The sequence below is a fragment of the Magnolia sinica genome, chromosome 8 (assembly GCF_029962835.1).
Source record: "Magnolia sinica isolate HGM2019 chromosome 8, MsV1, whole genome shotgun sequence".
NCBI lineage: Eukaryota > Viridiplantae > Streptophyta > Magnoliopsida > Magnoliales > Magnoliaceae > Magnolia > Magnolia sinica.
The window spans coordinates 88130915-88203003 of record NC_080580.1 but is presented as its reverse complement, the minus strand read 5'-3'; the positions used below and the strand labels follow the sequence as shown (position 1 = coordinate 88203003).

Below are 72089 nucleotides of genomic sequence, written 5' to 3'. Positions count from 1 at the left end.
CTAATCAAAATGCAGGGGGTTTTACTTCAACTATAAAATTAGTGAGCTAACTTTTATAGCCAACTTAATGCTCAGAATTATTTTATTTTATCCAATGTATATATGTTAATAGGTTTATTACAATCATTATCTAAAATGTCATATGTGTATGCCATTTCAGGGCTTAAATGAAATTTACTTAACCAAATTTTGGCTCCTATAAATATATTACAAGATTCGCTTTTTATACAAAATTTGGCATGCTAAATATAATTTTTGAACAGGCTTCCAATTACAAGTTGTTAAACATGATTAAATATTTCAAATCACTTTAATTCCAATGTAATTGTGATTTTGATTCCAAAAATTTGAAAAGATTATATTTTCAGAATTTTCCCTATATATTTTTCTTTGTATTAGTTTAATTAGGATATAATTAAATTATAATTGATTGTAATTTTTCTTTTTATTAGATTTTATTACAGTGTGATTAGATTGTTATTGATTGTACTTTCCCTTTCATGGAAATTTCTTCTTGTATCTATTCATAAGTTATCTCAATTAAAACTTAAGGAAAAATCAAATATAAATCAAATATTTCTCTTTCAATTCTTTTTTTTTTTTTTACATTGTATCAGAGTACTTGATTTTTTTGTCTGTCTTAATGGAAGATGCAACTTTTACATTTTTCAGCGCACCACCGCCATTGTTTTTAGAGATTCCTTTTACGATTCTAGCACACCATCTCCCATTTACTCATAATACTAGAGTTCCAATTCAAGCCTTGATCGTCACTATTCATACACTATTCATACGGTGTCCATATCATCCCATCCCCAAAATCTAAGGAGCAAGTTTTATACGTGCGCTTAGATGGGATTAGGTGGGACGGAATTGTATTTGGTCTCATGTAAATTTCATCCGGCGTTTGGGGAGGATAGGAAGGCTTGGGATTAGGTGAGATGGAATTGCATTTGATCCCATGTGAAATTTTCAGTGAATTTTGAAATCCACTACACATGTGGGGGCCACATTGATGCATGTATTTTCTCCATGCCGTTCATCATATACACCTTTACACGTGACATTCTAGTTATACACAAAGTATAAGGGACCGAAATCCATTGTAAATTTGGTTCATTAATTACAATTCCATGGTCAACCAAAAGGGGTTTTGCTTAATCCAATGGTTTTCCCATATCAAGAATTTTATCCCAAACATGGGATTGGATGACCAAAATATCATGTATTTCCAGACATGCAGTCATCGTGCTATCTAATAGGATCCCATACCATTTAATACCACAGACCAAATAAGCCTTAAATGGGGGTGCACACGGGTCGGTTTGGTCTGGTTCTGGGGTGAAACCGAAACCGAACCGTTCCTAACAGTTCTAGGATATTCAGAGCCAGAATCAGACCGTTGGCACCCTAGAACCGAACCGTTAAAACCGGTTCGGTTCCAGATCAGTTCCACGGTTCTGGGCTTTTTATAATCCAGCCCAATTGCATGTTGAATTTTATTATGTAGCCCATGTCCATCCATGTTGTGGTCCATTTGATGAATGGTTTAGATATTGTATAAGGTGTGCAAAAATACATTTATGAAAATATTTAAATGGTGCATTATAAACCATAAATCATGAGTCAAAATATGGAAACAATCAAAGGGATCTTGGTTCAGTTCCAAGTTCGGTTCCAGGTTCGGTTCCACGGTTTGGTTCTACAGATCAGATCCACGGTTTGGTTCTACGGATCGGTTCACGGTTCGGTTCGGTTCTACATACCCCCAAACCGATAACCGAACCGATGTAACCGGTTCTTTGATTTTTGGAACCGGAACCGCTACACTCTAGAACCGGACCAAACCGGACCGTTTGGTCAGTTCCGGTCCGGTTTCACGGTTCTACCGGTTCAATGTGCACCCCTAGCCTTAAATATGATATGGATTTGGAACCCACCTTATGACAATACCAACATCATAAACACCATCTTCTTAGTCACAACCTACTACAACCACCTTGCGCCTCTACACCCTAGCTCGTCTCCGCCTACACCCATCGGTTAAAAACCTCACTCTTGAATTTGTCTCCATCGCACTAAATTCGCCTCCCATCTCTGTTATTCATCATACACAACAATACAAATGATTGAATTCACATTCAATTTTGTGGGACCTCTACACCACGGTCTGTATCAGCTACCCACCCGCTGCTATTGGAATATGGCAACCATGCTACTTGTCCACCCACATTTGCTACATCTAGAATCTTCTCACCACTGCCCCGAACCTAACCCATCACTGCGGCCATTTTAAGCATGCACCACCAAATCTGACAAGATCAACATCTACTGTCGCTATCAGCTCACCGACGACCTCCATTCCTAGTGATAGATCTCATTTATCAAATATATGTAAGAACTCTATTTAGTGGGCCTCACTGATCAACGGTCTGGATTGTTATACATTTGGACTGGATGATTGAGTAGACCAGTGGGCCCCACTTCAGGTGATGCGCTGCACAGTCTATCTGCGCAGCTCTGCGTACTAGGGCTGGAATGCTATAGCTGTCTTACGCAGACAGCAGTTTGAGTTGAACTAGGATACTACAATGTGGAGCGTGGGAGAGAGAGAGTTGTGATGGGTTTCAAACTCTCTCTCCACAAACTCTATATTAGAGAGCTGGGTCCCCGATCCTACATCACAGCAGAATTCGAGTCCCATCTATTGTATTGCAGAAAGGGTGTGAACGAGAGGAAGATCCTAAGCTCTTAAGGAATTATCGATATTCTAGTATTCTTATCCGGCTTCCATGGCGGCGTCACAGCTAGGTAAGCTATCCGACCCCTGATCGCCATGTCCTATGCACAGACAGATCCGTGGGCCTATTCCACATATAGATTAAGTCCCACAGTTGGTATCAGAGACATCTGTGCATAGGTATGGACGATCACATCCAGCTATATCTGATCATATCAGGGATTTTCGAATTCCTGAAACAGTTGTGATCAGTGATTTCCGAATCCTTGAATCCAGAAATATTCAGATCATGGATTTGAATTTCGAAAACCCTAAAGACAACTATTCGAATTAGGAATTTCAATTCCCACATCCAGAATTAGGGCATTCAGATTTGAATCCCCATATTGAGAAAATTAGGGTTTTTTTAATCCTAAATACAGCAATTAGGGATTTCAAATCCCAAATCCAAAATTGGGAATTTCAGATCCCCATCCCCAATTCCAGATTCCGATTAGGGATTTCAGAACCCAGATCCCTAATCCAGTTACAATTAGAATTTCAGATCCTTAATCCCCTATATTCATTCATGGATTAGGGATTTAAATCATACAATTAGGGATTTTTCTGAAATCGAACCCTGAAATACAAACATCCAGTAAAATTGAGATTTCCGATTCAAATCCCGTATCAGAAATTGGGGATTTCAGTTCCATAATCCCAGATCCAGTAAAATTAGGGATTTTATGTACCCTGACCTGTATCTCTGGGAGATAGCCATGGATGCAAGGTCTCCATCATCTTCTCGGTTAGTCGACAGCGTGCTTTCATCTCAGTAGGGCCGGATTCCTTCCACCTCCTTCGTCTCATGCATTAATCGCCTCCTCCATTAGCATCGAGGTGTTGGAACACTTCTTACAACCACGATCGATGATGGTCGTCTCCATGAGATGTCCATCGTCGAAGCCGTGATCACCAGCACCGTGATCTCTCTCTGCAGTGGTCGTCATCGCCGCATAGAGAGCTCCTTCTAGAAGATGCGGGTGGCGGAGCTCTCGCTTGAGGATTTTGTGGCAGCTGCTATTAGACAGTCGAGAATGGCTGATTTTTCGGCTGGTTTTTTGGTCGTAAACGACCTTATATGAGGTCGGGCCTTTCGGACCCAATTTCATCTGTTCGGGTTCTGTTTTGGACCCGTGAACGGGATCCACCTTAATCCTTCCTGCTGGGCTGACGCTCGTCAGGGCCCATTTCGAGTTATGGATCCACCTACTTTTTGTATTGGGCCTGACACCTATTTGAAGCCCATCACATATACTCTGGGACATTAGATCAAGTTTCCTTTTGTCACCAGTGGGCCTCATCAATAGATTTTAGCATGGATGTTAGTTGGGCCCATTTCTTTGGAACATATGGTTCACATTAAATTCAGATCATATCCATGAACCGTGAAGTTTAATGGGCCCTATATTCATGGCCTAGTGTGGATCTATGCCCGCTTAAAATTTATTTTGGGTCCATTTTGGCCTCTTGTGTTGATCCTTAATTTAGGCTTGGGGTTAAATTGGGTCTGTCTAACAATTCATGATAAGGAACCATCTCATGGGCCAACTCCAGTTAATTTTGGGCCCAATTAAGGCCTAATGGTTGACCATATGAAGCCCCTATTCTGGGCCCATACCAATTTTATTCAGCCCAACTCAGGAAATGTTAAATGGACATTTGAGCCTTCCATTTGGACCAATTTTGGAATCCGTTTTCTAGATCTGAACCGTCTGTTTAGTTTAAAATAGGCATATAATCTGGCTCATTCACTAGATAGGACAATAAAGAATATGAAACTTTCACATGTGGATCTGATCTGTCCATCTTATGGACACTAATGTAAGGATCGAACCATCCATCTATATCGTCTCATACCAACCGTCTATCGTGTGAGTGTCAAAGGCTAGGCTTGTAATACTCATTGATGATGACTAGATCATACAGAGTCCTGATTCGGCCCTATTATTAGCCCATCACCCATCCTTAGGAGTTGATATGGACCGTTGGAATATATGGTGTGAAACCTATCCGTACGGTTCACTTCAAGATTCCTTTATTTTTCAAAAGGTCAGTACCAATTAACTTATGGGTTGCATCGGACTAATTAAGATATAATCCATTGAGAGGTAGGATTATAATCGTGATCCTAAGTCTATATTTGTAATGTTAGATTCGGTTGTGTTAGCCACCATAGTGACCTCAATCGATGAAAAATATTACAAGTACAGACTTGTAACATTGGGATAAGCGGATTGCATATAGTTGCATTCATGTTTTCATGCATACGGTAACGAAAACATAGACGATTATCGTTTGGCAAACACGTGAACAGGTGAAGTAAATGGTGCTGGTAATGTAAAGCTAAAAGACTCATCTCACCCATAGGTGTTGAGTGTCTCAGATTTACATGACTGACATCACTTAGCTTCATGTTCAGGAGAATCACTAACATGTTATTATTACCACCCACAGGAGGAATGATAATGATGTAACAGATTCTCACCAGGATGTGATGGTTGGGCCCATCTTCATCTTGGATGATTCAGTTGTCGCCTCCCTTAACAATTGAATTGGTTTACTTTGCTTGATATTTAGTTTTATTCATGAATTGTTCTATGTAAAACAATCTGCCAATGTGAGTATATTTTGCATTTAGTTCTCATTCTAACCGGATCCGATTATGTTCAATAAAAGGAGTCCATAGAGATAATTCTGGGATGGTTACATTTGGAGATCACTTCAGAAAATTCTGAACCGTCAAAACTTTTTGAAAACAGTCAGAACATTGATCTTATAACATCAGGATATGTACCTAGACATAATGGAAACAGAAGAGGAAACAAGGTTCTAATAATGGATTCTCTGGTCCTTCATCTGGAAACCATGAGAATCAATCTGGAATTGGATCTAAACACAAATGGGTTAATGGCAAACCATGCTTCTTTTGTAAAAAGATGGGTCATCTAAAGAAAGACTGCGAAGGTTTTAAGGATTGGCTCATAAAGAAAGGTAATCATTCTTTTCTTGTCTGTTTTGAATCTAATCTGACCAATGTGTCAGCAGATTCCTGGTGGATAGATTCAGGAACTACTATTCACATAAGCACTTCTATGCAGGAATTACTACAGGTCAGGCCACCAACTGATGCGGAGCGCTCAGTATACGTAGGCAATGGTGTCAAAGTTGACGTGGAGGCAATAGGAGTCTATAGGCTTAAGTTGAAGTCTGGTCATTTTTTGAATTTAGTAAATACATTCTGTGTGCCGTCTATAAGGCGCAATTTAGTTTCAATTTTCTGTTTGGATAATTTGGGATATTCGTTCCACTTTGGAAATAAAATTTTTGGTATTTACTTTAATTCGATTAAAGTTAGAACTGGCTCTTTAGTAAACAACTTAGACCAGTTAGACTTGATTGCCTCTCACGTCTATAATATTAATACCTTGCATGGAAATGTAGTGGGATCTAAGCGAAGACTAGACTATGAGAATTCTTCTATGTTGTGGCACAGGCGGCTATGTCATATATCTCGTGAGAGATTAGACAGGCTTGTGCGAGAAGGAATTTTGCATTCTCTAGACTTCTCTGACTATAAAGTATGCATTGATTGCATAAAAGGGAAACCGACTAGAACGAGAAAGAAAGGTGCAACCAGGAGTGTAAATCCATTAGAGGTTATACATACAGATATCTGTGGACCATTCCCTACAGCCTCATGGAGTGGCCACAAATATTTCATTACCTTTATAGATGACTACTCTCGCTTTGAGTACCTATACCTTATCAGTGAGAAATCAGATGCCCTAGATGTTTTTAAAATCTATAAGGCCGAGGTTAAAAATCAACTCGATAAGAGAATTAAAGTTGTCAGATCTGATCGTGGTGGTGAATACTATGGCAGATATGACGAATCACGACGCAATCCAGGGCCATTCGCTAAATACCTGCAGGATTGTGGCATTGCTGCTCAGTACACTATGCCTGGTACTCCAGAGCATAATGGAGTTGCTAAGAGACGTAATCGCACCCTTATGGATATGGTACGGAGTATGGTCAGCAATTCAACATTGCCAGAATCTCTATAGGGTGATGCGATTAAAACTGCAGTTCATATATTAAACAGGGTTCTCAGTAAAGCAGTAAGCAAAACTCCTTTTGAGTTGTGGAATAGGAGAAAACCAAGTCTCCAATATCTACATGTTTGGAGTTGTTCTGCTGAGGTCAAAATTTATAACCCACATGAAAAGAAGCTTGATCTTAGAACCATAAGTTGTTTCTTCATTGGATACTCAGAAAGATCTAAAGGTCATCGATTCTACTGTCCTTCCCACTCCATCAGGATTGTTGAGACTGGAAATGTCAGATTCATTAAGGACACTGAAAACAGTGGGAGCATGAACATAAGAAATTTTATATTTGAGGAACAAAGGACTGCGACTCCTGTCATAGTCAATCCAGATCACGTGGACATTAATGATGCAGTCGATTCTGCAGTCACTGCAGAGCACCACGTAGAACCTCATATACAAACCACTGATGAGGAAAATCAAGATCAGACCCAACAAGCTGAACCATTAAGAAGATCTAAAAGAGAGAGAAGGCCTGTAAATCGAGACGATTACATCGTATACTTTCAGGAACACGACTTTGACATAGGGGTGGAAAAGGATCCTGAATCCTTTACATAAGTCAAACAAAGTGCTGATCTTTCTCGTTGGTTTAATGCCATGAAAGATGAGTTGAAATCCATGCAGGACAATAAAATATGGGATCTTATAGAGTTACCCACTGGAATAAGGCCGATTGGTTGTAAATGGATATTTAAAACCAAACGGGACTCCAAAGGTAATGTCGAACGATATAAAGCCAGACTTGTTGCCAAGGGTTTTAACCAACGTGAGGGTATTGACTTTAAGGAGACTTTCTCACCAGTATTCAAGAAAAACTCATTCAGGATCATGATGGCTCTTGTAGCTCATATGGATTTAGAGTTACATCAGATAGATGTAAAGACTGCATTTCTCAATGGGGATCTGAATGAGAATGTGTACATGTTGCAGCCGAAGGTTTTGTAGCTACTGGCTCAGAACATTTGATTTGCAAACTTAAGAAGTCCATCTATGGGTTAAAACATGCATCACGACAGTGGTACCTTAAGTTTCATGAAGCAATTTCTTCATATGGCTTTGTAGAAAACACTGTAGATGAATGCATCTACATTAAAACCAGTGGGAGTAAGTTCGTTATGATGATTTTATATGATGATGACATTCTGTTAGCTAGTAGTGATACCAAGATGTTGAGCGACACTAAAAAAATTTTATCTCAAAAGTTTAAAATGAAAGACCTTGGTGAAGCTTCTTACGTCATCGGCATTGAGATTTGCCGTGACAAAACACTTAGACTACTCAGCTTGTCACAGAGGGCCTATATTACTAGGGTACTCAAAAGGTATAGCATGCAAAATTGTGCTTCAGGAAAGTCACCCATTGTGAAGGGCAACAAATTTGGTTTATTTCAGTGTCCAAAGAATGATTTAGAAAAGAATCGAATAAAAGAATTTCCGTACGCATCAGTAGCAGGGAGCATCATGTATGCTCAAGTCTGTACGCGACCGGACATTGCCTTTGTCACTGGAATATTGGGAAGATATCTATCTAATCAATGAATGCAACATTGGATGGCTGCAAAGAAAGTATTACGGTATCTTCAGAGAATGAAAGACTTCGGACGCACATATAAAAGATCTGATCAGTTGAAGTTGATCGGATATTCAGACGCAGACTTCGCAAGCTGCGTTGACACTAAGAAGTCTACTTCAGGATACATCTTCATGATGGTGGGAGGAGCTGTGTCATGAAAAAGCGTGAAACAGTCTACCACAGCTTCATCCACTATGGAAGCTGAATTTATTGCCTGCCATGAGGCATCTAATCAGGCACTATGGTTACAGAGTTTCTTCTCAGGTTTGCGGGTACTGGAGCATATCCCAATACCATTGAGAATATTTTACGATAATTCAGCTGCTATTTCCTTCTCTAGTAACAATAAGCATTCGTCAAAGTCAAGGCATATCAACATCAAATACCTTGTTGTAAAGGAAAGAGTTCAGAATCATCAAGTGTCTGTGAAATTCATCGGCACTAAGCAGATGATTGCAGATCCGCTTACTAAAGGGCTCCCTATCACGCTATTTCAGGAGCACGTAACATCCATGAGAGTCATTGATCCCACAGATGTGAGTGTACTTCGATTTTCACAGACACTTAGAGATCTCATTTTATACAGTTTGTTTGGATGATTTTGATATAAAGATTTATTTCTGCTTCTCTATATATATGCGCAAATTTTGAATAAGTAGAACTACAGTCGTGTCTCGTTGGAGACATGTAAAAGCTTCAAGTTCTCTTAAGGATAGGCACATAACATCACACTAAAGTGTGTAATCCTTATACCACATTTCCTAGTTCGTGATCTATGTCGTTAAAATTGACAGTATTTGTGATCGCGCTTAGACTCACTTCGCCTAAATTAAATGTTGTGATAACTACCGTGTTTCGATACTGACTGTCTTGATGGATCAGATTAAATAGCATTACTCATACTGTCCAACTGTTTTCATTAGTTAACCATTTGGATATTGTCTTAAAAGATCAAAACTTGTTTTCAAAATAATTCTATATGACTATCATTGACGTTACTCAATGAGGCCCAAGTGGGAGAATGTAAGAACTCTATTTAGTAGGCCTCACTGATCAACGGTCTGAATTGTCATACAGTTGGACTGGATGATGAGTAAACCAGTGGGCCCCACTTCAGGTGATGCGCTGCGAAGTCTATTTGCGTAGCTCTGCGTACTGGGGCTGGAATGCTATAGCTGTCTTACGCAGACAGCAGTTTGAGCTGAACTAGGATACTACAATGTGGAGCGTGGGAGAGAGAGAGTTATGATGGGTTTCAAACTCTCTCTCCACAAACTCTATATTAGAGAGCTGGGTCCCCGATCCTACACGACAGCAGAATTCAAGTCTCATCTATTGTATTGCAGAAAGGGTGTGAAGGAGAGGAAGATCCTAAGCTCTTCAGGAATTATCGGTATTCTAGTATTCTTATCCAGCTTCCATGGCGGCGTCACAGCTAGGTAAGCTATCCGACCCCTGATCGCCATGTCCCATGCACAGACAGATCCATGGGCCTATTCCGCATATAGATTAAGTCCCACAATATAATGATATTTTTCCCTAAACATCCATCCAATAAGTCTCTCTTTTATTGGTTCTAATATGCAACTGCTCATCATTTGTCGACTGTCACTACCCTCACTTTCGTACACATAGTCGTTGCCCTCCCACTATTGCAAGAGGGGTGAGATTGCTTGTCATGGCTAAAAACCATCACTAAAAGTGTTATAAGATTTTATCTTCTCCAACAAGTGATTTTTTTAATACTCAATGATTCCTTTTATATGATTTTTCATTGTTTGTATCATTTAGGATATCAGGCTTAATAACGACATGTCATCCGCATATTTTTAACAATCTTCCATCCACTCAGGTCCCATCCTAGTATCCTCTCTTCTCATCATAAAAAAATATTCTACATCGAAAAAAGCCATAAAATGAAAATTGTCTTAAATATATTATAATAATAATAATAATAATAACCACAATAATAATAATAACAATAATTTGAAATTTGTCAATGGTAGCCCAAGTAAACCATCTTCCAACCCATCAAAACTGGTAGTTCGGAAAAGATATAACGACATGATTTCTTCTTAGATATAGAATTTAATAGATGAATCATTCACAACCAATAGTATTATATATGAAGGAACTGGTGGAATTGCAAACCAAAGCCCCAACAATTAACTGTGACTATTCATCTTCCAAAGCACAGCAACATTTCCCATGGAGATGTTTTTGGAAGATGAAAAGTTTGTGCAGTTTCTTAGAATATTTAATGTTGGAAACTCCTAGTAGGGTCAGTTTTGTCTTTTCACCTTACATTCAAATTCCTATAATTTGGCATCTCGTGTATCCGGTTGTAGCAAGCAAAGTAAGCAAGTCAATAACAAGTGTGAGAAGTTTGCAGCAGCAAAAAAGTTTAAAAGAATAAAAATTCTGTTTTTCTTCTCTCTTTCTCCCTTCTGCATGAGATTTCTGAGTTGTGCTAATGCTTTATAAAGCTAAGAAAAGCTTTGGCTTATATAGCCAACAATCTGGTATCAGAGCCAAGTTCTTCTTCTACAGGAAGTTTCCAGCAGTTTTTTTTTTTTTTTTTTGAGTTCCCTGGTTGAAGTTGCCAGCAATTTTTTTTTCCAGCCAAGAAAAGAAAAAATCTATTAAAAGAAAATTTTAGATTTCATATACTTGTTTTAGCCATATATATATATATATATATATATATATATATATATATATATATATATATATATATATATATATATATATATATATATATAAAATCAGATTTTCTATCCCTCTCTCCCTTCATTTTCAAAAAAAAATCAGCCCTTCTTCAAAAGAATCAGATTGTTTGGGTCCTCTTGAGGCTTAGTAAAACCAAGTCATCCAACCCATAAAGCTTGTTCAAATGGCCAGCACAATCCAACCACAGGTTCCTAAGTTGTCAAAGGACAACTATGAAAAGTGGTGCATCCAAATGAAGGCATCGTTCGAGTCGCAAGAACTATAGGAGATCGTCACCGATGGGTATGTAGAACCCACTATGGAGGAAGAAGCCGCTTTCACCAACGAAGAAAAGACCGCTCTAAAAAATCAAAGGAAGAAAGACAACAAGGCTTTGTTCCTCCTCTATCAAGGGTTGGATGAATCAACCTTTGAAAAGATTGTCGAAGCAACATCAAGCAAGCAAGCTTGGGATACCCTTGACACCATCTTCAAGGGTATTGATCGAGTGAAGCGGGTTCGCCTTCAAACACTAAGAGCAGAGTTCGAAGCGGCACATATGAAGGAAGGTGAAAGTATCTCTGACTACTTCTCACGTCTAATTGTTATTATTAACAATTTAAAAAGAAATTGTGAAAAATTTGAAGACATAAGTGTCATGGAAAAGGCACTGTTATCTCTCACAACCAAGAGCATGTGGTTGTGGTGATCGAAAAATCAAAGGACTTGGAAAAACTATCTATTAAAGAGTTGATGGGATCGTTGCAAGTGCATGAGCAATGAATGCAAAAGAATGCTGCTTTAACGCTTGAACATGCCTTAGAGTCTAAGTTGACTCTAAATGAACAAAAGAATGACCATATACAATGAGGGGGTCATGGCACTAGCAATCGTGCAAGAGGCAGAGGACGTGGATATCATCCAAGCCACCAACAAAATCAACAAAAGTTTACCAGTTTCCTTGGAAGAGGAAATGGCAGAGGCCGATTTATACGTGATCGTAGAAACACAAAGAACATTTAATGCCACAATTGTAAAAAATTCAGCCATTATGCCTCTGAGTGTTGGAGCAAAGTGGATTAAGATGAAAGATCCAACTATGCTGAAACATCACACCATGAACAAGAAGACTCCACACTCCTCGCACAAGAAAAGGCATATGAACGGCGATGTGTGGTATCTCGACACTGGTGCAAACAACCACATGAGTGGTAACAAGGAATTGTTCGTGGAACTCACAAAAAGAGTTCGTGGCAATGTAAGTTTTGGCGACTCATCAAAGGTACTTGTGATAGGTAATGGAAAAGTTAAAATCTATCAGAAGAATGGTGAGCCAAATTACATCTCTAATGTATATTACGTAGCGAACATGAAAAATAACATCCTCAGTGTCGGCCAACTCCGTAAGAAGGGGTATGTCATACACATGGAGAACTATTCTCTCTCTATATAAGAGATGCTCAAAGGAGACTTATGGCTCAAGTCCAAATGACGAAGAATCGCATGTTTTCGCTCCATATTAACACAAAGGCTGAGAAGTGCCTCTATGGACTCATAAAGAATGATTCATGGAGATGGCATCTTCGCTTTGGGCATCTCTATTTCAGTGGCCTTAAACTCTTATCATCATCAAGCATGGTGCATGGCTTGCCAGCTATTAAAACTCCAGAACATGTGTGTGAGGCGTGCACACTCGGCAAGCAACAAAGGAACTTCTTCCCAAGTGAAGTGTCTAGAAGAGCAAAGGAACCACTTCTTCACACTGATATTTGCGGACCACTTGAAACACCCTCTCTTAGAGGTAATAAATACTTTATTACCTCCATTGATGATTTCAACAGAAGACTTTGAGTGTATTGTATCAAAGAAAAATCTTTCGCTTTCACTATTTTTAAAATTTTCAAAACTCATGTTGAAGTTGAAAGTGGTCACAAAATTAAAGTACTCAGATCTGATAGAGGTGGAGAGTATACCTCAAATGCATTTTGAGATTTTTACAGGGAATAAGGAATCAAGCAGCAACACACTACAACCTACACGTCATAGCAGTATGGCATTGCGGAACGAAAGAACCGCACCATCCTCGACATGATAAGAACCATGCTCAAAGAAAAAGGCCTGTCAAAGAGCTTCTGGGTAGAGGCAGTTGCATATACTGCTTACTTGCTCAATCGGTGTCCAACTAAGAGCGTAAGAAACATGACACCACAGGAGGTATGGAGTGGTTACAAATCGAGTGTGGCGCACCTAAGGATCTTTGGGTGTGTCGCATATGCTTAAGTTCCAGAAGTAAGAAGAAGGAAGCTTGATGATCGTGGTGAGAAATGCATCTTCATTGGCTATAGTGAAGAATCTAAAGCCTACAAGCTTTACAATCCACTAACCAATAAAGTAGTGGTGAGTAGAGATGTGGTCTTTAGTGAGGAAGAAGCTTAGAAATGGAACGATGAAGAATCAACCAAAGATATTCAACTCGAAATAGAAGAACATGAAGAAAGGCGTGACCGTCAAGAGCAAATGCCTACAACACCTTCTTTGGCCGCATCATCAGTACACAGAAGTCCAAGTGTACATTTCATCACTCCTAGAAATACTCCATCAAGTCAAAATTCAGTCAGCTCGTCCTCACCCATGATACCTATAAAAATGAAAAGCTTAAGCGACATCTATGAGCAAACTAAAGAGGTCAATCTTTTCTGTCCGTATGCAGATCATAAGCCTCTGACATTTCAGAAAGCCATAAAAGAAGAATGTTGGAGAATCGCTATAAAAGAAGAAATTCATGCCATTGAGAAAAATGACACATGGGAGCTGACTACGCTTCCTAATGGCCAAAAAACTATTGGCATCAAATGGGTGTACAAGATCAAGCGAAATGCTGATGGTGAGATCGATCGCTACAAGCCAAGGCTCATAGCAAAGGGCTACAAACAGAAGTACGTGAAGAAGTCTTCGCTCCTGTTGCTTGCCTTGACACTGTGAGGATGATTATCTCCCTTGTAGGCCATCACAGTTGGATGATCTACCAACTGGATGTGAAATCTACATTCCTGAATGGAATTCTGGAAGAAGACGTCTATGTTAATTAGCCTGAAGACTTTGTTATGCAAGGGGAGGAACACAAGGTGTATCGACTGAAGAAAGCCCTCTATGGGTTGAAACAAGCTCCACGTGCTTGGAATGCACGCATCGACAACCATCTTCAAGAGAATGGCTTCGCCCAATGTCCATATGAGCATGCAGTTTTGTAATACCCCGTACTTTGAACACTCGGGTGTTACCGTTTAAATCTTAGAAAGCATTTAGGCACGTGTGAAACGCAGAATAAAACTATAAAACTATCATCAAATAACTCACAGAGAGACCATCCTTGTAACCCATGAACTAAAAGATCTTATTGGTCTACAACCCCCATTGAGTTGAGTCCAAGGTCATCTTATGGGTCTAATGACATATAGGAAGGGTCCTACTCACCAATCACCTTATAAAATCAAATATATAAGACAACCCAGTAACCCCTTGTGTACATCGTAAGGTACACGTCTATTTAGCAAGATCACAATCAAATCTTATATTTTGGACCTCTAACCCTTACCTTAGAATCAAAACAAGTCTAAACCACCCGAAATAGATTGGTAGTTAAAGGCATCTTGTAAGGATTTAAACTATCCACCTAGTGGAACATTAGACCTTAAAACATCTTGAAGTTGGGACCAAATCATTATATCCACCTTTAATTAGACATAAACCCCTTAACTCAACAATCCATAGCTAGATTTCTCATCCAAAATGGAACCTAAGACATTCAGGCAACTAATGTCCAAATTCGAAATGGTCCAACCACTAAATTGTCAATAGATGTTAACTAGATGCATTCCAAGAGTCATAAGACTATGAACTAGAGGCTTGAGCAGATCCCACCATCAGATGTATCAATATCAATGATCGATTATTTTTATTTTAAAAAAAAAGAAGCTACACTAGGTAGCCGTTTCAAACATCCGATCCACGAAATAAAGTCATTGCACTTAGTTTAACAATCCACCACTCTAATATGGTGATTGGATGCTAAGATCATCAAACCTACTAAATATTTCCATATAGGCAGAGCTAGAAATACTAGGAACCATGAACATATTAGGACATGATCTAATCATTAGATCGTCAAGTATCACTAAAGGTAATGCAAAACCATCAGGTAAGGCCCACTTGGGCTATGGATCTACCTCACGTTTAGACTAGTGGCCCATCTTAAGCTATTTGGGCTGATGGACAGTTTGGATTTTGTGTAAGCCACTTGGTGGACCACTATATATCTGTGTTGAGGCGATCCGCCCATTTAAAACTCATGATCGTACGTAGGACCAATGGATAATAGAAACAAATGAATTTTTTTCACTGAAGTGAACTATGAACCCTTGTAACCATTGATGAACGCATTCAGATGCAATCTAACCGTTAGATCAATGAAAACCTACCGTTGAGGACCCAAATCACAAAGTACGGCCCATCTGAGTCTAGGATCTGCATCATTCCTTGGACCGAGACCTATTTTGAGCTGAAAAAACAGATGAACGGGGCGGATCGAATCAAAAAATGTGTGGACCTCACTTTTATGTGAAGTGTGTACGTTATGTGCGTGTACCCGTGGAGCATCGGGCCACTGGCACGGTCAGACGGGCGCTGACCCGTGCCCGCCCGAAAGAGGAAAGGAATTCCCCCTCCCTTTTGAATTTCCGTCAGAACGGACGAACAGAGCACATTCTCGACGTGCTGTGGGCCACCATGATCGCTCATGTGAGCGATCTGGACCGTTCATATTGTAGTGGACGTGGGGACGACTAATCTCTGTATAGTTTCACCCGCTGTCTCGGACACGTGTGCACACGACATCAGCCACAAATCAGGCCGAAAACACACCCATTTCCGAAAAAATGGAAAATCAGGGCGATCCGCGCGGCTGTACTCCCTTCCATGTCAGCCGTTCACCACCATACAATCCAAGCCCTCCAAGATAGTTTTTTTTAGAGGAGAGAAAAGGAAAGAAAAGAAAGAAAGAAAGAAAAAAAAAAAAAAAAACGAGAGAAGGTGAGAGCAGAGTTTCTCCCTTGCCGCACCAGCTCGAGTCGGGTTGCAGGTGGGATCGTGAGGGAAAGCGAAGGAAAGGGAGGAAGCAGAAGAAGACAGCAGGAGAGAAATGAGGGAGGAAGGAGAAGAAAGGAAAGAAAAAAATAATAATATAAAAGTATTGCCGCTGCTGTCAAACCACACCGTCCAGTAGCAGGCCATCTGTGTAGATCCCACCTTGATGATGTACATATCCACACCGTCCAGTAGCAGGCCAAACGCTGCTGGACAGTGGGGAACTAACGTCCACCGTTGAAACCTTCTCAGGCCTCTGGGCCGTTTATGAGAGGCCCACGGCCTGGCCCACTACCTGGGTGGCCCACAACCAGTGGGGCCCACCATGCATGTGTTGTATCTAGGCCGTCCGCTGGCTGGACGCCCAGCTGGGCCTGGACTCTTGTGGGTTGTCCATCCAGCAGGCAGCCCACCTTGAGGTAGGGGTTGTATTCATACCGTCCAGCCATTTACAGAGATCATTTTATGGCACTGCAACGAGAATGAGACAGATCTAAATTTCATGTGGATCCCACCCTGATGTAGCGTGGTATCCACTCCACGCATCCATGGGTCCCACGTGAGGCCACCATGATTTATGTACTCTATATCTCCACCGTCCACTTGATTGGGACGGTGGGATGCCACCGCGATGCATGTGTTTTACAGCCTCACCGTCCATATGGATGGTGCTGTGTGAGGCCAATCATGATGTATTTGCCTTGCGGCCACTTGGCAATAAACGGGTGGGCCCATACCCCACAGGCCAGCCCTTTGAAAACAACGTAGTAGGCTAGCCCCTTTGAAAGCGATGTAGTGGGCCAAGAAGGGCCCAATCTGGTACTCCTATGCATAGCCACTGGGCTAGAAAATGGCCCAGTATGTGAGTTGATGGGGGGAATGCATGGGTGAGCCAACTTCATTTAAATTTCATGTTAAATCATGTCTAACTATATTGTTATTTACTAAATCTCTATTTAATTGGTACCAGTTCAAATCTCATGTGCATAGATCCTCTTTGCTTGGACCAACTCAAGTCCAAGACGGTTTAGTGTGGGTGCTGAGTAGAGTTTGTACATATTGAAGTGATTCAAGTTAATGTCATCTTGAATTGACCAGGGTGAGGATTCACCCTTTGAGCTTCCCACTTGATTTCATCAATCTAGATATAGATGATGACATGATTCTCTTACCTGAGTTATTTACTTTACTAGCGAATATGCTAACTTGTTGTATAGTTAATTCATGTGTTGAACGATAAACGTTTCTTTTAAATTATAACATGTATGAATGGTTCGATGATAACATGTTATCCTTTATTGTATATGTATTAATTTATTTATATGCTACCACTTGTGCTTGAATGATGAACTGAATGGAACTTACCTTGGACTTATGATCCTATGGTCCACATTTGCCTTACATGGCTCAAATTGCACATTTGCCTTTGTGGCTTGGATGGGTCATTGGTGCCCTTTGTGGCTTATTGGTTATATTTACACATCTGTTGTTTCCTAGCCATCTTGCGGAGTTCAGTCGTACCATGATTTTCAGGTGGAGTTGAAGTTCATTTATCGATTTTCTAGCTATCTTGCGGTGTTCACGTACGATATGATTTCTGGGTGGTCTAAAGTTGTATGTTTGTTTTCCTAGTCATCTTGCGTTGTTCAGTCATATCATGATTTTCAGGTGGAGCTGAAGTTCACTTATCAATTTTCTAGTCATCTTGCGGAGTTCACGTACGACATGATCTCCAGATGAAGAAGAGGTTTGAAGGTTTATTTTTTATTCACCTCATGGATTTCACTTGTACCATGATTTCTGGGTGGAGCTGAAGTTTGCTCATTGATTTTCTAGCCATCTTGTAGAGTTCACGTACAAATGCGATTCTCGAGTGTAATAGAAAGTCATATGGTTGATTGGTTGGGTATCTGGATATATTTCCTTGCATTGCGACTGCCATTATGTTTTGCTTATGATGAACTTCTGTTGATTGGTTTGATTTTCTTAATATGAGTATGACTATGAAATGTCTTGTTTAGTATATCTAATCTCATGAGTTGTAATCTATATTGGATTATGAATGATAAGTACGTAATCTTAGAGGGTGTTCCTCACTACGATAGTCATTGACGCTATCAAACTGTAACAATTGATGCAGGTGTAGGGCGAGTCGATGATGTTCACTGGGTTTCTAGAGCAGATCGGTTATCTGGGGAGCTATGTGGGTTCCCTGCGGCCCATATTAAGTTTCACCATTACATGATAGGTTTCTGGTTTTTGTTATTAATGAACTTTGTATTTGGGATTGTATAAGTCCTGTATGGGCATCACATTTGGAATTTTGTAATGATCAGAATATTTTTATACAATGTATGGTTTAATCTAGCTTCATTGCTGTTAACTCTGATTAATGACAAACGGTTCAAATTTACATTGGATTTATAAGCTAACACTCGAATTTTTGGGAAACGAGTTATATACTCGGGTCCTGAAAACATGCGGCGTTACAAGTTTATATCAAGAAGAATGCTCATGGCGATATGCTTATAGCATGCCTGTATGTTGATGATTTGCTATTTAAAGGAAACAGCCGACCAGTTCAAGATGACCAACGGAAGTCTAATGTCCTTTTTTCTGGGCATTGAAGTGAAGCAACAATATGGTGGCATTTATATATCTCAGAAGAAGTATGCCAATGAATTGCTTGAAAAGTTCAAGATGGCCGATTGAAATGTCGTAAACACACTTATGGCAACGGGCTTAAAACTGACAAAGGATGGAGAAGGAAGAAGCGTTGACTCGACTATGTTCAAGAGTCTAATTGAAAGCCTAAGGTATCTCACAATCACAAGGCCAGATATTGTCTACAGTATTGGGCTTCTAAGTAGATACATGGAAGCACCAAAAGAATCACACTGGCTAGCCGTAAAAAGAATCCTTAGGTACGTTAAAAGAACAGTGGAATTCAGTATTTTCTATCCATACGATGATGAATCAATGCTGTATGGATACTCAGACAGTGATTGGGGAGGTGACCAAGATGAAAGAAAGAGCACCACTGGCTATGTATTCTATCTCTGAACGACTGCTTTCATATGGAATTCGAAGAAGCAGAGTGTGGTCGCCCTGTCCACATGTGAAGCAGAGTACGTAGCAGCATCGTTCACTGTCTGTGAGGGAATTTGGTTGAGAAACCTGCTAAAGGAGCTGAAGCATCTGTAGGAAGAATCTATAGTCATATATGTGGATAACAAGTTGACAATCGAGCTAGCCAAAAATCCGGTACAGCAAGGAAGAAGCAAACACATTGATACCCGATACCATTTTCTGAGAGATCATGTGAAGCAGAAAACAATGAAATTAGAGTATTGTCATACTACGGAACAAGTGGCGGATATTGTCACAAAGGTATTGCCGACAGATGCATTCAAACGACTAAGAACGGTGCTTGGAATGAAGCCGGTTTTGATTTGAATGGGAGTGTTGGAATTGCAAACCAAAGCCCAATAATTAACTGTGACTGTTCATCTTCCAAAGCACAACAACATTTCCCATGGAGGTGCTTTTGGAAGATGAAAAGGTTGTGTAGTTTCTAAGAATATTTAATGTTGGAAACTCCTATTAGGGGCAGTTTTGTCTTTTCACCTTACATTCAAATTCCTGTAAATTGACATCTTGTGTATCTGGTTGTAGCAAGCAAAGTAAGTCAATAGCAAGTGTGAGAAGTTTGCAGCAGTAAAACAGTTTAAAAGAATAAAAATTATGTTTTTCTTCTCTCTTTCTTCCTTCTGCATTAGATTTCTGAGTTACGCTAAGGCTTTGTAAAGCCAAGAAAAGCTCTGGCTTATACAGCCAACAAGAACTCCTCATGAAATCAGATGAAGCTCGATGAACATTTATCATAAAGCAAGAATCCTTTCATCTATAAAGAGTAATTTGTATCCTTTAATAAAAATCAGCAACATACGGTAACTTATTATAACACCCTCAAGTTATATTGGGATGAATTAGATACTCATGTCATTATTGCATAATGTACTTGAGGAGTTTTCAAAGAACTCAAGAATTTTTGAAAGACAATATTTATCAATTCTTGATATACCTTAATGACACTTATTCACACTTTAGTAGTCAAATTCCTTTTATGAATCCTCTTACAAGTGTCAGCAAGGTTTATGTGACATCAATCAAGAGGAAAAATAATGACTCATCCATCTAACCTCTATCATTTTCAATGACTTATTTGTGATGGCAGTTACTGCCACTCATCAATCTCCACTTACCCAAGGCTTTGGGGTGCAGGCGTGATTATCCTTCTTGTGAACATTTTCAACAGTTTGGTGACACAAAGGACAAATGCTACATATTAGTGGGTTATCCACCTACTTGTAGCAAATGAGAAAACTAGCAAAAGCTTCCTCTCAGTTCATCATCCAATGTCGTGACTTGTATACAATCACTACCAGGTATTGTTCAAGTTAACATAAATATTGCAAATCAATCTCACATGAAAGGTACGTCAGCTCCACTACTTGCCCTCTCAACTAATCGGTATTATCAACTATTATTGTCGCCAAATGCCAATAGATGTTCGCCCGTTATCAATCTTGCTAGTAATTTCTCTTTATTCTTTTGCAACCAATCTATTTTTATCTCTATTGCTACATTGATCATAGATAGTGAAGTATTTGATTATATATAATACGTACCTTATCCTCACTTACGGGCACCTCACTAATTCCTTATGCTCACCTTGTTAAACTACCTATCGATGATGATACTCCTACTCATGTTGGCTCTATTTTATTTTTATTTTTTCAAAATCAAACTTTATATGATGTCGTTTTCTGTTCATAACTTTTATTTAAACATTTTATCCATTAGAAAACTAACTCAAAGCTTAAATTATGATGTTACCTTTTTACTGACTTTTATGTTTTTTAGGACCTATCATCAAGGAAGTTGATTGGAGTAGCTAGAGTAAAAGATGGTCTTTGACACCACATTCCACCCCCAGTAAAATATCTCTTATCGCGCCCACCACTAAGTCTCCTGGTTCCCATCTTTGGCATATGCCCCTTAGTAACCAATCCATGGCTCAATTATTTTCTTCTTAAAGTTGTATTTTCTCTTTTTACTCTTCTTGTGATGTTTATCAACTTGATAAACATACATGTCTTATTTTTATTTGAATTGTAATAAAGGCAAAATTCATTTTGATTTAATACATTATAACATTTGGAGTGGCAATCCCACATTACTTTTTCACTATTGTAAATGACTATTCTCGTTGCGCTTGGGTTTGCCTCATGCATTTTAAATATAAAACATATCACTTTTTAAATTATTATTATTTTTACATTGGTTTAAAATTCAACTCGATTGTGAGGTCCACTAGTGTAATTGTATTAAGACACCCAAACAGCATGGGGATCGTTGAGCACACATCGATATCTCCTTAAGGCTGACTGAACATTGTGTTTTTTAGCCAATTTACCTTTATCTTTTTAGGGAAAATGTATCCTGACTATCACTTACCTCATCTATTGAATATTAACACCTATTTTGAATAGTAAAACACTGCATGAAATACTTTTTAATTATAAACTGTCATATATTTATCTCTGAAATTTTGAATGTTTGAGTTATGCCCGTATCCTTCACGCTCATAAACATAAATTTATCCCTTACACCTCTAAATGCATTTTTGTTTAATATTCTTTTAGTTGAAGTGGATATTTAGTTTAACCTTGAAAGAAAATGCATCTCCCCCATCTGTTAGGATGTCACTTTCATTAAAATCATATTTTGTTCTAAGAACCTAGATGTCACATATGATGCCACATCTATTGTTATTCCCATATCCATGATTAACTATGCTCATGATGACCATTGCTTATTCCCGATCCTGGGACTCTTGATCCTTCTGGTTCTAATCCTCGTCATCCACATATATCATCACTTGTCCCATCCACCTCAATGTTTGTCTACCCCACCTTTCCACTACCCCACCCCATTTTCTACTTCACCACCTTCATAACCTTCTGTCGGTACCCTTAATCTATTATTTAATTTCTTTTAATACAAATATGACGCAGGGATGAACGTGATGAGGATAACTACTCCGAATCCACGGAGCTTCTCTGGACTCCTCACAGAGACTTCTCGAATCCACGAGGAAAGAAAGCAGAAAATAGAAATAAATTCTAATAAATTCGAAATTGATTAATTGATGAATAAAAACAAGTTCACAACCCTTTAAATAGGTACCAAGCAATGGGAAAGAAATTAGAATCAAAATATAACTCAAACTCTTAGAATCCGCGACTTACTATAAATAGTAAACTTACTATTTATAGACGGTCGTGATGTCTACTAGTGCGCAAGGTTTTCGGCCAAAAATAGTAAGTGTCCTATTTGGCTTCACCAAACCGTTCTCCTAATTATTCTAAGCTCTTTTCACGTTGGGCGTAACTCCTAAAGCCCGACGGATGAAGAGTTATAATCAAACTAAAACTTACTATTTATAGTAAAAACGAAATTAAAACGGGAAAACGACCATCGATCCAGGGGTTTTTCACAATTCCGGGCTGCGCATTCCGGCATAGCCGGGTTGGTTGGCTTCAGTAGCTCGTTCTACCCCAAAATCATATATTTTACGTCAGATAACTCATTCCAGATTGCAAGATACGCCCGATTTAAGGTTCGATGGTCTGGATCACTTCTGTCGTCGACCGGGCCTTTTCTGATCCATCTTGGCCATGTAACTGTCCGCGACCCGCTCTACATCAGTCTCCTCCACTTCAAAAGAACTCGTCCTCGAGTTCTCGTCATGCTCTGGTTCATGATACTTGGTTAGGTCCGTGACATTGAAAGTCCGTGAGATTGCCATGTCATCTGAGAGATCAACAACATAAGCGTTGTCATTGATCTTTCGGATGATTGGTACCGGTCCAATCTTCTTATTTTTCAACTTGTTGTACGTCCCGGTTGGAAATCTCTCCTTGCGCAAATGGACCATAACGCGGTCGCCTACCTCGAACACTTTTTGTCGCCGATGCTTATCTGCTTGTTCCTTGTACTTCTCGTTCGAGGCATGTAGCTTGGTCTGCACTTCTGCATGGATGCCCATGATCTTGTCTGCCATATGTTCTGCTGCAATGCTCGTGCCAGGGTGCTTGGGCAGAGGGACCAAGTCAAGTGTGTGGCGAGGCACTCGTCCGTAAATAATCTGGAATGGTGATCTCCCTGTCGAGTGGTTCACCATATTGTTGAATGCAAACTCTGCTTGAGACAAGGCCAAATCCCACTACTTCGGTTTTTCTCCTGAAATACAGCGAAGGAGGTTTCCCAACGTGCGATTCACAACTTCGGTCTGCCCATCAGTCCGTAGGTGGTAAACACTACTGAATTGAAGTCATGTATCGAATTGATTCCATAAAGTCCGCCAAAAGTGGCTAATGAACTTCGTGTCACGATCGGAAGTAATGGTCTTGGGGACCCCGTGTAGCCGAACGACCTCCTTGAAAAATAAATTCGCCACGTGTGTTGCATCGAGGATCTTCTTACATGGGATAAAGTGCGCCATCTTTGAGAAACGATCTACCACCACGAACACCGAATCCATGCCGCGTTGTGTTCGTGGGAGACCAATTACGAAGTCCATTGATAAATCCTCCCAAGGACCGTTAGGCACAGGTAACGGGGTGTAGAGGCCCGTATTCTGAGATTGCCCCTTGGAGGTCTGACAAACATGACAACGTTGTACGACTTTTCCCACATCGCGTACTAACTGCGGCCAGTAATACCGCTCTTCCACAAGAGTTCGCGTCTTGTCTCGCCCCAGGTGTCCACCAAGGCCACCTCCATGTAGCTCCTGAATAATCTGCTCCCTCAGAGAACTTTGGGGGATGCACAATCAATTCCCTTTGAAGAGAAAATCGTCCTGTATATGAAGGTCACTGGGATGACCTTCTTGACACTTCATCCAAGAATCTCTGAAGTCCTCATCCTCCCTCATTGCTCATTGTTACTAGTAGTGATGCACGACGGCTAAGTGCATCGACCACCTTATTTTACTACCCTAACTTGCAGAACGAACACGAATTTCTGTAAAAACGCAACCCATCTAGCATGCACACGATTCACGTTAGTCGACTATTAATAAACTTTATTGCTTGATGGTCGGTGTACAAAACAAACTCTCTTTGAATCGGATAATGCCGCCAATGTCGCGGTGCCTGAACAGCTGCGTACAACTCAAGCTCATAAGTCGACCACTTCTTTCAAGCTTCGCGCTCGTTGTAGAAGGCTATCGGCCTGCCTTCCTGTGATAATACTCCTCCAATTCCGACGTATGAAGCGTCACACTCAACCTCAAACAATTTATCGAAATTAGGAAGCACCAAGACCGGTGTTGTAGACAAACGATGCTTGATCTCATGAAAGCTCTTATCAGCTTTATCGGTCCACTGGAACGGTCTTTTTTTCATGCAATCTGTTATAGGCGCGACCATGGTGCTAAAATCTTGTACAAATCGACAATAGAAAGTCGTCAACCCGTGAAAACTCCTCACCTCATGAATGTTTGTCGGGATCGGCCATTCCCTAATAGCTCGCACCTTTTCATCGTCCACACGAATGCCTGTGGACGTTACAACAAATCCTAGAAACAATAGGCTGTCAGTTAAAAAACTACACTTCTTCAAGTTGAGGTACAACTTGTTAAGTTGTAGGACCTGTAGCACCTGCTTGAGATGTTTCTTGTGCTCCGCCTCATCCTGGCTATATATCAATATATCATCAAAATACACTACCACAAATCGGCCAGTGAACAGTTTTAGAACTTGATTCATCAAACGCATAAAAGTACTTGGTGCGTTCGATAGGCCAAAGGGCATGACTAGCCACTCATATAACCCTTCTTTGGTCTTGAATGCCGTTTTCCACTCATCACCGGGTCGAATACGAATCTGATGGTACCCGCTCCTTAGATCTAGTTTAGAGAACACCTTGGCCCCTTTTAACATATCGAGCATATCGTCCAACCGTGGTATTGGGAACCGATATTTGATGGTAATTTTATTGATTGCTCGGCTGTCGACACACATGCGCCAGCTTCCATCTTTTTTTGGCGTTAATAATGCTGGTACGGCACATGGGCTCACGCTCTCTCTCAAGAGACTCTTACGGATCAATTCCTCCATTTGCCCCTGAAGTATCTCACACTCCTTCGGACTCATTCAATAATGAGGGCGATTGGGCAGGCTAGCCCCAGGGACGAGGTCTATGTGATGTTGGATGTCCCTCATGGGGGGCAATCCATCAGGTAAATCCTCAAGCCAGACTTCTTTGAATTCGTTTAGCAACAGTCTTAAACTTGGAGGGATGTTTGAGGGTTCCTCTTCCTCGCCCTTCACCACTACAGCGTATACCTCGCGGGTTTCCTTAGATTCTTCTATAAAATTCCGAATGGTCAAGAGGGAACTCCCCTCCACTTTAGAGGCTTCAGGGTGGTTCTCTGGTGCCATAGGGGTAAGGATTATTTTTCGACTATCCTTGACGAATACGTAAACATTATCTCGTCCCCGATGGGTCGCATCACGGTCCGACTACCAGGGTCGACTGAGTAACATATGACAAGCTTCCATATCGACCACGTCACAAAGTATTTGATGTTTATAGTTTTTGCCAATTGAAAACAAGATAGTGCATTGTTCAATTACCTTGGTCTCATTCATCTTTTTTATCCAGCCAATTGAGTACGGGGAAGGATGTTTCATCGTTGGTAGCTGCAACTTGTCCACCATTACTCTTGAGACGATGTTCTCGCTACTACAACTGTTTATGATCACATCACAGACCTTTCCATTAACGGTGCACCGAGTACGAAATATATTGTGTCATTGTAGATGTAATTCCTTTCGTGGGGCATATAGCAATCGCCTCACAACTAGAAATTCGTCACGATCCTCGCCCGTCATTTCATCACCACCTACTATTTCTTCAGTGATTTGTTCATGTTCATCAAAGCGATGGTCTTCTTCTGTGGCCTCATCTTCAGTGCCTCCTTCGTTTATAGTCAAGTGTGCTACGGGACGTTGAGGACAAGTGTTTAATAAGTGGCCTGGTTGGCCACAACAGTAACAATTGTTCAACCTTGGCCGAGCATAAGGATTTGAAATCCTACTCGGACCCACTGTTGTGGGTACTGTACATTGAGGTCTGGATGAGCCGCTCCCCGTATCACGGTTTGCAGTTGTAGGAAGTTGAGATACTGGGTCTTTTCCTCGTGGCAGCACTGGATCCTATGTGGGACCCGTCATGGAGGGTTGAGTTGAAGGATATGAACGAGTAGGAGCTCTTGCAAGTTATGTTTCTGTCCTACCCACCAATTGAACTGCTTTATCCACAGTCCCGACTGGGTACATCTGAACTCGGTCCTGAATTGTAGGTCGCAACCCACCTATAAATTGTGCCACCTTCTGTGACTTAGATTCCGACAGATCGTTTTGTGTAGCCAGCCGTTGGAATTCTTCAGTGTAATCTGTGACTGTTCGATTTTCTTGTCTGTAATTTTGATATTGCTGGAATAATATCTGCTCATAATCATTGGGGAGAAATCGAGATCGAAGAAGACGTCTCATCCGTGGCCATGATGAGATGGGCGCCTTGTTCTGGCGGGCTCGTGAGAGTTGTAATTGTTCCCACCATGCAGAAGCACCAGATTTTAATTTAAACGCTACCAATTTTACCCTTTTATGATCTGACACGTCCATGTAATCAAAATATCTCTCTACTTCGGTTAGCCAATCGAGAAAATCTTCTATACGTAATAAACCGTTAAAACTAGAAAGTTCAGCCTTACCTCGATAGTCTCTTTCAGCACGATCTAGATGATCACCTCCATGGATTGGTCGTCGGACAAAACCCTCATTAAGGTCCTCGTCGCTAGAACTTGAATCATCTGGTGTAGCCTTACGGTTTGCCACTGGTAGTGCTCTACGAAAATCGGAGTTGTGTCGTACAGCAACCATGGGTGGTGGAGCCACCACGGGTGGTGGAGCACCGCCTAGGGCTCGGGGCAGAAGTAGCGCACCCGCAAGACGGTCGAGAGTTGCCTGCAGCCCTTGCATGGTCAACTGACTCTCCCGGTGGAAAGCTTCCATTCTTTCCGAAAGATAACGAATCCCTGAATCACCGTCCACAGGATTTTGATTCATACCTTCGTTGTTTGCCATCGGCCCGAGGGAAATCCTCGCTCTGATACTAATTGACGTAGGGATGAACGTGATGAGGATAACTACTCCGAATCCACGGAGCTTCTCTGGACTCCTCACAGAGACTTCTCGAATCCACGAGGAAAGAAAGCAGAAAATAGAAATAAATTCTAATAAATTCGAAATTGATTAATTGATGAATAAAAACGAGTTCACAACCCTTTAAATAGGGGTACCAAGCAATGAGAAAGAAATTAGAATCAAACTACAACTAAAACTCCTAGAATTCATGACTTACTATAAATAGTAAACTTACTATTTATAGACGGTCGTGATGTCTACTAGTGCGCAAGGTTTTCGGCCAAAAATAGTAAGTGTCCTATTTGGCTTCACCAAACCGTTCTCCTAATTATTCTAAGCTCTTTTCACGTTGGGCGCAACTCCTAAAGCCCGACGGATGAAGAGTTATAATCAAACTAAAACTTACTATTTATAGTAAAAACGAAATTAAAATGGGGAAACGACCATCGATCCAGGGGTTTTTCGCAATTCCAGGCTGCGCCGGGTTGGTTGGCTTCAGTAGCTCGTTCTACCCCAAAATCATATATTTTACGTCAGATAACTCATTCCGGATTGCAAGATACGCCCGATTTAAGGTTCGATGGTCTGGATCACTTCTGTCGTCGACCGGGCCTTTTCTGATCCATCTTGGCCATGTAACTGTCTGCGACCCGCTCTACATCAAAATAGTTTTCAACTAACCAAGTTGCACTTCTTTCTACTTTTTATCTTCCTATGATGAGCTGATATCATTTTATTAAGTTATTAAACTTCTTGATTAGCGTGAAACAATTGTGGTAAAAATTTAGATGTTGGAATAAAATCATACCTGGACCTTAAAACACTTACCATAAGGTAAACAACCCATTGGATGCAAAGTGGGTGTACCAAAAAAAAAAAAAAAACTGTGCTAATAAAACTGTTTAATGCTTTAAAATACTTTTAATGGTAAAAGAATGCAATCAGGTTGAGAGCCTAGATTTTCATGAAACCTTTGCACTTATTACCAAAGTGGTTACTGTAAAATGTCTCTTGGATGTAGCCATTATTCATCCTTGCCCGATCCATTGACGTAATGTCAACAATGCTTTGCTATATAGAGATTTTCATGAAGAAGTTTACATAGTGATTCCCTCCGGTTTTACGAAATAGGGGTAGTAAAGAGTTTGCTTCCTAAACAAATTTCTCTACTATTTCAAGAAAACATCAAGAAATTGATTAGAGAATTTCTCCTTCTTGTTGTCCTCAATTCATCTAGTCAAGCCCACTCGTGCGACCGAGGGCTTGGATCGGAAGTATGTGTGTGTGTATGATTGCGCGATCATGTCAAAGTATATTAGCTAGACTCAAAGGTATTAATTGAATTGATTGGTACCCCTGCGTAGAGACAAAAAAAATCGGAGACTGGATCGAAACCCAGAGTCCTCTCGATCACCGACTGATTTATAAGTGCATGTCGTACTCAAATGATTCGGGCAAAGGAATGGATTAACCATTGCGAATGAGTTATTTTTGCCTTGTATGAATGATTGCAGAACCGGCCGGTTTAAAGACTTTTTCTTTCTTTTTTTTTTTTTAAAAAAAAAAAATCTCACCAGTGATTTAACGTTGTATTTTTTAGTCAAAGAAAAATATTCACATATAACATAGTAAATAGTAGCATACATACGATCAATCTTTATTAATGTATTGGCCCTGTTACAATCACCGTGCCTTGTACTCTTAATACTAAAGCAAAAAAGAAAAGAAAAATAAATACCTAATGTGCCTAGCAGAACAGGAGATCGAGGAGAATGGTCAACATGATATGACCAGGGTATGAATAACTGAATCAGAACTCAGATGGACATGGGGATCTGACTACTTAAGGCTGTAGATGTTTATTATACTTTTAAATATACTACAACGGGAGCCACTGGGCAGTAGTGAACTAAGTTAGAAAAAGTAAAATGGGCATGAAAGTAAAGTAGACATGGAGATAGATGTGTTTGACATGGGTCACTGAGCTTTCCTTTGGATGTTTCTTTTATAGACTTCTTGAGGCGGTGGAAGCCCCTCACTGGGCTTTGGGATCCTTCAGGATTCTTCGTGTGGGTTTTTTTTTTTTTTTTTTTTTTTTTGATACGCTTAGGAAAGGAGGAACCTTAAACTTGTTGGCTTCTCGGATCTTCTTTCCATGGATGATTATTTGCGAGGCTTTTCGTAGCTCGCTGAAGATTTGGCTTGGTGCTCTCAGGTTTCTCTAGCGGAAACAATCATGGCAAAAACCAAGAACCTTAAGGGCTTATCTTTATCAAACATATTCACTCAACACCTTTTAGTGGCCCACCTTGTACACTTCCAGTGTTGGACGATCCAAATCAATTGACCTTTTTTATCTGATTACCCAGAAGGTGATGGTTTAGATTGTTGGAGAGATTTGACCCCAACACTAGTATATCTCCCATTCTCTTAATTCCAATCATCATGTAAAATGGAACCCAATGTGAGTTTAGTCGTCCATCTACGAACATGGTTCGAGGCTAGGTCCAGGTTGGCTTGCATATTGACTTGGCTTTTTGACATTTGAGATATTCTAGTTTTTTGCTGGTTTTTTAAATATCTTTGAAAAAATCTCTCATTTTAGAAGGACTATAAGAGATGTCTATTCGGATGATATCATATCCACTTGTGACAGAGGATACGCTCACTTGATGTTATTTTATTTTTTATTTTTTTTTAAATAGTTGTATTGTGCATGACCCTCATTTCATGGGCATGTTTATTGTGGCCATGTGGCATATGGCGGTTCGTCCTCCTAAAGGGCATGATAGGGGTTTGTACCGTCGAATAATGACAAAATGCATAATGCATAAGGAAAATTAGAAGCAAATCTCCTTAAGAGCAAGTACATTTTTTACTATGCCAAACACATAGTGTCTCCACGAGGCATCTTCCCATTAGTTTCACGTTAGGATGCCAAAAATGGGTGTAAATACCCTTCACTATCAAACAAGAACGAAAGAGTGTGGATAGTTTTCCTCACTTTTCTATCATCATTTCGGGATACATACAACATCCATCACTTTTATGGACATTGATAGCTAATGACAGCCCGTGCAACCCAAAAAAATAGAAGCACCAAGTGTGCACGCTAGCCGTACTTGTAATTTACTTAGGCCGCCGCATCCACTTTTTTTCTTTTTTGGGTTAGCTTGTTAGCAGGCGGCATCCACTGTTTTTTTTTTTTTTTTTTTTGAGTTAGCTTGTTAGTGCACACCCGTGTCAGTACACACACTCCATGTTAGCCACCCCCACTAGGGATCGATGCCAAGACCTCAAGTGTTGAAACGAGGTATCTCCACTCAGTCTGCTAGTTGAGCTATGGATCTGGGTGTGTTGGAACACTACCACTAAAACCAATGAAAAAAGACACAATATGACAAAAATCTGTGAGGCTCACTGTAATGTATGTGTCTTGTCTTCGAAGTCCATCATTTTAACTACTCATTTTAGGATTTGAGCCCAAAAAATTACGATAAGTCCAAGCTCCAGTGGACCATACCTGGCATGAGAAATAAGGGGAATTAAATGCCTACCACTTGAAAACTTCTTGAGGCCATAGATTTATTGGATTAAGCTGATATTTGTGTTGACCCTTTCTGTCCATATTAGTATGACCTCATGAAGAGGTCAGATGACAGGTATACATCCCTATGCAATCTAAAGCTAATTTCATCTTTCAATGGTGGATGTCATTATTCCCACTATAATTTTTTAGGGTGTGGTTCACTTAGGTTTGGATTTTCGTCACATTTTGGGCTCATGCAGTAGGCAAATAAGCCCTAACTGAATGTCTAGGGTTCACTATTTTCATTTAGTACCTCATTTAGTACCGTTGCTTGAAAGTCACTGATGATATTGATAATACCGTTTAATTGATATTTATTTTGAATAACTTCCCATCCAATGTACAAGAATATATATGAACGGTCCCGATTAATACTTCATCTTGACACGTGTGCTGATAAGAGATGGATCTACCGTCTTTCTGTTCTCATAGCTCTACGGTATCATAGACGAGTTACATCATAATCTGGCAGATTATGAAGATTGATACGCAGGCACTCATAAATTGTACACCTGAAAACATTAAAATAAGATAAACCGACTACATTGTGTGTATATTTGTTTATAAATAACATATAATAAAAAAATTTCAGATTGGTTTAGAAATCGTAACCGCTGATTCGTGGACACTTGTTTGTTGAAATGAGACCGTTGGTGTTTTGACTTTTAACCGTCCAATAATGTTCAGAAATCCGAGATTAATCTAAAGAATTAAGCTCAATATTTGGTTCATAATAAATAGTAACTAAGAAAAATAATTTGGACAGTTAATTTTGGATTAATTGAATTCCACGTATGCAATTTTCAGATGCCTGTGTATCATACATCACATTCTGCAAGAGTATCAAAATTCCTCTCCTTTCTTTAAACGATAGATAGAGCGAGAAGAGTGAGAGAGTAGAAAAATGCAATCCCCGCCCTTTCTCAGCTCCAGAATAGCAGCAGCGGCAGCGCTGAGGATGCTAACGTGCGCTTCCCCAAACCATAATCCCAGATTCCTGCGCACCTCCATGTCGACCGCCTCCTCCGATAAAACCCTAATCTCCCACCCGCCCTTCTTCTCTAATCCTATCACGAATCCCTCTTCCAACCATCTGGAAACCCCCAAATCGTCCTCCTTCAAGGCCCTAAATCCCAGCCTTCCAATTTCCATCCCAACGGCATCGGAAACGGACGGTGATCCCTGCCTCCATCAATCGCTCGTTGTCGTGTCGTTCTACAAGTTTGCAGATTTCCCCGACCATGCTGAAATGCGAAAGCCGTTGAAGGATCTCTGCGAAGAAGTGGTGAGAATTTCTTCTTATGCATTAGTAATGGTAGAATGCTCACATCTTTTATTTCTGATAAGTGGGGGCGTGATGCAATCGTCCCACATCCTGCTTTAAAGAATAAGTTGCGTAGGAGCAAAATGACGATCCCAGGTATAAGTTGCGTGACTGCGCACAACTTATAGGCATTGCGCGGCTGCGAGTTATGAAGAAAGGGATCTACTAATAATGTGACCGCGCAACTAAGTTCTGTTGCACGGCCTCATAATTGTTACAAAAGTTGCTAAGCATGAAAATCAGCATTGTGTAATTTGATAAGATTGCATGGAAGATGTGCTTTGCACATTTGAGTGCCTATAAATACCTGTCACGTCCTCTCGTTCAACACTTTTTGAAGAACTTGGAGCAATAAGAAGATCTTGCTTGAGGAAGAGAAAGGTATCGCGGAGGATCCGCGCAACAACTGCTCTTTGAGAATTATACACTAGCCATAGTCAGTGTATCCTGGAGGAGGAAATCAGAATTAATGCAATTGAAGACTCTCAGACAAGTTGCGCAACCGTGCAACTTATCAGTCTGGCGCAGTTGCGCAAGTACTTTGCAGAAAATGGGGTTTAAACACTTTTCCAAGTCCAAGATAGCATCATTCGGGAGTATGCGGAAAGAGCTCAAAACCCGCTCAACTTTCCTGTCGTTTCGATGGATCTTCATAAGGGAACGGAATGCTACCGAAATTATTCTTTTCAATAATTATTTAATGCTAATTACATTTTATTTTAGAATCAAGGGCGATGTAAGGAATGTAATAAGAACTTAGATCAATAAAGTTGCGTGTTGATGAATATTCTTCTACCCGAGTTTCCCTTATTCGTAGAATGCAAATATTTCAAAACCATGTTTTTGATCAAAACAATATGACAGGGATGTAACTGATAAGGGTCACAAGAATACATATAACTTTATATACAAAGGAAAGCCCATTACTCTTAACCTTATGAAGGATGGCGAATTTGAAGAGGCAAAGCTGGCTTTCATAGTGTTTAGTATGGTCCGATTCATGGAGGAGAGTTGTGAATGGGGAATCATGTGTGCTCTGATAGTGTGCAAGACCGATCCAATTAATTATGTTGTTGTTCAACCACTTGAGATTCTGGACTAGAGCTGTACACGAGTTGAACCAAGTCGAGCTTGGCACAACTTGACTCAGCTTGGCCAGTAGTTGACCCTAGCTTGAACTTGGCTTGGCTCAGTTCGGTCAGCAGCTCGGGCCAGTTCGAGCTGAGTTCAAGCCAAGATTGAGCCTCTATGACATTTTCTCAAACACACGGAGTGCACCTTCAATTTCTCATGATATATAAAACAACAACAATAGTTAAAAGGTATTTCATCAAACACTCAGTAGGCAACATAAAAATCAAGATACAAGGGTATTTGTTTCATATCCATACCTTCCTCACCACTAGCCGACACTTCGTTAAGTCATTTCATCAAACACTTGGTGAGCAACATCAATAGCAAAATAACCGAGTCATTGAACTGGTTCGATCCGAGCTCGATTCGAGTTGGGGTTTGATCCGAGTCGAGTCGAGCTTGACTCGGCTCGAAATTTTTTCGAGCTAAAAAAATCAGCTCGACTCGGCTCGAACTTAGTTTCAAACCGAGTCAAATCGAGCTTTTTCGAGTCGAGTCGAGCGAGCTAACCGAGCTATTCTGGACATTCTGTCTTAATTTTAGGATTTGGTCCTGATGAACTATCAAGTGAGCTTCCACCCACGTGCAACATTTAGCATGCAATTGATTTGGTACATGGAGTGCCATTACCAAATCTTCCAGCATATCGAATGAACCGGACAAAGTATGCAGAGCTTTGTCGACAGGTCGAAGAATTGTTAACAAAGGGCTTAATTTGTGATAGCCTCAGTCTGTGTGCCGTGCCGGCATTGCGGGCACCAAAGAAGGATGGCAGTTGGCGAATGCATGTTGGCAGTTGTGGCATCAACAAAATAACAGTAAAGTACTGCTTTCCCATTCCCCTCCTAGATGACATGCTGGACATGTTAGTGAATGCTGCAATCTTTTCGAAGATTGATTTCCGAAGCGGGTACCACTAGATAAGAATTCGTCCTGGAAATGAATGGAAAACTGCTTTCAAGACAAATGACGGATTGTATGAATGGCTAGTTATGCCATTCGGCTTAACAAACACACCTAACACATTCATGAGGGCGATGACACAAATTCTACGACCATTCATTGGCAAATTTGTCGTCGTATACTTCAATGATATCCTCATCTATAGCCGTTCACGAGAAGATCATTTGGACCATCTTCGCCAAGTGATGAGAGTACTACGCCATGAGAAACTTTACATTAATTTGAAGAAGTGTACCTTCATGAGTTCTACGGTGGTCTTTTTAGGGTTCGTTGTTTCAGCAGAAGGTGTGTAGGCTGATTTAGAACAAATAAGGGCCATTGTTGAATGGTCTACTCCCATAAACATTCATAAGGTTTGCAGTTTTCATTGTCTTGCAACATTTTATATAAGGTTTATTCGGAACTTTAGTTCCATCATGATGCAAATTACCGAATGTATAGAGTCCATTCCATTTGAGTGGGACTAAAGCAACAACAAAGATATTTCAAGAAATCAAGCAAAAAATGACAGATGCTTCAGTTCTTAAACTTTCTGATTTTGAAAAAGTGTTCGAAGTTGCTTGTGATGCATCACACGTAGGTATAAGAGGTCTTCTTAGCCAGGAAGGACATCCGGTGGCCTTTTTCAGTGAGGAACTTAATGAGGCACGAAAGAAGTATTCTACATATGATGTGGAGTTTTATGCTATTGTACAAGCTCTGAAGCATTTGCGTCATTATCTCATTCATCAAGAGTTTGTGCCCTATTCTGATTATAAGGCATTACGTTACTTGAATTCTCAAAAGAAGTTGAGTGCTAGGCATGCTAAGTGGAGTGCTTATCTTCAAGAATTCACATTCAACCTAAAACATCGCGCCGGTATTGACAATAAGATAGTACACGCCCTCAGCCAAAAATCACACCTATTGTCTACCTTATTAGTTTCCGTTGTTGCATTTGAAGAACTTAATCAGGATTATGCCACAGATGATGTTTTGGGAAGGTATTTTCAGCACTCATTTCCAGGACTATGCCATAGATGATGATTTTGGAATAAGGTGCTCACGATCGACGATTTGTGGAAGAGGGGATTGGTTATAACCAATGCTTGTTCGCTTTGTTGGCAACAAGGTGTTCCAAAATGGTAACGGTGGCCATAATGGCCACCACTGTTACCGTTATGATATGGGCCGTAATGGCCGTTATAGCCCCCGTATCAGCCATTACGACCCTTTTTTGTTTTTTAAAAAAAACTGTTATAGGGCCGTTACAACATGTTTTTTCTGTAACGGCCGTTTCGACCTCGTAACGCATAATGATTATGACCGTTGCCGTTACGTAACCGATTTTGAATACCTTTTTTTTTTTAATTTTATTTTTTAAAAAAGGTAACGATAACTTTATTAGAAAAAGGAAAGAGAACAGAAACAAGGAAGGGAAGCTAATCCTCTGAGGTTGTAGACTGATTTTGAATACCTTGGTTGGCAGAGCGAGGAGTTGGTTGACCATCTCTTTGTCCATTGCTTGTTCATGGGGGAGATGTGGGATAAGTTTTTGGGAATCTTTAGGATGGCTTGGGTCATGCTGGAAGTCTATCATGGATTTCTTTCAGTTGTGGCATGGGGGCAGGGTCAGCAAGAGAGGCAGGAGAATGTGGAGGATGGCTTGGCTAGCTGGTCTGTGGGCATTACGGGGGGAAAGGAATAATCAGTGCTTCCGTAATTTATGCAGAAATGTTCCAGGGGGCTAAGCTGGATGTAATAGAATGGCCTTTGATCTCAACCGCTTTATGTGATTGCGATCTCTCTTGTAGCAGTTGGGTGGCTTGTAATTCTTTGGCCTTTTGACCGGTCAATGAGTAAAACAGTTATCTTTCCAAAATAAAAAATAAAAAAAATCTAGTAATGGCCCTTACTAGGTTGCTTCATTTTGAGAGCTTTGCTAAGCCCGCAGGCACAGCCGCATGTTCCACCAACCCGGCAACTGTGGTGGATGTCCAATCTATTCATCTGGTGGGACCGACTGTGTGATGGCCTGGTCTGAAGTTCAGGATGGTGAAGGTTTTAGGTGGGCCACGTGTATGACAATAACGGATGGTTGAAAAATATCCCAAGAATCTACATTCGATGTACACATGGCCCACCTGAAGAATTGACGGGCATGATTATTGGGGTCAGTCATCTCCATGCATGCCTACTGCAAGGCTTCGATTTGGGTGGCCCACACATGTTTCAGGTTGGCATGTGTGACTACTGCATATGGGATCTTAGTGAAAGTCACATTTTGATATCAATGTGTCAACCTGCATACACAAATCAGCGTTGCAGCTGACCTCATTCCTCCACCGTTTGCAACTTATATCGTGTTAACCATCTTTCTTTTTCATGTTGTCACCGTGCCAGTAATTTGCTATTTTACTACCGACCGGTGAATCTGGTGCTTGCCTCATCTTTAATATGCTGGACTTGACATCTTTGCTCAATGAGTTTTTTCGTTTTCTTTTCTTTCAGATCATGTGCTTTGTCCCTCACAGCTGATCCTGTTCAGCGTGTTTCAGGTGGCATTATTCTCGCACCGGAAGGAATCAATGGAAGCATATGTGGGACTAGAGATTCGGTGGAAAGGGTTCTGGAATTTATTCAATCTGATAAACGCTTAAAGGGCCTAAGACAAGTGGAATCGCCTGTTAGTCCTGAGGAGGAGGCTATACATCACGGGCACACAAGCAGTTCTCCTCTTGGGGCAGGGGAAGATGCACCATTTCGATGGGATCATGTGCGGGTTAAAGTGAAGAAAGAGGTATTCTGGTCAAGCCAAAACTTCTCTTTCGTTCTCTTGTCGTTCATTTGGATTCAGCATTCCTTTCCCTCTTGAAATACCTCCACAAGCTGTCAGGTCAGGTGTACCACCATCTATATGTTCTACGAGGTAGTTTTGAGCTTTACTTGTTTTTGTTTGTCCAGATTGTTTCACTTGGAATGCCAACTGTATCTCCTATCAAAAGAGTTGGAAAGTATGTGAACCCAAGCGATTGGAATGCATTAGTTAGTGATCCGGATACGGTAAGTGCCTTGTTATTATTTTTTCTGAAAGGTAACAACGCCATGTTTTTCTTTTTGTTCCTTCAGTAATTAAGTAATCTTCTTTAGTTTTATACATCTATTTATAATTTGGAGCTTTGTTAAGCCCACATGTGCGTGTTATAAAGCTTATGTACAAGCCACACATGTGCAAGCATGGCACAATAGCTCTGAGATCCAGTCCATTTGTTAGAACAGAACCACTATATTGATGCCCTAGCCCAATAATCAGGTTGATCCACTAGTCAGGTGGTCCACAGTTTGCAAAACAAATCTACGGCTCTGAAAAACTTGGCTGAAGTTTTCTAACCTATCCACCTGTTTCAATTATTGGGTCTCACATGCCGACTGGACAAGATTTATTTTAGGGTAAACATGTGGAAGGTCGGACCAACCTGATGGATGGATTGTATTGGATTGGATCTCACACCTTTGTGCTATACTGGCACTCGTGGCTTGCATATGAGCTTTATTGCACATGCGCCTGTACTTAGCAAAACTCTATAATTTGGGTGTTAAGATATCTGGTTTTTCTTTTGATTGATGGTTTTTTGTGCCGTCTAAATCTGTGGAAGCTATCCAGCAATCAGGACAAAGAAATGAGATTGACAGATGTTGCTAGTCGCTACTGAAACATTATTTATTAGATGCATTTTTCTTTCAGAGGTACTATATTGGCGGTCCAGTATGGCATGCTTCTGATATTTAGTCCGCATTTGGCTGTCTGCTAAAATTGCAGTTTGGGGGTAGTTTTGCTAAAATGGATAAGCATGTGTTCAGCTTGTTGTTTGGATCGCCTCCATACGGTGGCCAGATGAGCGAGTGGAAACTTTACACACCTTGTGAGTTGTGATTAGTGCACTTGCAATATAGGAGGAAGTTTAGCACTTCTACCCATGTCCTGTGAACATTCAAATGTAGCCTTTATTAAGCTAAAAATTAGGCAGTGGGCTGTCATGGTCCACGTGCTTCCCTGTGTAGATTGTGTAACACTTGTGCTCAGTTCCGTCATAGATGAGTCAGCCAATCTCCCAAGTGCAAACATCAAGTGTTGTGCACCAAACTCCACTAGGATGCAAGAGACACGAAAGAATGGAGGAATGCTTCTATTACTCAAGAGCTTCAAAGCTTACAGTTTCTGAGGTTGTTTACAAATGAGGACCCATCTTCCTTAAGTAGACCTAGGGATCTTCTAGACTCCTTCCAGGCTTCCATCAATGGCTAGGATGGCGGCACGTGGCAATCATTCAATGGCTAGGAATAAATTTAGAAATCTTATTGATTATTAGACACTCCTCTCTCTACAAGACCCTACTATAGCATAGAAACTTCCAAAAATATGTACACCACAATTCTACTCCACTCTAGAACCTTCTACAATTATATACAGACTATTGGCCTACTCTAGAAGCCTACAATATGTCTCTAGTGTACAAGCAATGTAAAAAATGGCCAAGTCCCTTGAAAAGCTTCTTGTGCATTATCATTCTGTGACGTGGCACGGCTATCAGACAAATTATAAAGTGAAAAAATGCAAACAAGGGGTGGGCAAAAATCATACAAAATTGGTCAGTGTAACTTCTGTTTTGAGAGATGTAACAAGATGCCATGAAGGTTTCATTTGGCCATCACAATTATAGACTTTTCATTGCCATTTCACATTAGATCTGTGGAGGGGCGTGCTTAGATTGGCAGGAGTATCGTGGACAATGCCCAATTCTGTTGATAAACTCCTTTGTATGTGGCATGTGGAGACTGGAGGCGCTCTTGGAAAGAAGAAATGGAGAATGCTTCCACTAGCTGTTCTTTGGGCTATTTGGGCTGAGAGAAACAATTGCTGCATTAGGAACATGACCGTGGCTTCGGCGGGGGTGTTCTCAAGGGTTCTTGTGCTCTTTAGAGACTGGGCTCCTTGGTTTCTTCTCCCATGGGTTTTTGCCAGACTTGGGTCTGGTTGCTGTATTTTACTTTTCTGGGTGTTTTTCCATTTATAGTTTTCTTTCTTTTAGGTGTCTTCTAGTTTGGTCTTTTGTTTTCTTCTCCTTTTCCTTTGCTTTTTTCTTTCTTTTCCCTTTTTCTTTGTTGCTGTTTTTGCTCTTGTAGCCTTTCTTTTGCTTTAATAAAATTCTCATCTTTGAAACAAAAAAAAAAGAAGAACGAAAAAAGAAAAAAAAAATGAAAAAAGAAAAAGAAAGAAAGAAAGACTTGTCAAAGTAAAAGATGCTTTGTTCTGGTGGTAGACTCTGTTGATTCCATTCTCCTTGTCTTTATGGTGCATCTGATGTGCTATTTTATGAGTCCACTAGTGCATGAGGCTTGCGTACAGTTAATGTGGCATCAGTTATGTGAATGTGGTTTTAAATGCACTCAGTCTAGCACTCTGAAACTCCAGAGTTTGGATTATGGAATTAACTAAATTTGAAAAGAAGATGCAGAACTACTGAAATGGAGTTTCAAGTCAACTCAGATTCGGTTTCTCGTTGAGTCCAAATCCGCTTTTGAGCTTGACTTGCCATGAGATATTTGATTGCATCTCATCTTCAACATTTTCAAGGTTTCCCATTTTCATAGAGACGTCACCGTAGCAGCTGATTGGATGGGAAAGTTCAGAGTTTGAGAGGACTGTCCGCACAAAGGGATATGTTACCCTCGTCGTTGTGAATGCTTGTCTTTGACCTCATGGCTTCTGTTTGTATGTTTCTTTCTATAGTTTCATGAATTCTGTGGCTAGACTATAGTGTTTTCACATTCTTTCACAGAATGTATTTGTGACTTGCTTCTCCAATGTGTACAAGATATGTACAGATATCAGATTAGCACTACTTGGATGAGTCACACCCCAAAGGTCACACTGATTGGACAATCTTAACCATTGCATTGCAGGACTTTTGGGGAAAGAGAATTCATGATTATGAAAAACCAAACTTCTTTTGGGTGTCCATATTTTTTCATAAAAAATTCCAATCCATTAATGCAAGGGTTTGAATTGTCTAATCAGCTTGAATTTTGGGACACGGACCATCCAAGGTTTGGCCTAATAATCGTTTCGTATGTCATATGCATTCCCTACTTGCAAGGGTATAGGTTTAGCCCAAGTGCTCCCATGAGATTTGAGCTGTCAATTTGTTAATTTCCTTTGCCTTTGCATTTAGTATATTGCTTTTGATATTGGATGCTTGGTTATCAGTTTTGATTTCTTCACTAGTCACACACATACAGGTGGTAATCGATGTGCGCAATATGTATGAAACCCGCATTGGAAAGTTTAAAGGAGCGGTCGATCCATGTACGACTGCCTTTCGAGAATTCCCGTCTTGGCTTGATGAAAAATTTCAACTAGACGTATCAGCTGAGCAGCACCTGGAGCCAGAGATTGATGTTTCAAATGGAAATTCAAATGAGCAGTCTGAGATTTGGGAACGGAAAATGCCACCACGGGTTGCAATGTACTGCACGGGTGGGATCAGATGCGAGAAGGCTTCTAGTTTTCTCCTAAGCAAAGGTTTCAAAGAGGTAGATCTCCAACCAGGCTGTTTTCCTGCTACGATTCTTGATAGATTTCTCCATGGAATGATAGGAAAAGACACTGCCCCTGAAATATTGCCAAAGATCAGGAAATGGGTATGAAACCTTGATTTGGTAGGCTGCACATCAGCATTTGAACTAAAACAGTTTGAGCTACCTGCAAACAATCCACATTCACTGTTCATGTTCGGTCCCATAGATGAATTGACTGCCATGATTATTCGGCTAGGTCATCCATGTGGTGGGGGCTACGATGGGACCCACTCGATTTGGCATGTCCTTGAAAGATTGCTGAAAAATGCCTTAAGGAAGTGATCATGAGATCTTGATTTGGGGGCCGCAAATACACAAACAATTGACGGTTTTAAATAGTTGAAAATATCCACATTCACTGTTCATGTATGTTCCCCCTAGATGATTGGACCATCCTGATTACCCAGGAAGCTCATCCTTGTGGTGGGGCACACCTCGTGCATGCTTAGAAGTCATCCATATTTCAAGTTGGCATGTGAAGGCAATGAAGAATGGCCGTTCTCCCTTCCCCACTGGAAATTATACAGTTGTTTTCCGTGCATTTTGTTTGCATTGTTGATTAATTTGGGGAATGGCCTTTTTGGGCTCTTCCAGTCGCTGTTAACAGTTCCATTGCGTTTCTTAATACGCTCCTGATCTCATCCTCCGATCATTTCCCAGGTTTATCATTTGGAAGGCGGGATATTGAAGTATCTCGAGGAAGTCCCGAAGGCAGAGAGCCTCTGGGAGGGTGAGTGCTTTGTCTTCGACAAGAGAGTCTCAGTCGAGCATGGATTGGTCCAGGGAAGCTTCAAGCTCTGCTATGGATGCAAGAAACCAGTGAGCGACGCAGACATGGAAGCTCCCGAATGGGAGTATGGAGTGTCGTGCCCCTACTGTTTCTCTAACAAATCCGAAGAAGAGAAAGAGAGGGCGAGAGCTCGGCAGAGGCAGTTCGAAACGTGGGGCATCATCGGCGGGCCCGATAAGGGTCGTCGGAATCCGATGGCATCAGAAGATAGGAACAGAAGGAAGGATTCACAGCTTCCAAATTCGATTTGAATGGTTTTTCTTATCATGGAGGCTTTCTTATGACCAAAAAAGAAGAATAAACCCCATTTTTGTTAGATGAGTGAACCTATGTATGATTTTTGGACATTTGAATTGGGTGAGGATGATGTTATAGGTTTTGAGGCCCACTAAGGGATCAGGAAGGGCCATCTTGACTATCATCCATTGGTTGACATGTGGCAAGCGAGTAAGTGGATCTTGGCCATCCAGCTAATGGGTATGTTCGTAGATGGGGCCTCGGTTGATAATCATGCCAATCAGACGGTCCGATCCATCAGGTTTGTCTGTTGAATCTATTACCACCCTGACCATTATCCCTTTGAAGGCCAGGTGCATTTGGATAGGGCCACCTATATGGACGGTGTGATGTGATACACATGCACTTAGAAATCACTTACAAATTGAATATCGTTGCAGACAAGAAATGAAGAAATGCAAAATTAAAGGCCTGTTTGGGAGCGTGGATTTGGAATCCCCGGGATTTGAAATTCTCCTGTTGTGTTTGGCACTCTGAATGTATCCCATGTAATCCAGAAGTAGCTATGCCTATATTTAAATGGGTTTAAATTGAATTACTAAATCAATTCTAATATCTCTAATTAGTGTCCGTATGTAATGTTTGACACAATGGTTGTAATAAGCTTGTTGAAATATATATTTTGCCCTGAAAATGATGAAATTCCAAATCTTGGATGGGCCACAAGCACCAGATCACATCCGAGTAAATAACCAATGATTTCAACCGTTGATTTTTCATAGAAAATGTTTGGACTATGCAGATAAACATTTAAAGTAATTATAGTGATGCATTTGATAATTTAATTGTTTTGGGATATCATTAGTGGGCCATGTGCCCAATAGATTAACAGTCTAGTGACACATGTTACATATGCAACTGTTGGAAGGATTTTAGATGCAATCCAAGCTTTTGGATTTAAAATCCCCTCTTTGGGGAATTATGGTGCCAAACATGCTAGGGAATTTGAAATCCCCTCCAAACCCTCCCAAATCCATGGTTCCAAACGATCCCTAAGTTGTCCTAACTATGGTTACCAGTTTAGATGTATCGTGAAACTAAAACTACACTTATTTATCTTACTGTTGAATTGGTGGACGTGTATTGGACGGTTGAAAGTGAACGATATCCAGTGGTCGTCTCTCTACAACCGTCTGCATGAGAGGGTTGGCAACCAATCCGATTTTTGGCTCGTTGGATCATAACTTCCGGTCCGGCTGTGGATTACTTCCGACCTGTCTTGTGCGTGACACACCTAAGCCGTCCGATAGGTTGGCACCCCCGTGTGGATCATTTTGTGCAAAAACAGCCACTATCCACTTGTGAGGGGAAACACACCTGTATTCTGTTGTTTATCAACGGCTAGAGATTGTTTTGTGTATGTGGTCCACCTGATGAGCTGATGGGGCTGATTTTTTTATTTTTATTTTTTATTATTTATTTATTTATTTATTTTTGCACAAATTGATCCTCATGGTCAGTTAACCGATTAGAAGGCTCGGGGTAGGGTTCGACCCACCTGACCAATTTATTTAAAACGGTCCACATTTTCTAACCTGAGCCTGAACCCCTGCCTTTAGCGGACGCTAATGGTTTAAAACCCCTGTTTTACGTGGTGAGTAAAACACCCAGGATCTGAGGGGGCCCACCAGATTGTATACATGAAATCCAATCCGTCCATCAAAGGGTAACCTTTATTCACCGTATGTGCATGAATAGTAGCCTGATTTCTTCAACGGCAGAGCGCAAAACACCCAAGCTTGTGGGGCGCGCCATTGCATATGTAAAATCCTTTCCGTCCATCATGTTCTATACCTAATTCTAGGGCCTCGAGAGGAAAACGATAAGGATCCAATAATCATTTGGGCCACACCACAAGGAACAATGGATATGGGATGCCAACCATAGGTTTTGTATCTTGCCACCTTGGTGTGTATCTTGATCAGACACGATGATCAGGTGTAAATCAAACGGAGGAAGTGAAAACATGAAAATAATCCTGATCCAATAATTAGGTGGGCCACACCGGGTGAACTTAAGAGTTTTTTTTTATAGCAGTTTTACATTGTTCCCATTGGTGTAGCCCATCAGAGATATTTTATAAGCTGATATTTTGTATATACGGTTCAAATAATGATTTTCACCTGATGGACGGATTGGATTTAGATATAATACTTGGTGGTCCAACGTGGGTGTTTTACGCAGCTAGAAAGGGATGTAGACAATTCGGAGGCGGATTAGGTACAGCCCCGGCCTCAGTCAAGACGGTGCGTCCCTTACAGTGTGGTCCATATTGATGTATTCGTTCTACATCCAATCCGTCCATCCGTTTTTTCAGAACATTTTAAGAAGAGAATTAACAATGAAGCAGATCCAAATCTCAGATGGACCATAATATAGGAAAAAGTGGTGATTGAACATCTCACCATTAAAAACTTCATAGGGCCTATCTTAATATTTTAATAATGTTTAGTTTCCATCCAAACTGTTGATAAGGTTACAAAAACATGGATGAAGGGGAATAAAAAAATCAGCTTGATCCAAAACTTTTGTGGCCCGTAGAAAGTTGTCAATGGTCAATTTCCACTTTTTTCAATTGTATGGTCTATCTGATTTATTTTTTGTCTCATAATCTAAAATAATATAGAAAAACGGATGGACGGTGTGGATATAGAATACATGCACCAAGGTGAGCCCCTCTGTAAGGGCTGCACCGTCTTGAGTAGGCCGGCGCTGCACCTAACCCGCTTGCAGACGATTCCGTTCCATTTCTCCATTAGACGGAAGCGGAAGAAAATAGGAAAACACAGAAAGCATTTTCTCTTTCTAGGTTTTCTGCAACTCCCCTCTTCAAATTTTCCTAGGGTTTCAGAGAGAGAGAGAGAGAGAGAGAGAGAGATGGCAGCAGCAGGAGGATCTGGGCTGTTCAAGTTCCTGAGGCCAGGGCTCCGTCCTCAATCGACGGACATCACGGCAGCCATCACATGGGGCGTTGCTGCGACCACCACTGCTCTCTGGCTCATTCAGGTACTCATCATTCATATATTCATCTCTCTTTTCTATGCTCTCGAAAAACCTCCGCCTTCGGATCGAATTCGATGGCCTCTACGATAATTTTTTTTTGGAAAATTTGATTTTATTTTAGAATCTTGGCTTTTAGGGTTTTTTTTTTTGTTTGGCTTACTGAGGTTATTAATCTCCAGATTCGTTTTCAATTTTCCATCTCAAGATCTTGTCTTTCGATCCAATTAGGTAGCGGAATGAGTTTTGCGGAGTTTATATAGGGGAAAATCTACGTTTCTTCCACTCGTTATTTAAATATGAGAATCTCAAATCCAACCGTCGGACCATAAGTTATGGTCCACCCAGTGCTGGCGACATCCAACCTTTCCAATAGATTGGTCCCACCCTGAGATTGCCTTGTACTAATATCAGCCCCATCTATTCATCAGGTGGGCCACACCATAGAAAACAATGTCTAGCCATTGATAAATAACAAGATATAAGACTGGTCTGCTTTATGAGTGGATGTGGCTGATTCTTTTTCTAGGCAATCCTCATGATTCCAACAACCTATTAGATGGGTTGGATGCTGCATGCAGCTTAAATGTTGGAAGCTATCTGCTGGATGGATGTTAATTTATGCTCTAACCTGTTGGACTTGAGACCTTCTCTTTAAATAGAATATCTCTAGTGCTAAATCTAAAGGTTGAAGATTGCAATGTATTGGGAATGCAGTCTGATAAATTCATTAGGTGTGGGAGGTTTGATACAAAGGTATGTATCCTGATATGGGTATGTATAAAGAGAGAGACTTTGATACTCTCGCAGAGAGTGAATGTATGATAGACAAGCAGTTAGTAAGTACTGATAAGTGTATGTGGGATGCAAGTAGTTTAAACTAAACTGCCCAAATTATGGGCACTAGCTTAGATGTATTACAAACCATCAATTACTCTTTTTTGGTTATCTAACTATTAGATTGTTGGACATAGGACAGTTAATTGAAAATATTCAATTGCCTTATTTCAAAAAACAAGCATCCATGAATCAGAGGTTAGTTTTGTTCAACCAATCTGATTTAAGTTAGCGACAATGTTCAAAATTTAGTTGGTTTAGTTTGAGTTAATCATTTGACATGTGTACCATTTTTAAGTGCCCGTGTATCAAGCATCACATGCAGCTAGAGTATCAAATAACTCCCCATGCATAAAAGTATTGTTTCGATTGGCTTGTGCAGATTGTTGGTACATTCCTTCTCATATAAATTGTAGTGGAGTTCAACATTATATGAATGTCAATAATACCAGAAGGTAGTGTTACTAGTGTATTGTACTGGGGATGTATAATGAAAAATTCATTCATCAATGCTAAGGTGTATTGGCCTGTCAGTCTACATCAGCCGATGTGTGCGGCCTACTTGGCTGATTCATTGTGAATTTTGGGTGTAGCCATTGCTCGTCAAAATACCATCATCAATCATCATCATCCACTGGTACCATATATGAATTGCCTGATGTGCTGAATATTGGTCCATATTGAACCATTATCAGTTCTATACATTCAGCTGATCTTTTTACCTTGATCAAGTGCTTGGAGGTCCATAGGTATTGTATGCGGGTACAATATTTGAACTTTTCATCTATTGGGTACTTCCCTGAATAGGGCTAAGAGGAGTCAGTCGATCATCTCTTTGGAGTGGAGGCTGGTCGGAGAGAGAATAATGTTCATATCTTTGAGGATAAAGCGAATGTGATGACTGGGTTGCTGAAAAAAATCTCTTGTAGTTGGATGGGTTCTCTCTTAGAAGAATCCTCTGGAGCTTCTATGGCAGATAGAGGTGGGCATTTTTGACCTGATCTGGTGGATCCGACCCGATCAGACCCGTTCTGAACAGATCCGACGGCTTAGATCGGGCCTGATCGAGTGTATAAATCAAGATCCGATCATTTTTCGGGTCAGGTCCGGATAGAGGTCTATCCGGACCGATCCGACCCTGATACCCGAACCGAAAGGATCTAGCCCGAACCGACCAGACCCGACCCGGAGCGGGTGGTATAAATATTGTTTTTAATTTTTTACCCTACCCTCCCTCTCTACCGAATGCCCACCGCGCCGAACCCTCTTTACCCTAAAAGGAAGAAGAAGAAGAAGAGGAAGAAGAAGAAGACGGCGAAAGAGAGATCTGAAGTGGAGATGAGGCAGATTCTTCTATCAAATCCCTCTCACAAAGCCCTCAATCCTCTTCTTCGACCGTTGTCGCTGCAGGTCCCATCAGGCCCCTTTGTCTCATCTACTGTGACAAAAAGGGCAAGTTCCGCATGGACCCTGAGGCGGTTGCGGCCCTCCAGCTCGTCAAAGGCCCTGTTGGTGTCGTCTCTGTCTCTGTCTGTAGCCAGGCCCGCCAGGGTAAGAGCTTCATCTTGAATCAGGTTCTCCTTAATACTCTCTCGCTCTCTCCCTTCCTCGCTCCGTTTTAGGGTTTTAGTTCCGTTGATTTGAAGAATCAGTTAAATACATCCTTTTCATGTGTTATGGGGAATGGCATTCTCGTAATTCTTTCTATTTGGAAGACTGCTTTGCTGCATGTAATTGTATTTAGCTTTATAGATTCTTGAATCTCTCCATGCATTTACAAGGTTTGGTTGCACTGTTTGCAGGTGTTTTAGCGGTTTTGTTATCTTTAATAGGGCGGAATTCCTGAATTGCCAGCTCTGGCCTTTGGATAGGAAATTTTAGCTTTGTTATCTCTTCAGCTATCTTTTTCACTTCCACCTTCAACACTGGACCGATCCGAATTTGGCATAATCCGATCCGGCTCGGTTTTCCTGACCGAGTCGGACTCGGATCGGTTCATGCCAGTATGGGTTAGGATTGGATCGAGTCAGATGACCTGGACTCGGTCTTGGAGCAGACTGAGTTCGGGTCAGGCCATGCAGAACTCGGACCGAGTCGAGTTGGACCCAATCCGATTCAACTCGGTCTGATGCCCAGCTCTAATGGCGGATTTTTCAGGAGATTGGGAATCAATGTTATAGTTGTGTGGTCCCCCTAAAACCCATCATCTGAGGGAGCATTCTTTAGTGAATGGGAGGGTGGAAATTGATAGTCGATGCTTTCTTTCAGGTCTCTAGGGCTCTTTTTTTTTTTGAAAAGTCACTATAATATATTAGAAAGGAAAAGGGGATACAAAGCAGGGGAGAGGAGAGATCACTGAGGAGGCAATCACTACTAAACTCCAAGAAAAAGAAAAGCACAATCCTTGATGCCCACTACATAAACAGCCCATTCGATCATTAGCCACTTTGCCTTACTGGCTATAACCGCTTCCGAGTTTGAAGTGCACCTGAAGCATCTACCGTTTCTTTCTTCCCAGATTGACCACCATATAGCAATGATTGCCATTCTCCACAAGGTCTCTAGGGCTCTTGTGTGGGTGGGAAGAGTCATTTAAATGTTCAAGGGAATGTTGAAATCACTTGTTCTAACTAGGGTAGGTGGGGACTATGGGAGATTTGCTTGAAGCTTTGGCCGTAGGATTTTTTTAAACTCATTCCAAAGCCTTTTAATTGTTGAGGAATTCTCGAGGGACGTGCTTGAGGGCGCACATTAGGTACTACCCCCGTGATGCAAATCCGAAAGGAAAAGCAAATAAATCAATAATCCTCTAGTTTAGAGCTAGAGATTGTTGGAAAGATCCAACAATCCTCTAGCCGGATGCTAGAGTTCAGAAATGAAAGACTTAGAACTAGAGATCACTTTCCCTCCCCTTCAACAGCCACCGTAGAGAAAAGAAAATTTCATAAAGAAAATATTGATCAAGTTGTCTTATTCTATAGGACATAGTTCCTATTTATAATCAACCTTACAATATGTAATAAAAGATATGAAATCTATAAATCTATGATATGGGAAAACACCTAAGTAACAAAGCATTCTATAATTAAGAAAATGCCTAAAATAAGAAGATACTTAAATAAAAAAATATTTTAAATTATTTCCTGCCTAAAAAAATAAAGATATGAAAGAAAGAGCGGATTTCCTAATTTAGAGATATGAAAAAAATGGAAAGTGATGATGGCTAAAAAAGGAAGGCGGTCCTTTTCTTGTACACACGTGCATAGTGTGCATGTGTGGGATGTGGGACGATTGCATCACCCTGCTTGTTCCGAGCTTGGGACAAGCGGAGGCTTTGAGGGGCCACCAGGGTGCCACCATGATGTATGACTTTTATCTACACTGTCCATCCATTTTTTTTTTTTTTAAATTCATATCATTTAAAATAATCATCTAAAAAATAAGACAGATCCAAGGATTAAGTGGACCACACCACAGGAAGTAGCGGTGCTAAGGGCGCCCACCATTGAAACCTTCTTAGGGCCCATCATGTTGTTTATTTGCCATCCAACTTGTTGATGTAGTCGTATACACATAGATGAAGTTAAAAAACAAATATCATATTAATCCAAAACTTATGTAGTCTCTAATAAATTTTCAATGGCAATAATTTAATCCCCTCCTTGTGGTCCACCTAAGTCTTGGATCTTACTTATTTTTGGGCTCATATTCTAAAATCATTTGATAAAATATATGGACGGTGTGGATGGAATACATACATCACGCCGGCCCCTCTGAGCCTAGCCTGTCTCGAGCTCGGAACAGGCGGGGGTAGTACCTAATCCGCGCACCATGCTTGATTGGGCTTCAAGTATTTCTCTGGAATTGTGGGGGTTGGGTTTTATGTTTGATGAGATGAAGGGGCTGAGTACACTTGAAAAAAAGAAGCTCTTATAGCATAAACGTTTTGTTGTTTTTGCCTGGGGGGGGGGGGTCGTGCGCGATCATGGCATAGGTTAGTCTTTATTTGAATCCCATCTTCAATAGTTTCTTTTTTCTGTTTAACAATTTTTTTGTTATTTGTCAAAAAAGAAAAAAAAAAAGAAGGGAAAAAAGGTCATTAGGGTGGGTGATCCTATCTACTAGTTGGACAACTTTTGAAGATTATGGTTAGGCAATTGGAAAAAGAGGAATGCTTAAATACAACTAGTTGAATGAGTGATGTATTTTGTTTTTTTTTTTTTTTGAAATATAGTTGAATGAGTAATGTTGTAAAGATAATCAAGGAAATGCTAGAAAAATGCAAATATTCCTTATTATTTGGAGCTTAGTATAGACTAGGACGGTCTCTCTCGTTAAGATAGTGATTTCCCCATCTACTAATAAGATTGGTAGTGAGGTTACGCAATCTTGACTTCAGGATAGAACAAAGTTTTGTTTTTTGTTTTTGGGTAACATAATGATTTTATTGAGAGAAGCTAAAACAGCTAAAGAATACAAAGAATTACAAGGATGCCCAATTGGAAGAAGAGAGAGGACAGTCTCCTAAAACTTGAGAGATCGAGGCCCAATCCAAAATATCAGACTTGACCCATCTAAACACATCCACAACTGTCCCATTAATATAATGAAAACATCGATATCCTTCTCTCCAAGAGCCCATAGAGCAGCCAACAACGCCCATCTACAAATAGTCGTCCCTCTTTTCCCCACCCTCCCCCCATGCCAAGCAAGCAAGAACCCTTCGACAAAGCTTTGTTACGCAACAAATTTTGCAACATTGAAGTCAACCCAAATACCGTGAAATTATTGTGGCCATGATACAAGAATGGGAAATTGTAGTGAAAAACAGGTACTTTGCACTAGGGTGATGTATTATGTGAGAGATTGGCCTCTATGATTGTTTCTGTTGAGGGGTTATTTGCCTGTCAGCTGTTGTACTTTTTAGTTTCCCTCTTTTGTGCTTTTCCTTCTCTGCTTTTTGGATTTTGATAATATTCAGTACCTCCCACGAGGGGGGGGGGGGGGGGGGAGGGCAACGACGTTGAAGGCAACCTGAATGCCAATAAACTATTGTGGCCATGATGCAAGAATGAGAAAATTGTAGTGAAAACAGAGAGCAATGTGGTAGGAAGAAGGCTTTAGAATTTGTAGCATTGTCATGCACCCATATACCTCAACTTATTTCATCCAAAATCTCATGACCATTTTGTGGACTTAGAAATCATCTAGATGGATTCAGGTGGCTGTTGAAGTAGGCCACAATGCACACATGGTTGTATATTCAAAAGTTAAAAACCCTCTACCACCCGGTCAAAACCGCTTAATTATGGTCAAACCAACTGTTTAGTCCATTTAAACTCTGGAGTAACTCTTTGCATAAACTGCTTGTGATCCTACTGTTTCGAATGCATGCGGTTGGATATGAAACAATTCAATGATCAATATCTATCAACTATGGGAAAACTTTAAGCCTACTTAGATCTTCGTAACAATGCATACGTGTGAAGTGAAAGTTTGCCTTATGTGCCTTGCCCCTCATGCCATATTGCCTCAACCACCTAGTATCCATGCCCTTGCATTCATGCCTGTGCAAGTAGGCGGGCTGCTAAACCACTATGAGTCATGCATACTGCTTGCACTAGTAAATTAAAGAGGAAGAGCCGGAGAACCTTTCTAAGCATTTTACCCTGAGTATTTAGTGACCTGACTGACATAGGATGTAATAAGATAAATGAGAAAAGAAGAGGAGAGGATTGGATTTTTGTACACAGACAGTTGATTTTTTTTTTTTTTTGGGTTCTCTCCCCCTACAAGAGTACATTTCTCTCCAAACCTCTTTTTATTCCCATCTCATTTAGCAACTTTATCACATACATATGGTGCTAGAGGTCTTTATATAAGCCTAAATACAAAAGATAATGATATAAAGAGATCACTACCCCTACAAGAGTACATTTCTCTCCAAACCTCTTTTTATTCCCATCTCATTTAGCAACTTTATCACATACATATGGTGCTAGAGGTCTTTATATAAGCCTAAATACAAAAGATAATGATATAAAGAGATCACTAAAGCTTGGCATCCAGTTTTCAAATCCAAAAGGGAAATAAGAACTACTGAAAATATTCTAAATCTTAAAAGGTCTCCACAAAATAACCAAAATATCTTTAGCATGAGTTGTTTTACATCCAACTCCATACTCAAGGGGGGTCCATCTGATGGTGATGGATGGACTGGATGCATCAATTCCCTCCGGCTTTAAAAGACCTTATCTTCGGGTTGATAGCTGATTACCTAGATCGATCCAACTTTACAACATCTTCCTTACTGGTGGCAATTGATGTTAAAGGTCTATTTGCCAGATTGGGCTTACATCGAATGGTGCTATAGATCATGCCACATCCTCTCTCTCTCTCTCTCTCTCTCTCTCTCTTTAATGCGCTCTTCACAATCTAGTTGTCGTCTCTACTTTTGCAGTGACAAAGCTGTGAATCTATCAGCTCCTTGTTAACGTGTCGCCTTTATTACTGTTGGACTTCTCTTTATGTGCTATGATTGTTATTGGATGGAACCCACATCTCCATCTCCATCTCAACTTTGACATACACTGCAGAATGCGCTAGTTTGACCATGAACCTAACTGTTGGTCTGTTGCTAGTTTGCCAAGTAATTCATTTGTTGATCCATTGATAGATTTATCTACCAATCCACCAATGGATTCCTGCATGTATCTTCTTGGATTGTGGCACTTTAAAAGAAGAAAGTCGTCCATCTTTACACTTCTTTTAATGAATCTTGGATTTGTTCTCTGAAATTCTCACATTCTTTGTAAAACTCGTCCATCACAAGTTTTACACTGTTAAGTATAGTCATGATTCTACCTCGTTGATGATTGAACAGAACACCATCGGAATTGGTAAATATCCGTTTTCAAGATGTTGCCACCACCCCAGACACAAGGAGTCATTCATTGATATTGCGTTGACACTGAGATTATCTCATTGACTGAAACTCGCTTGGATCATTCCCTCAATACAATCATATCTCCTTACAGTTTCCAAGACATCCCTCTTGTTACTTTCCATTGATCTCATATAACCTGCGGACGACCTTGCTTTGGTACCAATTTGACACCGGATGTAAAAAGATCAAGGAGAAAAGAGGAGGAAGGATTTTTGCACTTATGGTTGATTTTTTAGGGTTTTTTTCCTCTACAAGAGAATATTTCTCTCCAAATTCATACTCTTTATTCCCATCTCATACATAATGCCTTAGAGGTCTTTATATGGACCTAAATATGAAAGAGAATGATCAAAAGAGAACTTTCAATTCTAGACTAACTTATTTTAGATCTAAATCAGATGCTAAATATTGACATCTAAATTTCAAATAAAGAAGAGAAATGGCAACTACTAAAAAGATTCTAAATTCGATGGACAATATTCTGATTAATTGTAAAGATATTCTCATCCACATTCTGATTAAGTGTGCAGTTGGGCTAGGAGGTCTCACTGTCCAACTGGTTGGTGATTTGGGCCATCCGATTGGATCCGTAGGCCTCACAATCCAATAGGACTGCTTGTGCATCCAGATGAGTCATTCACTCCCTAGATTTAATCCATCATAACCATCACGACCCTTGATCTTATTGAGATAGTTGATCATGCCAATCTGGACCCTTGATGGGGTTCAGATCTTTGTTATAAATGGTGGATGAGCTTGATTCGTAGTTGGTAACATTTGATGGGCCCGATCTGGGCCCGCTCTGCACTCTGATGGCTTAATCTTCGATCAGCCAACTACGGGGATCATTCCCATCGGATGGTTGGATGGTCCTGTGGGACTAGTAGGTTCCACATTCCAACTAAGCTGGCAATGATTCAGGCCCGGGCCTGGAGTTTGAACTGGTCATGTTGGCCTTGTTCAAAATTTTGATTTTGCCAGGCCCAGACCCTGCCCATTGCTAACCTTAATCCAACTGGTTGATGATTTTGGTGATACAGTTGGATCTGTGGGCCCCACAATCCAATAATACCAATTGAACGACCCAGATCAATCGTCCAATCCTATATGTGGTGCAGGATAACCATCTGGACCATGAATTTAAGTAGAGCAGTTTGTGTGACTCCCCTGCGGACTGTAAATGGTATGACTCACCCCGACTTAGTCTGACTTGGCCCGTTTTGGCTCCATAATGGTGTGATGGCTCTTTTCTTTTTGCACTAAAAACATCATGACTCAGACCATACCGAGTTGTATCAGATGATATTGAAAAACAATGATCTGATCCAGATGATTGATTAGGCCAATCTGTACCCTGTTAGGGTTCAGATCTTCAATATGGATGGTTGGATAAACCTGATTGTAGTTGGGAACTTTAATGGACCCAATCTGGGCCCATCAATGGAGACCTTTTTTGGTCTCCCCATTGGATGGTTGGATGGTCCTGCATCAGCAGAGGAGCTGTTGCTGTGTTTGAACTGGCTTCGTATCAAATTAGGCTAACCAGTGTGTTTGCACTATATGTGTGCAGTAATGTCCATGGGGTTTTCTAGCCCCATAAACAACCTTTCTTCATGTTCCTTTAGCAAATAGCACGTGTGCTAACCTTGCAAGCATGCAGGGCATTTGAGGGTGCATATGGTGGCCCCCACTGTTAAGTATGCAAATACCCTCCATTTCACCCATTCACAAAAATAATGGATTGATTCCTACTTAAATCAGATGATTCCTGTACTTCCGTTCCCTTCAATAAATTTTAGTTTTTTAACTAAATTTCTTTTCAATTTATTTTGCAGCCGTTCGATTGGTTGAAGAAACAGTTTGAGAAACCTGAGCCGGAGCAGTAGAAACCAATCCCAAAACAGAATCATGGTGAACATTTCCCAGCATGTTTCTGATGGGTTGAAGATCAATAAACCCAGAATAATGTCATGTAGTTGCTGGCTTTTGATTTTGGTTTATGAAAGAATGAATGTTTTTTTGCTGGTAGTTGCATTCTGAGGCCTCTTGTGATAACTACCAAAACTATGGGTTGAGTGAAAATCGACTTTGTTTCTGCATAATTTGTCCCTCCTTTATTATTATTATTATTATTATTATTATTATTTTAAAAGAATTGGATAACCACATTTGTGCCATGCCTTTTGAGGGGCAATGGGCTATTTGTGGTATTAGGCATTCTCATTATTATTATTATTTTTTCCATCTCATATGAATACCCATTCCATTTGAGTCAAACTTGAAAATAATCTGATATTGCATATAATGGAAAAGCATCTTGTATGTGCTGCATATATTGCGAGTGAGGATGATTGCGAGTGAGGATGATCACAAAAGGCACGTAACAAAGATGTTGGTCACAAGGGTCGTCTAATGAACCGACACCAATAGTTAGGTCCAAGTCCTGAAAGGTGGAACTGCATGCAGTCTTTTGGGGCCTGTTTCAATTGGTGGAAGGAAAATAATGGAAAAGAAAATTTGTGGGAAAGAACCTTAACCTGTTTGCTTTAGCATATATGATTTTAGTGGAAATGTGGAATGGTCAGTGGTCAAAAAGTGACAGTTGTCTATCAAAAAGTGTGGAAATCTCCATGTCTTAGGTTTTAGATGGGAAAAAGCTTTCCTGAGCAAATCAGACAATTAAAAACAATTTCCTCACCCTTGGCTTTTGCAAGCGAGGGAAACTGTCACCTCATAGGAAATCAGTTTTATTTCCTTTGTTGAATCCCCCTTTCCACCAATTCAAACAGGCCCTTGGGGATTTATAAGTGTTTTGTGATAGAAGCATCTCCGGAACTTCCTATAGGCATGGCATGGATCATCAGTGGGGAAGAAAAGAAATAAACTCTGGAGAATGTGCCTCCTCGCTGTTTGGTGGCAGTGTGGGAAGAAAGAAATGACAGATGCTTCAAGGGGACTTCTAATTCGTCCGATTCCGTTGCTTCTAGAGCAAGATCTTTAGTTATTGAGTGGGCAATCAATGTCGACAATCTAAAGAATTATAATATGCTATTTCTTAGTATCTAGTTGGCGGAGTCACTCTCTCGGCGGTTCAGCCCCTATCTTTTGTTTTTTGTTTTGCCTTTTCTTTTTAATATAATCAGTAGCTTTTCAAAAAAAAAAAAAAGGCTTTTAAGCCGCACATGCTACTGCCAATCTCAGGTTCTGATGGTCCCTTAAATTGCACGATTTGGAGTAAAGCATGGTGCAAAAATCAAACCAATCAGATAATCCTGACCCACTGAATATGGGCAAGCCTGATACAATTGTCTGTTTTTTTATGAGCCATGCATGACATCATCAAACCAAAAATGTTTTTTGAATCATTGTATGTATATGGATGGATGATTCAAGATAATAATGATAGGGGGCATTTTGTTTCTTTGTTTGATCTCAACTATCAATTTTTCATGCTCTTGGTCTGGCTTGTTTAGCATGTGTGATGGCCAATTATCGATTTGAGCTGGTCGCATTCATACCTCTAAAGGCAAGCTGTGTGCTGGGGAAAAAAATAATCACACTGATTGGATGATTCTGATCTGTTGAATGTTGTACAGCTGCTCATTTTTGACACGTTATATATCGGATGACTGGCAATATCAAATCATTCTGCTTCTTTGGAATCATAAACAATCCATAAGGTGGTTTACTAACGGCATGATTGAAGATGATGTCTGGACCTATTTCATTTTTCTACTGAAGCTTGACTTTTGATTTTTCGTGCTATTGACACTTGACAGTATGGTTAGAAAGCTGACCGTTGATTACCATGTTTTGAAACTTTTTTTTTTTTTTTTTTTGCATGGAAACCAGCCTTGTCGATGAGAAAGATAAAGTTGTTGATTTAGGAGGGTTTTCCCTGCCCACAGGGATTCCACCATATTCACGTTTTTGTTTTTGCCGTCTTCTTGAATATATCCCTTTCTGCACCTATTACACCTGCGCTTTAGCCTTTGAATCTAGGCTGTCTTCTAATGATCGAACCGTTTACATGTTGGAGTCTTACCTTTTATGGCAGATAATAGATAAACTCTATGAAATTTTAACCATTTGAAATTCAGTCCATTTGCTTTGAAGATGGACGGTCACCAGCACAATCACCACCATCTAATCCTTATCCCAATTAATTGAGGATATGGTGGAACCATGTTTCCAGTGTCCTGGCCAAGATTATATGTCAGCCAGGTCCGTCCATCTACTGGCCTTTTGCATGGGTGACGTGTTTAAAAAATAAAACCTATTATTTTTAGGTGGCCAGCGGGTAAGGCGAACTGCTAGAGATGCCTCTCATGATGGAATTACCCGGCCTTGAGGAGGTTCTTATTTACAAGGTAACAGATATGTTGTATTGTATCTCCCAAGGAAGAGTAGATATGTTTTTGTGAATGGAGGATGTTGAATATTTAGCTTCAACCCAATGGCCTAGACGCTCTCTCCATCGCCCATTTCCTGTTATATAAGTTTGATCCACCTGGTTAGTGGATATGGCATGTTCACAGCTCATCCTACCTAATGAATGGCTGAAATCTCTCACATGCGCCGTATGTACAGACGGGCCGCAAACTGAAGCATGAACCTTGCTTTAAAACCCTTTTCATGTCCTTCGATATTACATGGTTTTATTAGAGAAAAGACATAGCAGGCTAATAAGTGCATGGAAACCTTGCCAAACAGATCGTTGTATTGGGACTCATTGGCATTCAAATCACTTATTTGGACCGTTCATTAGTTAAGAGATTGATAATTGTGAAACCTTTTTTATTTTTATTTTTTATCATAAAAAAAAATTCAAACCCATATCAAGGTTCAAAATATTATTTAAGGTATCATTTCTCCATATAAATTTGTCCTTATACACAATGGGATGAATTTCATTCCACTTGCAATGGGATGACTTTCTTTCAACTTAAAATTGATGATACTTTTCTTGCTACTGCAGCTTTGGCCATTGACTCTTAAAATTAAATATGTTACAACAAAAAAGTGCAAATTAAAATCCAAATATCATTTTCACTTAGAGACTAATTGGCATAATTAACTCAAATGAGAACCTTAAATTGTAGAACCCAATCGTTAATTCACAACAGCAAAAATCAAATAGAACCATTGGATTTTTTTTTTTTTTTTTCCATTTAAATGTTGAATAGATGTCCACCAACCAATAATTAGATAACCAAATAACTCAGTTTTTGGTTATGGCCTTGAGTAAAAAGAATTGATCTCTCTCTCTCTCTCTCCTTCTCTTTCTCTTTCTCAGTTGTGTTTTTCTTTTCACCCTTCCCTGGTACTAGCCGTGGTAGTGGCAGCCATGGCCACCACTGCCCAATATAGCCGTGACACTAGTAACCCTTGCCACTGCTGCCGAGAGCAGCTGCATGGATCAACTGACAACTACCAGTCCGTTGTTTCATACAATAGGGCCATGATGCAAAAATCATGCCAACCATCATCTCAAGTGTCCCCTTTTGTTTGTTTGTTTGTTTGTTTTTTTTTTTTTTTGGGTTAGCTTGTTAGTACACACCCATGCCAGTACACACACTCCATATTAGCCACCCCCACTAGGGATCGATACCAAGACCTCAAATGTTGAAACGAGGTATCTCCGCTCAGTCTACCAGTTGAGCTATGGATATGGTTGTATCTTAAGTGTCCCATTAATAGCATATGCAAATTGGACAGTTAAGATAAAGTGGAGAAACAAAATAAGTATAATCATGATCTTGAACAATCCAACCTTGTATTGCATATAATTCGAAAGTAACACTTTGGTTTGAAGATTCCAAATTTGGGCTCGTAGCCTCATTCATAGGGCTTGGTCCATCCAATCAGCCTAATTCATGTGAAAGTGGAGACATTAGCAAAACTCTCTCTCTTTTTTTATTTTTATTTTTTAAATTTAAATTATTGTTTTTCTCTGTGAATTTCTGGAGAAATTTTCATTTTTTGATGTTTTTCTCAGGGAAATATCAGTAAAAATAACATGATATTGAAAATATTTATTATAAATTAATAAATAAAATATAAAATATAAATATATAGTTACAAGTAAATCATTTTAATTGTATTTACATTAAAAAACTTGGTAATTACACAATAAAATAGCAAGAAAAAGAAAAGTAGGAAGATTTTGAAAAAAATTCTCACGACAATATATGCTTTGATAATTTACCAAGAGAATATAGTCAGATTTTTAAAGTCTAAATAGAAGCTTGGAGAGCTTAGTGAGTTAGCAAACCTGGTGATCTTTCTCGTTGCATAGGATACTAGAGGCTCCCACAGGCCACATCCTGCAATTTAACGGCTATATATCACTCGTAAGAATAGGCCTGAATTTTATAATATGGCGATCCGGATGGATGGAGTGGACGTTGCACAACATTGAGTGGGGGTCCCATAACACAACTTATGTACATGCCACACGTTTTCCATCATGGTACTTAGGTCCAAGGTCCCATTTATTAGAAAGGGAATGTACTATATTGATGCCCTAGCTTAAGAATTAAGTTGATCCACCGGTAAAATGGAGTTCACAAAACAAATGTAATGTATGGCTCTAAAATCGTTGGTCGAAGTTTTCTAATCCATTAACCTGATTTTCATTATTGGGGCCCACTTTCTGAGCGGACTAAATTAATTTTAGGAAAAACAGGGTTGGACCAACCGGTACGTAGATTGTTGAACAATTATCATTTCAACTGTCCATTAAAATGCCAGCCAATTAGCTAACCATAAAAAATAATGTAAATTTGATTTATAGTCCATCTAAACTAGGTCCTACTATTTGGATGGCTTGATCTGATTTACTCGTAGTCCATATGAACAGCTTTTAGTACCGGGGTTCAATGACTTGGCTAGTTGCAGGTGGATATGAAGGAAATGGTTTGCAAGTGGTAGATAATATAAGTCTTGTGACAGGAATAATACTTCATCTTCATTCGTTAAATGCCTTTAAAAAAAATAAAAATAAATTACAAAAAGTAAAATAAAAATTTTAATGTGACATTTTCTCTATTTTAAAAATAAAAAAAGAATAAAATTGTTTTGTTTTCTTGAAAAGTTAATCTATAAAAAAGATGTTTCCTAGGATCTAATATTTTAAATGGTAAAATTGATGGGAAAAAAAGGTTTTCTTTTAAAATTGTAATTCAAACACAAAAAATTGAAATGAGAATCATTTTCCAATAACAAAATCAACAAGAGTAAATGATTTTATTTTCTTAAATGTGATGTCACTTTTTAATTTTGCTTATATCATATGTATAAAATCCTCCCCTTCATTAAGTTCACCAACCCTAGTTCATCCTTGATCCAAAAAATTAGGCTGATTTTACACACAGGTGCACCTCCACATCAAAAATATATATATATATATATATATATATAAAATTCAATTTTCCCGATGAAGCACATCAGATGATTGAATTTGATGGCATAAAATCCTACAATAACTCTTGGAAAACTAATGGTGGAGTGTCCGGATTATTAGGGTGGACATGAAGCAGTGTATCTATTGGACTGTGTGGATCTCATGAAAGTTCCACCAATATGGCACTGTGGTTGTTCATGGCGCTTTAGTTAACTAGCACGGGGTGTGCTAAAAAATTAGCTCTTTGTCAAGTCCATGTGTCACCATGGAGAAGCAGACTGCGCTTAATATATTTTATCCACCGCCAATGAAAAAACACCATATGTATGCATAAAAGCGTAGGACCCATATTGAAAATGGCAACATCATCATTTCATGCAGGAGTATTTATTTTTTCTCCATGGCTAACACCCATGGTACATGGGTGTGGCACTGGATGGATTGCTTACAACTTCTGCGTGTCCATAGCTGGCAAAAAACTGTAATATCCAAGAAGTCTCTCAAATGGGTCTAACGCATAGATGTTCTTCCCCAGGAAGACAACCTTGATTTTAGAAATATATAAAAGATAACTTTCATTTTTTTTTTTTTTGGTGCAATTTAATTATAGGTGAGAATACACCATCTGAAACTTTGTTGTAGGTGGGCACCATAAAAAAACATTTGGCCATGACAAAGAAACAGCAAAAAGACGAAAAAAAAAAGAAAAGAAAAAAAAAAGTAAAATAGAAATAAATTATAAGCAGTAGAGACACATGACATCCAAAGCCACAGCCACATGGTTGTGGTTTTGGGCATTCGTTTGGTAGTAAACCCTTTTTTTTTTTTTTTTATAACTTTCTATTTTTGTTTTAAAAATAATGGGAGCGCACCACTTGTAATTTTAGAAGAGAAGGAGAACTAGCTAGTTTTCTTTAGCCACAAAAAAACCGTGGATAACCTTACAAGCATACCGACCAAGTTTGTGTGTGAGATTAGGAAAGCTCAGTTTATACACATACACACACACACACACATTTGGCCATTGCGGTTATCTCACAATACACGTGGCAGGGTAATTTGCCAATATGGACTGTCTATATTGTTACCCCTACTATATATATATATATATATATATATATATATATATATATATATATATATATATATATATATATATATATATATTATGAAAGGTGGGAGCACACCACCTAATTTTTATTATGAACAGAGATGTACAACCATAGATGATGGAGGGCTCCACAAAAAGATAAATTGGGCCTCACCTCCCCCCAAAAAAATATTGCACAATAAACAAAACTGGAAAAGAAAGGGTGAAGCCACCCTGAAGATGACTGAGCAGCAGAGAGATAAGACTCTGAACCACCTCTGGACGGAATTAGCAGCCACTAACGCAAAAACCAGCAGCCCAAACCCTGACATGGGAGCGAAGAAGCACTAAATAGGAGCCAGCGACCCAGAAGCCGTAAACCGCAGGTCCCACAGCCTTCCGCTCTAGCAGAACGCCCCACCCTAAATGATCCACCCGATCGCAACCAGCCCTGTCATCACCTAGCAAGCAGAGCAAAATAGCAGTCCACCAATAGATCATAGCAGTCAAATATTCCTACATGCCACCCATCAACCAGTCACATTAACAGGCCTACAAAGTTACATTTCCTTCTACTTATGCTCCTGTTTCGGGTTTCTCCTAATAATCCCTACCCCAGCATTGTCAAGCACTAAAGCTCCCCTAATCATTTGTAGGAGGTCAGCTCAGCTTGTGTAGAATTTGTTGGGGCACCCTTTGCTAGCCATCCATGCTAGAGCATCTGCTACCAAGAAGGGTTTTTATTTTTATTTATTTTTATTTTTGACACATCTAGATTGGATGATTCTGATCGTCTAATCAAGTGGGCTTTAGGAAACAAAAGTGGTTGATAGTCAAACGTTCAGTAAGAGAATTTGAAGAGATGATGGGCCGGTTGGGCTTTCTAACAGGTGTAATTTTTATTTTTTATTTTTAAATTATAAGACATCTGTGATAAGGCCCACTGACTGAACAGAACTGATTGGTACATCACCGGTCCATCTGATTTGTTCCGCTGAGAGTTGCTCAAAGCTTGAAGTGAAGCGACAACAGCACTTTGATAGAATTAGGATCCTGCATCAAGAATCATACGGTTCTGATCCTTGGCATGACCCATGTGATGAATGGTTGAGCACTGAAGTATGGGCCTCCTTCATTTTGGATGTGAGGCATTCACCAATATGAAACAATAAAATCTCCTATTCCTATCATTCAAATCCTCTGATTCATATCCGAATAAAACATGCTTTACATTAAAAAGAAAAATCCCAATATTTCTAACAGGTTTACTAAGCCAACACGTATGGTCAACACGTGTGTAAGATCTGGCTTTCCATCAGGTGGGTGACACTGATTAGATCTTCCAGCTTAAAATATCAAGCTGTTTCACTCCTAAGGTGGGCCATACTGTTAGAAACAATTGTACATGCATCTTAAACAACTTCTTTCTGGCCATCCCATTTTCTGTACTATGGCAAATGGCCTGATCTCTAGGTCTGTAGACCTAAACAGCTTGGACCACCTAATGGGAAGCTTGGATCTCAAACATGCGTGCCATGTTGGCACGTGTGTAGACTTAATAAACTTTGAATTTGTACATGACAATAAACCAAGAAAAGATAAATAAATGAGAGAAGTCATCTTACTTGCATAGATTAGTGAAATAAAAGAACAAGGCAGCTCTCATAGACTCCCCCTCTAAGGGATCCCCCAGAGAAGCCCTTGAGGGAGAGTGAATGATAGATGCCTTGGAAGAAAACAATCTCTCACACCCTTCCTTCTACCGTCCATCTCCACCTTGCATGCTAATACTAAGAGAGGTGGGCCATTTATATAGGCCTATGGTTGTGGGGACCTTGAAATCTTTGATGATTTTGCATAGATAAGATGTGATAATTAAAGAATAAGTTCCTCTTGTTTGTCGATTGAGATTCTTTTTCTAAGATAATATCCTATGGCATTTGGTCATGTGCCAAATTATCCTACACATGCAAACACCATTGAAAGTGGGCCATACATGAAACATCGAACCTACTGATCAAGAAGAGACAGAATTTTAACTCACGCTTGGAGGCATCTGGATGGTAAGTTACTTTATTTCTACTTATTTAGTAGATAAGTATGATTATATAGTAAACAAACATTAAGTGAAATTGGATTGACTCAGTATGCTCTTATCATACTGAGTAAACTCTGTTGGGCCCATCGTGAATGTATGTGAGTAATCCACACCGTCCATCCATTTTTCCAGCTCATTTAAGTAGTTGAGACCAAAATTGAAGCACATACAAAGCTCAAGTGGATCATACCACAGGAAATAGTGGAAATAATGATTTCCATCCTTGAAACCTTTCCAGGCACAATAGTGATGTTTATTTGTCATCCAACCTGTCATAAGATCACAAAAACATGGATGAAAGGAAAAAATAAATATAAGTTTCATCCAAAACTTTAGTGGCCCTCAAGAAATTTTCAACGGTAGACCTTCAATTCACACTGTTTCCTGTGGTGTGGCCCATTTTAGCTTTGGATATGCTTCATTTTAGGGCTCAAGCCCTGAAATTATCTAGTAAAATGGATGAAAGGAAGGGATAAAATATATCACAGTGGATCCCACAGAGTTTACTCAGTACCCTTAGGGTATTGAGTTACGTACTCACTGCGCAATCCGCTTCCACGTTAAGTAGTATTAATCATCTCTCAAATTTGTTTAGTTCACTCTTAATATCCATCGTCCATCATGTGAGCCCAACTTTTGATGTGGACAGTTCATTATGTTGGTTCCACCTTTGCTCTGTCTTCAATGTGAACCAACTATCATGTGTGGCCTACCATCAGTGTAGACCATGCACCTGGCGACCGAGGCCCACCTTCAATGCAGGGTATCCATCATGTGGGGCCATATATCTTGGATGTAGGCCGTCCATCATGTTTGACATTTGTGGATCATCCATCTAGTGGATCCTGTTTGTAGATGGCACCTTTTTTTTTTTTTTCAGAAAATCTCACCCTGAGTAGATGCTCCAGTCCGCTTGCTTTCCTTTTGAATGAGTTATCATCTCAACCGTCCATTAGAAGGCCACCATCCATATTAATAGCATTGTGGGATTGGTTTGATTTTCGTCCGCATGTCGTTCATGGCAAGGCCTCACTAGATTGATGGTAGAGATCCATTGCACCATTTACCCTATGTCAGTTATTGGGCCATGATAATCCCTTCATGATCCTAGTTCACCATATCAAAGGGTTGGTATTTTCCATTTTGAAAGATTTCTGGTAAATCCACATCCAAGATAGATCCCACTAAATTTAACAGTTTGGATCCCTCATCAGGAAGGAAACAGATGAATTTTCACCCGAGAAAATCCGCAGCTTGATTGGGATTTCAGCTTGTAAGAATGGAATTCATCAATCAATGATCCAGATTATAGTTCTACTGGGTCCCACTCTCTCTACCGTCCACATGTCACGTGTGCAGGATGATTCGAACTATTCTTTCCTCTTCCATAAATAAAACATAGTGCAAAAATCACAATGATCAGACAATCTTGACCATGGAAAGGTCCATACAAAAGCCATTACTAGATATTCAGTGATTTTCGTATACTATGTTTTAAATGATTAGGATTGTCCATTCAATGTGATTTTTTGTCTATCTACAATTCATGGTTGTCCGCAATGAATGAATGGTTCAGATCATTGTAGATGTATGTCATATGTACGATATAGAATGTGGGTGGATTAGAAAATTTATCTTCCCAGGTGGACTGGATCTTATTCCATGTTTGGTTAGAAAATGAAAATGACATGAGCCATGGCCCTAGAACAGGATGATGTGATCCTTTGCCAATCTTTAGAGGTGCTTTCTCCTATACACACTAAGGGAATAAAGAATACTAGAAATAATGAGGCCTTTAAACAAGTTGACATTTCTCCATTGACCTTGAAAAGGAGAGAATTTTGGAACCTCTTCCCTTTTTCTTCCTCTTGTGTCTTTTCTAGAGCCTGGTCACACGTGCCAACATGGTGCTAGCTGTGCAAAATCTGCGTCCTTCATCTGTGGGCCTTACCTGGTAATTTGACTCGCCAAAATGGACCTATATAATAATTAGCTTTTGCACTTAAATTAGGAAATTTTACAAAATACTATCTCATTAAATACCATATTTACATCTTGGTACCTTTTAAAATTAACTTTTTACCATATATATATATATATACAAATTTTATTTTTCAAAGAAAAAATTTATTAGTAGGAGATGGCTGTGTACCCGAATTATACATTCGGGCCAACCCGAGGCACCGAACAAACCCCCGAGCCTCATATAACTCAAATAGTGAAACCAACAGTAGAACTACCCATGGTAGCACCTACCAACCAAATCTGCTCCCTCCCTTAAGTTACCCAACCCCACACGGTCTAGGAGGAGGTTTCCTAGGATAGTGTGGCGAAGATCAACTATATGTGTAAAGGACCTATCCCATTGGGCTTCTCGCTCTCTAATCGAGCCTGCCCATCAACAACACTATTAGCTTCTCTTGGGCTGCGAAAAATGCAAACATGGGCCTTCCTCATGGCATGGTAAAGTTCATGGCCCTTGTTGCTGCCAATTTAATCAAACAAGGTCATGCGTATGAATGAGGGCCTATATTTGGTTGTATTTGGTTGTCATGTGTGGGTATGATGCATTTGTGTGCTAGAGTCTACTCGACTTAAGGTTTGATTGAATTGCTGGTGTTCCCCCACAATGAGATAGACAAAATATTAGAAATTGAACACAAGATCCAGTTATCCTCTCAACCACTGGATGCGCTCAATGTTCAGGTGATTTGTGAAAGGGTAGCCCTTCCAAATGGATTCTTTTTACCTTATGATAATACATGTGAGTTTATGAACTTAAAAACTTTTTCTTTCACTAGTACTTTCAGCTCAATATTTCACAAAGGAACAAGAATATATAGATAAATAAAAGAAGGCTAAACAATGTTGATTTTATTAATATTTGAATGTATGGCCCATTATAATTGACATAGTATTAAATAACCAAAGAAATAAATGAAAAGAATGATAAATACCTGATTCATTATTAGAATAGACGATTCGAGGTGGGTGGTCAACAAGATGTGATCGAATGGGTATTATCAGCTAAATCAGAACTTAGTTGATCATGATTCTACAACTTAATGTTGGATATATAATCTACTCGTACGGTACTGTAACGGAAGCCGCTAGGTAGTAATGATTTATATTAGAATTAAACTAGGCTATGCTAAGATAAATGAAAAAGGTAAATGTAAAGTAAATATATGTGTTTGGCATAGGGCCCTGAGCTCTTTTTCGTGTGCTCCTTTTATAACTCATTGAGGCCACAAAACCCTCGTTGAGTTTTCTTGTTGATACTACATCTTCCACGATTTATGGACATGGGAATCTCTTGGACAGATCTGGAACTGGTGGTTTCTTGGATATTCTTATCGTAATTGATCCCGCTATGGAGATCTTCGTGGCTTACTAAATGGATTTATGATCAAGCCTTGAGGGCTGATCTTGGACCTCAAATCGATCATGATCACTCATTTGGTGGCCCACCTCCTGCTTTTTCGCTTCGAGGTTTTGAACGATGCCGATGGTTTGTGATTTAGATGGATTTGACACTTTCTACTGATATGTTATCGGACTGGATTAGATCTAGTTCTCCCATTCTCTTGATCCCAATTAGACAATGACCATATGATTGGGCTCTAGAGCTCTCCCGTTCTTTTGATTCTGATCAATGTATAGCTTGGGACCTAATATGGTTGATGTGTTCGTCTCTTCTAACTTGGGGTCCAAACTGAAGCTGGATTTGCTTGAATATCAATTCGATCTTTAGTATTTGAAACCTTCTCAATCTTCATAGTCTTTGACCATCTCTAGGAAGATCTCCTATTTTAGAAGAACTGATAGATGACTTTACTGAGGATGTCATAGGCATATACGTGATAAGATCCGTTCTCTCAACGGGTCTCTTATAGACATCACTGGTCCGCTTCCTCATTAATTATACGATAAGCATGGCCACGTGACACCCTTTGATTTGTTTGCCAAATGGCGGGCATAAGGTCCATGCCTTCGCATTTATAGCAGAATGTGTAATGTCAAAGGAAGATCAAATGAAGATAATATTGGGCAAGAGTAGGAATTCTGCCATTACTAGCCTTGTGGTGTCAACACGTGGCAGCTTTCATTGGTCCACGTCAGGGCACTAAAAATGGAGAGTGATCCGATCTTTGAATGTTTGAAATTGCTATAGTTGCTATAAAATTGTTGAACTTCTTTAGAAAAATCTCCCATTTTTTAAAAGAAAATGGAAGACGATTTTGAAAGGACCATGGCTAGATGGTTAAGAGGTGCCATGCCTTTGATGAGTTTTTATAGGCGTCCAAGAGGCAATGCCTCATTAAATATGGCTCAATAATCAAAGGTCCCATGGTAGATAAAGGTTCAATCATCTTAGGTGACAAGATCTCTTCCATAGATGGGTTTTCATCATCATAATGAGGTATGGCGCCTCATTGAGTGGCATGGTAGTCAAAGCCATGTGGTTTTATATCTAAAAGGTGAGTGCAAGGAGTTGTATTATTGCATTTATTGTAGACCGCATGTTGTGGAAGGAATATCAAACAAAGAATTTCTTCGAATATGAATACATTTTTTTGCCAATATCTAGACTATAATGGCAACACCTGGCAATTATCCGTCAAATCTATGATGAAATACCAAAAGATTGAATCACAATACAAGATGAGAATGAAAGAAAATTCAAGCTTAAAATAAAAGCGGTTGCCTTAGATGGGCAAGCAAAAATTAAGGATAAAGAGTGTGAAACAACCACCATGGCTAAAATATTACAAACTTAGAATTTTAAAATATCTAAAATTATAAGCAAATGCACCCTAAGATTGAGTGTTGCCACAGTACGAGGATCGAAAATAGGATGGGCCAATGCAAAATTAGTGAATGGTAGCGGCTCCTCATTATATGTGAAAAAATAGGACGCTTTGTGTCTCTCGGTTTTCTAAAGGCTAAGGTATAAGAGGGCCTCTCCCCATCTATTTTCACATCATCATTTATGGAGCCGCTCACGATGCCATATAACTTCTTGTATGTGTTCCTAGTATTTGGTAAAAGGTATCATGGGATCAAACCTTATATTATAAAATTGTTCAAATTTTTGTATCCCCAAAATCTATTGAAGGACCAGATGAGATATGTTTCCGCATTTTCTCTTGCTGTTGGTCCTTAGATTAAGGTGATTGAGATCCACTGACTGATGAAGCAAACTCTTTGGCCAAAGATTTGGTTATTTTTTTTGTCATATTTGATGATGACGCCTTAACATATTTGACCTTAGGAGATTAAGGAGGTGGAGACAAATTACTAATAATTGATTAGATCAATAAAGACTGTCGATTCTTATAGTAAGCCAACCACTAGGCCTTAAATATATCCGTTGACTGAGGGCATAATGGTAGAACATTGAGGAACTTTTCAACATTCTTGGTATGATTATTGAGAATGGTCTGAAACATATCATTTGATTTGACGTGATTATATTCGTAAGGAGGTTGATTAAGGGAAAGATGACAAGAAGAAAATGAATAGATTAGTTGAAGCTGAACCAACATGCAAAGAAATTTGGAGGGTACATCTCTATGTCGTTTTTAGTGCTTTTCCCCTAGTTTACTTCAGCACCACTGTCTGGAATATCTCAGGCCAAAAGGTAACTAGCCCAGACTGAATTGCATTGTTCGATAAAATATGAATCGGTCTCATTAAAATGTCTATAGGTAAACCAATCTAGACCGATCTTTCGTTTAAGAATGAGCAAAATAAGTGGTCAGGTTAGTTGAGGGCTAGAGAAAAGGAGAATTGTAAATAGTCACCAAAGGAGATGGACTTTGCAAGGGCAAAAATCCTACACATGCCGTAAGAAGTGATTTGGTAATCCTACACATCCCTCACTAAGTTCGGTTAAATAGTCGTAAAGCCAAAGTTAAAGTAGCTAGAAAAGACCTCTTATCAAATAAGGACCTTTGGTCGAAAGGTCATGGAGACCTCGATAGAAATGAGAAAGAAGAAAGAGAGAAGTGAGAAGTTACATAAGGCATTGCCACATGCATGACATGTATTAAGTAATAATGACGAGAGAAATTTTCGAGACAGAGGCAGCGGCATCGATACGATAAAGCAACAATGACGCCGTTCATAGGATAAGCAAATGAAGGACATGCCATGTGGCTTCGTAATAAATGCTCAAAATTACAATCTACGTTTCTCTCCATTATTGTTCGAATAGAGAAAAACATGGAAATAGAGAGAAACATTGGGTAATGTTTGGACAAGATTTAGCAGATTCAGATTAACGATGTAGATGTGTCCACATGGCACGTATGATGTCTTCACGGCATGTGCCAAATATATGAAAGATAATTCATCATTGAGAAAATCCTTAAAGAATAGTAGTGATCATGTGATTTGGAGATAAAGGTTTATAATATTTAGGGCTATATATGTCAATACTAAAGCACGTATGAGAAACTATTGACGAGATAAGAATGCATTTGATAAAAGGTCGAGCATGATCAAAATGAGGTAACCGTCAGCTTACAATTAGCAGTATGTGAAGTTGACACATAGGCAACTATTTTTTTCATGACTTTATCAAACAGTTTATAAATAACAGAGGGGAACATGGAGAAAAGGATCCCGACATCAATCCAAAACAAAGCAACTTAACAATCAATTCAGCACAATACTGTTTATCCGGTCTTCCGGGACATTTAGCTTTCTCCACCGCTCAGAAGCCGTGGAAATCCTTAGTCTTTAGGATTATTATAATCCATCCTTGCTTCAAGTCGGACTTTGTGATAACCAATAGCTGTAATTCCCTTCCATCTGCGCCTGTATGCTAGATATGAAGGAAAACCATAATCTTATGAATCATCCACCTATACTCATATGCTGGGTCGACAGTAAGTTATAATCTCGACATTACTCAACTCTCGCTCATTAGTGTATTACTCAGTTAAGCACCTTGCTACTTTTAGCCAAGTCAAGTAATTCCGTCTTAGTGGTATTGCTTCTCTCTCTCTCTCTCTTTTCAAGAAAACTCTAATTTTTCATTGATATAAAGAGCTACTTTATAGAAGACATACAAATTCGGGTTGGGCCTCCAGTACAAAAAAGTTGGAGGAGGCAGCCTATCATATCAAAGATTGAAAACTGGATTGAGTCTCATTACGATTCGCTTACTATACCTAGGCTTGCTTTGTTTACAAAGACTTCCCATTTGATCTTCAACAAGAGGTCTTGAAGATGCTTGAAATCCCTGTCCAATTGGTTTTCACTACCCAAGTGTGCCAGCCCATTAGCCACTCTGTTTGCTTCCCTCATGACATGCTGAAATGAGATGGTAGCTTTCCCTTGGATAGTTTCTATCCTCCTCTTCCACCAAAAGGTGCTCTACGGGCTAGGATTTATGTTTGAAGAAACACGTATAGCTTCTTTCGAGTCATTTTTAATCTCAATTAAGTTAAGCCTTTAAAAAAAAAAAAAAAAAAACAGAGTTCCGGCCTGTCCAGCATTGCTTTTACTTTTGCCTGGAAGTTCGTTCTGATGCCATAACCTCTCGAGAAAGCAAAAAATCAACTCACCTCTGTCGTTTCAGCATACTCCCCCATTTCCTGGGGAGCTATTCCTTGGAGAGTTCCGATGGTTGAGTTTCCTTTAGCTAAATTCCACCATTGAGAGGCTCGATCTGCTACCGATTGGCCTTCAAGGAAAGATACTGAGAGAAGTGTGGACGATTTTTGCCAAATACAAGATACAAAGACTCATTTTGAGAACTAAATACAAGATGCAAAGACTCCTTTCGAGAATATTGCTTTTTTGTCTCTAATTTCCATTCGATCTAACATTTTCTACACCTTTGAAATCCTTGATTTTTAAGGAAAAAAATAGCTCATTAGAGGAATATCTCTAGCTTCCGCAAATCACCTGATAACGCACTTGACAGTTGGATGAATAAACCGTTAGCCGTACGTCCGATCAATCACTCCGCTATCTCGATGCCAGGGGTCAGTGGTTTCTATTTGAATAGGACCCTAAGTGATTTTGGCACGTCTGTTGATTTCACATGTGTACCATGCGGCCGAATTCCAAACCAACAAATATCTATGTTATATCCACCCCCTCCATCTATTATGCCACACCACAACAAACAATGGGGATGGGGATGCCAACCATTGAAACCTTTGTGTGTCCTAGTTACTTTTTGGGTAAGGTCAATACTTGTGTTTTACCTTTATTGTAGTAATATTCACCTTATGAATAGGTTGGATGGCATATAAACTTCATGGTATGCCCTAGGAAGGTCACCCCATCTCTATCATTTCCCGTGGCATTGCACATTTGAGTTTTGAATATGTCTTATTTTTGGGACCTTACTCTAATGTAAGCAAGCACAATTGATGGAT

General features: G+C 39.8%; 1 protein-coding gene and 1 long non-coding RNA gene across 2 annotated transcripts; both read left to right on the top strand.

Moving 5' to 3' along the window:
- Positions 1–32060: 32060 nt before the first annotated feature.
- LOC131253614 (rhodanese-like domain-containing protein 7) lies at positions 32061–42450 on the top strand. The gene is made up of 5 exons (XM_058254682.1): positions 32061–32473; positions 37137–37388; positions 37553–37651; positions 40889–41182; positions 41888–42450. The coding sequence occupies exons 1-5, from the start codon at positions 32093–32095 to the stop codon at positions 42266–42268; spliced, it is 1407 nt and encodes a 468-aa protein (XP_058110665.1). The 5' UTR covers positions 32061–32092; the 3' UTR covers positions 42269–42450.
- Positions 42451–43784: 1334 nt separating this feature from the next.
- LOC131253613 (uncharacterized) lies at positions 43785–55199 on the top strand. Its single transcript, XR_009175263.1, has 2 exons — positions 43785–45320; positions 54933–55199. It is a non-coding gene; the product is annotated as an uncharacterized LOC131253613 (long non-coding RNA).
- The last annotated feature ends 16890 nt before the right edge of the window (positions 55200–72089 follow it).

What these genes read in the sequence shown, in the direction of transcription:
- LOC131253614 (XM_058254682.1), top strand. Translation starts at nt 32,093, where the DNA reads ATGCAATCCCCGCCCTTTCTCAGCTCCAGAATAGCAGCAGCGGCAGCG. An exon ending in GGGTTAAAGTGAAGAAAGAG is followed by an intron (nt 37,389 to 37,552) that starts GTATTCTGGTCA and finishes TTGTTTGTCCAG; the next exon opens with ATTGTTTCACTTGGAATGCC. An exon ending in TAAGCAAAGGTTTCAAAGAG is followed by an intron (nt 41,183 to 41,887) that starts GTAGATCTCCAA and finishes ATCATTTCCCAG; the next exon opens with GTTTATCATTTGGAAGGCGG.